The 72,089-nt window shown below is 39.8% G+C and overlaps 2 protein-coding genes across 4 annotated transcripts; both read right to left on the reverse strand.

Moving 5' to 3' along the window:
- Positions 1-17,763: 17,763 nt before the first annotated feature.
- On the reverse strand, positions 17,764-60,381 carry LOC109096611 (zinc finger protein OZF-like). 3 transcript variants are annotated; one of them, XM_042717502.1, is made up of 5 exons: positions 37,914-38,128; positions 36,999-37,166; positions 36,525-36,882; positions 29,284-30,217; positions 17,764-19,046 (listed from the first exon to the last, which is right to left on the reverse strand). In XM_042717502.1, exons 1-5 carry the CDS (start codon positions 38,070-38,072, stop codon positions 18,356-18,358), a joined length of 2,310 nt encoding a protein of 769 aa, XP_042573436.1. In that variant the 5' UTR covers positions 38,073-38,128; the 3' UTR covers positions 17,764-18,355. The 3 variants fall into 3 exon arrangements, with proteins under 3 accessions (XP_042573436.1, XP_042573435.1, XP_042573434.1); XM_042717501.1 differs by lacking the exons at positions 17,764-19,046; positions 37,914-38,128 and adding an exon at positions 60,275-60,381 and having other exon boundaries at positions 28,779-30,217; XM_042717500.1 differs by lacking the exon at positions 17,764-19,046 and having other exon boundaries at positions 28,779-30,217; positions 37,932-38,092.
- Positions 43,362-50,086, reverse strand: LOC122134221 (gastrula zinc finger protein XlCGF7.1-like). The gene is made up of 2 exons (XM_042717544.1): positions 50,009-50,086; positions 43,362-44,985 (listed from the first exon to the last, which is right to left on the reverse strand). Exon 2 carries the CDS (start codon positions 44,672-44,674, stop codon positions 43,946-43,948), a length of 729 nt encoding a protein of 242 aa, XP_042573478.1. The 5' UTR covers positions 44,675-44,985; positions 50,009-50,086; the 3' UTR covers positions 43,362-43,945.
- Positions 60,382-72,089: the final 11,708 nt, after the last annotated feature.

Below are 72,089 nucleotides of genomic sequence, written 5' to 3' on the forward strand. Positions count from 1 at the left end.
TCATATTTGTATCTTTCTTTCTGAGGTAGTTCTGTTTTTTTCCTGTATTTATTTTATATATATTTATATATATATTTTCAGTACTGTTTCCTATGTTTTCTGATGTACAGGCTAATTTCTGTTCTGTTTCTTTAATGGTTACGCCGACTTGGGCGGAAGATTGAACTGGGTAGTTGTTCGTGTATAGGAAATAAGGGAGAAACAGTTTTCTTACCGTTTTTCGTCTGTCATTAAAAAAAAAAAAAATAACTCTTGTTTAAACGTTAAAGGTAACAGCAGTTAAAGGTTTTAACAGGTGAAACCATAGGAAAGGCTACAGGAGCCATCAGGATTTTGTATAGTTTTCTAATTTTGTGTTTGGATTAAACTTTTTTGATTGACTTCTGTGACGAGTAAGAACCTCATTTCCATTTCCAGCCAAGTTAAAAAAGAACTACACACCTACAATTAAAGTAAGAAAACTTCTCTTTTTCGTTTGAAGCGAGCAATATTTTTGTTTTTAACGTGAAGATTATCGAGTGATTAACGCAACATCAAAGACCATAACGTTACTTGGATATTAACGGACTTTCGCGGGATTCTCGGCTGAGATTCTCCGATGCCATTTGGATTACATACACTACGGATTTTGCTGATCGGACTTTAGTGAGCTTTCACAACTTTTTCGGACGTTTTGGGGATATTATTGGACTTTGAATATTGCTGAACTTTGCTGCGTCATGGTCCCGCCATGTTTGCGTTTCCACACAGCATCGCAAGAGGGCGATCTCATCTGCTTTCGTGATGAACGCAATGCGCGCTTTGAACACGAACATTGATTACTATGGAAACAGAGGAATTGAACGCGGCCTCTAAAAGAGTGCCGAAGATGACTGTTAAAGCACAAGAGGAACGGCTTCATCACTTGTTGGGAACTAGAAGAGCCAAGCTGGGACATTTAACAAGGCAAATGAGAGAAATTGAAGCTTTGCTTGAGGACTCTGGTAATGTTGACACTGTGTATGATTGTATAAATGGTGAGTTCGCACAGTCCTTTGCTGCATTCCAAGACATTAATTATGCAACCAGAGAATTTATGTCAGATGATGAGGCATATTTAGATCAGTTACATTGGTTCGAACCGAAGTCTCAAGCAGTTAAGCACTTTGTAGACAAGGTTAAAGACTGGGTTGAAAAAGTAAAACTCCAATCCAAGGAGGCAGAGCAATGTGATGCAGAGGTTGAATGTAATGACAGTGCCTCAATGGTTATCTCTTCTTCACAACTGCCTCTCTTTCCAAAAAAAAATCTCGTAGTCAGGTGGCTTCAGGTGTTTCATCTACAGCTTCTTCTAGACTGAAAATTGAAACTGAAAGGGCAGAGCTGTTGGCACGAGCTAATGCGTTATTACAGAAACAAGAGCTTGAGAGAGAGGAAACTGAGCTCAAAGCAAAGAGGGAAAATTTAGAGCTCCAAACTGCTATTGCTGCGGCTGAAGCCAAACTTCAGGTGTTGTCCATGAATGAACCAGCTCGTAGTGTTTCTGATGCATCTGGTAATGCAGCTAGGGCTGCCAATATTGCAGAAACCCTTAAAGCTACACCTAATCAAGTAGTACGGCCACAAAACATTTTCTCGTGAGCTAGCACCTGATACTGATGCAGTTCCAAGAGACAGTGATGTGCATCATGATTTTGCTAAATCACAACCAACAAGGTCAGATGTGAGAATTCCTTCACATGTTGATACCGGAAGCTTGTTCAACATAATGCAACGTCAAAATCAAGGGGCAACCAAAGGTTCTGGTACGCAGCTGTCAACACATGCCTTCTGAAAGGGGCTACAAAGAGGCTAAAAGACTACTCTACCAACATTTTGGTAATGAGTACACAATCGCCACTGCCTATACAGAAAAGGCACTGAACTGGCCAGCTTTAAGGCCTGAGGATAATAAAGCCTTAAATGAGTTTGCTCTTTTCCTTACTGGTTGTTGCAACACCATTGACAGTGTGGAATATGTTGAGGAAATGGACAGTCCAAGCAACATGCGTGCAATTGTATCCAAGCTTCCTTTCAAACTGAGAGAAAAATGGAGAGCAGTTGCCTGTGAGCTTCAAGAAAGGACTGGCTTGAGAGCAAGATTCTGTGACTTGGTTAGTTTTTGTAGACAAGCAGGCAAAGATTGTTTCGCATCCACTGTTTGGCAATATTCAGGATAACACGATGGCAAAAAGACAATCTCAAATTCAAAACAAACAGATCAAGTAACTTGCAAGTGAAAGAAAGGAAAACCACATTTGCAACAAGTGTAACACCTGTTCCAGAACCCAAAAAACAAAGAACAATGGAAAAAGATCTAGCAAAAGCAAGCCATGAAACCCTCTGCTTATGCTGTAATAAAAACCATGGATTGGACGTTTGCAGCATTCTGAAGCATAAGCCACACAATGAAAAACTTGACTTTCTGAAATCTAAAGGCTTGTGCTATGGTTGTTTATTACCAGGTCACACGAGTAAAGGTTGTGTGCAAAGACTAACTTGTCAAAAATGCTCATTAAAGCATCCGACCATTCTTCATCTCCAGACAGGAAGCCAGTGCTTCCAAAATCTCAAGATGGAGACAGCTCCTTAACTGTCACTGACACTGTCATCAGCGAAACTTGTGGCTGCACTGGGGCTGGTCATTTGGTGTGCTCTTTAGCCATAGTACCAGTTAGAGTTAAGTCCAAAAAAAAAGCAATCAGGAAGTTTTGACTTACGCCTTCTTGGACCCAGGAAGTTCTGCGACATTTTGTACAGAACAGCTAATGAAGGAATTAAAGCTAACTGGCAGGAAAACAAACATCCTACTGCGTACTATGGGACAGGAAAGGTCTGTTAGTACACATGTTTGCACCGAACTGGAAATAAGTGGAATGAACGAGAATAATTTTGTGGATCTCCCTCAGGTGTTCTCTCAAAAAGAGATTCCAGTTAAAGGAGAAAACATTCCGCAACAGAAGGATGTTCAGAAATGGAAATATCTTGAAGAGGTGCATCTTCCTCAGATCGATGCCGGTATTGGCTTACTAATCGGAACAAAATGTACCTAAGATTCTTGAGCCATGGAAGGTCATCAACAGTAGAGGAGATGGGCCTTATGCTGTCAAGACCATCCTTGGCTGGATTGTAAATGGACCTTTGGAGAGAGAGAACATCCAAACTAACAGAAACACAGGATGGACACAGGTGATGGCAAACAGGATTTCAGTGGTAACTTTGGAGAACCTAATCCAACAGCAAATGAGGTATGATTTTCCTGAATGTGAACAAGCTGAAAATTTGGAAATGTCCATTGAGGATAGACAGTTTATGAAGTCTGTATCACAGTCCATAAAGCTTGTAGATGGGCATTACTGCATTGACCTTCCTTTGAAAAAAAAGGATGTGATGTTTCCCAACAACTATGTTGTAGCTTCTCTCCGTTCACAATTTCTAAAAAGAAAATTCAAAAGAAATTCAGCTTTCTACATGGACTATTGTAGTTTCATGGAGGACATGCTACTCAAAGGTCATGCTGAGAAAATCCCTGCAAGTGAAATTGAAGGAACCCTTGGCAGAATCTGGTACATCCCACACCACGGGGTGTATCACCCACAAAAACACAAACTTCGAGTGGTGTTTGACTGTGCAGCTACCTACCAAGGAAAATCACTCAACTCGCAACTGTTGCAAGGACCCAACTTGAATAATTCTCTTATTGGTGTTCTGGTGAGATTCAGACATAAGCCGATTGCCCTTGCAGCAGACGTAGAAGGGATGTTTCATCAGGTCAGAGTTCCTGCTAAAGATAAAGATCTGTTAAGATTCCTTTGGCTGCCACAACGCCAGGGCCCAAACCCTCCATCTGCTGTAGGTGAACCAAAAACAACTGATAGCAGCTCTCAGTGATATGTGTCGGGTCCCCGCTATAATAGCAGCAACATTCACAAATGTTTACAGAACAAGCGGGAACCCAACGTGCCTGTAGCTTTCTATATTTCAGTTTTATCACGTGATAGAAAGTCTAAGGTCTAAGGTCTAAGAAAGTCTAAGGTCTTTTCAAGCTCAAGGGCAAACTCATCGAATCTGCGACCTATAATGCATCAAACTAAGATTGATATAAAGACACAAAGTACTGCCATCAAGTTGGCATTTTTAAACATTCGCTCACTAAAAAATAAATCATTTCTAATCAATGACTTTATAACCACAAACAATCTGGATTTTATGTTTCTAAATGAAACATGGCTAGAAGACAGCTGCAGTGCAACAGTCCTCAATGAAGCAGCCCCTCCTAACTTTACTTTCATGAGTGTCTGCAGGACTGTTAGGAGAGGTGGAGGTGTAGCTGCTCTATTTAAAGATGTCTATCAATGCAAGCAAATGTCATTTGGTCAGTACTTGTCTTTTGAATATCTAGGGATTGTGCTGAAAGGTGCTCCACGCATTCTGTTTATCATTATTTACAGGCCTCCAAAATACTCTCCAGCCTTTGTTGAAGAGGTCACAGAAATGCTATCAATGATTTCCTCAGAGTTTGACTGTTTTGCTATTGCAGGGGATTTTAATATTCATATAGATAATGCAGAAAACAAAATTACAAAAGAAATGATAACGGTTCTAAACACTTTTGACCTGATTCAGCATGTGCATGGACCCACACACAAAGGTGGACACACTCTAGATTTAATCATCAGTAGGGGTCTAAACATTTCATCCATTGTTATTAAGGACGTAGCACTATCTGATCACTTCTGTATTTTCTTTGATATATTGATCTCTGCTACCAATGAATCTAGATCTGTCTCTGTCAGAAGGAGATGCATTAACGAGAACACTAGTGTGCGGTTTATGGAGGCTATATCTCTAACACCAAGCATTTTCTGCAGACTCTGTTGATATTCTCCTTGATTCCTTTAACTCAAAAGTTAAGAATGTTTTTGATGATATTGCTCCAATAATAGTCAGTAAGAAAACAAACAGACAGAAATCAGTTTGGAGAAGATCAAAAGCAGTTCAGACTCTGAAAAAGACAATGCAGAAAAGCCGAGCGGATGTGGCGGAAGACGAAACTTGAAATTCACTATAGCATTTATAAAGACAGCCTTCATGCTTTTAATGTGAAACTAGCCACAGCTAGACAGAATTTCTTCTCAAACCTTATAAACAGTAACTTAAACAACACTCGTACTCTTTTTGCCACTGTTGAGAGACTGACAAACCCCCCAAGTCAGATTCCCAGTGAAATGCTCTCAGTTACCAAATGCAATGAGTTTGCTTCCTTCTTTTCTGAGAAGATCATTAATATCAGGAAGGCAATTAGCACATCCTCAAGTAATGCAGAGGTCAGACAGATCTGGACGCAATATCAAAAAGATACTATGTCTATTTTTGAAGCAATTGATAGCAAAATTTTGGAAGAAATAGTGCAGCACCTAAAATCGTCAACCTGCGATCTTGACACACTTCCCACATCTTTTTTCAAAAGTGTGCTTAACTGTTTAGAAGCAGATCTCTTAGAAGTGGTGAACGCCTCACTTCTTTCTGGGACATTTCCAAACTCCCTGAAAACTGCAGTTGTAAAGCCCCCCCCTGAAAAAGAGCAATCTTGATAACACCATTCTGAGCAATTATAGACCAATATCTAATCTTCCTTTTATAGGCAAAATTATAGAAAAGGTAGTTTTTAATCAGCTGAACAAATACTTAAACTCAAATGGATACCTGGACAATTTTCAATCTGGTTTTCGACTGCATCACAGCACAGAGACAGCGCTCATTAAGATAATAAATGATATTCGCCTAAATTCTGACTCTGGCAAAATATCAGTGCTGGTATTGCTAGATCTCAGTGCTGCGTTTGACACTGTCGATCATAACATACTACTAGAGAGACTGGAAAAACTGGGTCGGGCTTTCTGGGATGGTACTCAAATGGTTCAGGTCATACTTAGAAGGGAGAGGTTATTATGTGAGTCTAGGAGAGCATAAGTCTAAGTGGACGTCCATGACATGCGGAGTCCCACAAGGCTCAATTCTGGCACCGCTCTTGTTTAGCCTGTATATGCTCCCACTAAGTCAGATAATGAGAAAGAACCAAATTGCCTATCACAGCTATGCTGATGATACCCAGATTTACCTAGCCTTATCGCCAAATGACTACAGCCCCATTGACTCCCTCTGCCAATGTATTGGTGAAATTAATAGTTGGATGTGCCAGAACTTTCTTCAGTTAAACAAGGAAAAAAACTGAAGTTATTGCATTTGGAAACAAAGATGAAGTTTTCAAGGTGAATGCATACCTTGACTCAAGGGGACAAACAACTAAAAATCAAGTCAGGAATCTTGGTGTGATTCTGGAGACAGACCTTAGTTTCAGTAGTCATGTCAAAGCAGTAACTAAATCAGCATACTATCATCTAAAAAACATTGCAAGAATTAGATGTTTTGTTTCCAGTCAAGACTTAGAGAAACTTGTTCATGCCTTTATCACCAGCAGGGTGGACTATTGTAATGGTCTCCTCACCGGCCTTCCCAAAAAGACCATTAGACAGCTGCAGCTCATCCAGAACGCTGCTGCCAGGATTCTGACTAGAACCAGAAAATCTGAGCATATCACACCAGTCCTCAGGTCCTTACACTGGCTTCCAGTTACATTTAGGATTGATTTTAAAGTACTTTTACTCGTTTATAAATCACTCAATGACCTAGGACCAAAATATATTGCAGATATGTTCACTGAATATAAACCTAACAGACCACTCAGATCATTAGGATCGAGTCAGTTAGAAATACCAAGGGTTCACACAAAACAAGGGGAGTCCGCCTTTAGTTACTATGCCGCCCGCAGTTGGAATCAGCTTCCAGAAGAGATCAGATGTGCTAAAACATTAGTCACATTTAAATCTAGACTCAAAACTCATCTGTTTAGCTGTGCATTTGTTGAATGAGCAATGTGCGATGTCCGAATTGATTGCACTGTATTTTACATATTCACTATATTCTATGTAAAATCATTTTCTATTTTTAACTGTTTTAAATTCATTTTAAATACGTCAATTTTTAAATCATTTCCAATGTTTTAAAATTGCCTGTTTTATGTTTTTTAAAATTGCTTGTTTTATTTTTGTTATTATTTTTCTTCATGATTATTTTACCTTCTTTTATGTAAAGCACTTTGAATTTACCATTGTGTACGAAATGTGCTATATAAATAAACTTGCCTCTAAAATGTTACTTTTAAGGGGACACTGCACAGGAAGTGGAGGAATACAGAATGAGTGTCCACTTATTTGGTGCTACATCCTCCCCAAGTTGTGCAATCTACGCTTTGCAAAGGATGTGCAAAGGACAACAGTGCACAGCATAGATCAGAGGTAATTCAGACAGTCCTTAGGAATTTCTATGTGGATGATTGTTTGTCGTCTGTGGCTACTGAACAGCAGGGTATTGCTCTAATGCATGACTTAAGGGAGATGTGTGCATCAGGAGGATTTAATTTGACCAAGTGGATGTCCAACAGTCGCACTGTACTTGCATCCATAAGTGAGGAGAGCAAAGCTAAGACAGTTAAGGATTTGGACCTGGAGAAAGACAAGTTACCATTGGAAAGAGCTCTAGGGGTTCAGTGGTGTGTTGAGACAGACACTTTGCAGTTCAAAGTAACCCTACAGGAAAAGCCTCTTACAAGGAGAGGTATATTGTCCATGGTCAGCTCCATTTATGATCCCCTTGGAATACTTTCTCCAGTTATTCTTCCTGCAAAGCAAATACTGCAGGAGCTTTGTAGAACAAAACATGACTGGGATGACAAGATTCCAGAAACTCTCAGACATCAGTGGAATCTGTGGCTGGCTAGTCTTCAGAACTTGAATGACTTTCAGGTTGAAAGATGCATGAAGCCACTTAACTTTGGTGAAATCACCTCAGCGCAGCTGCATCATTTTGCAGATGCCAGTGAGCTGGATTTCACATTCTTTATTCGAGCCTTTGAACATGGAGTAGAGAGTAAGACAACAAATAACAAAGACAGATTGTACTTCTTAGAACAGTTTACAATGGGACAAATTTCATTGGGGCAGAAAGGGAGTTGCAAAAGGCCATACAAAGTTTAAATAATGACAGGATTCAAACCACAATGCTTGCAAAAGGTGTGCAGTGGATTTTCAATGCTCCAACTGCATCCCACCATGGAGGAGTGTGGGAACGTCAAATACGGACTGTCAGAAAAATTCTCAACTCCATTGTAAAACAGCAGGTCTCTTGATGAAGAAAGTCTTCAAACGCTCTTATGTGAGGTGGAAGCAATAATCAATAGTCGTCCCATCACTAAGGTGTCCAATGACCCAAACGATTTGGAGGCCCTTACTCCAAATCATTTGCTGCTGTTGAAAGTAAAGCCGCCCATGTCTCCTGGGGGTTTTTGACAAAGCAGACCTGTATTCCAGACGTAGGTGGCGCCAAGTTCAGTATATGGCTGACATATTTTGGAAGCGCTGGATCAAAGAATACTTACCAGACCTGCAAGAAAGACAAAAGTGGCAAAGCCTAGTACAAAATCTCAAGCCTGGGGACGTTGTATTGGTTGCTGATGATTCCGCACCACGAAACTCTTGGGTAATGGGACGTGTGCTACAAACATTCACAGACAACAAAGGTCTTGTGCGGCAGGCCCGAGTGAAAACAAGCACAAACATTCTTTTACGTCCTGTTACTAAGCTTTGTTTACTTTTAGAGGCAGATTTATAGTCTCCTATCTGTTATGGGTTTATCACCTAAATTCAGGTTAGCATCTTATTGAGAAAAAATTCGGAGATTCAGTTGAAACTATTTGGTATCTTTCTTTTATGTAATTTGTTTGGCTCTTTAGTATAAATAGGTTGTTAATTGTTTCGTTGAACACAAAGACAATTAGGGGCTGGTGTGTAAGAGCCAATTTTACGTTTCAATAATTTGTATGGTATTGTTTCTTGGAGTGTTAATTTCAAGCATAAACTGAATATATCATATTTGTATCTTTCTTTCTGAGGTAGTTCTGTTTTTTCCTGTATTTATTTTATATATATTTATATATATATTTTTTCAGTACTGTTTCCTATGTTTTCTGATGTACAGGCTAATTTCTGTTCTGTTTCTTTAATGGTTACGCCGACTTGGGCGGAAGATTGAACTGGGTAGTTGTTCGTGTATAGGAAATAAGGGAGAAACAGTTTTCTTACCGTTTTTCGTCTGTCATTAAAAAAAAAAAAAATAACTCTTGTTTAAACGTTCAAGGTAACAGCAGTTAAAGGTTTAACAGGTGAAACCATAGGAAAGGCTACAGGAGCCATCAGGATTTTGTATAGTTTTCTAATTTTGTGTTTGGATTAAACTTTTTTGATTGACTTCTGTGACGAGTAAGAAGCTTTTTTCCTGTTCCAGTGAAGTTAACATCAATCGAACCGATTGCTTAATTTATGGATCCCATATGCTTTCACTTCTGCTTTCATGGCCAGTGGAAATTAAAATCATCACCAACCTCTCACTAGTGACGGGGGAAATAAAGCTTTTCTAATCTTTGAATCAATCGAACCGATTGCTTTGCAAAATGATTGATTGTTTTGAAGCGTTTGAAACATCTGCTGATGACATCTGCTGTAAATACAACAAAAACACAGGCCAAACTAACATAAAACAGCTTTATCAAACCAACTGCAAATGCTTCATTGAAATTGTACTCTATTAAAGGGGTCATGGCATGGATTTTTCTTTTTACACTTGTAGATATGATCATAGAAAGCTTTGAAAATAAATCTGTATCAATAATACTTTTGAGCTTTTATTATAAAAATGTACAAAAATCTAACCTCATTGGTCTTTCTCTGATACACATTGGCCATGATTAATCATATCCTTTTATCCAATTCTTTTTACAACCTGTATTTGCCAAGAGAACAGCCCTGAGTCTTTAATGCCTGAAGAGTGTAGAGAACATCTGACAAGAGATCTTCATCCAGAATCTCTCCAGACCCTTTAGATTCACAGCTGCATGTAAGTGATTCTTGGATCTTCCCACAGTGACTTTTGGAGAAGTCGTGGCCTAATGGTTAGAGAGTTCGAGTCTTGGGCCAGCAGAACCTGTAGGTGGGGGGAGTGAATGCACAGCGCTCTCTCCACCTTCAACACCACGACTGAGGTCACCTTGAGCAAGACACTGAACCCCCAACTGCTCCACGGGCACCGCAGCATAAATGATACCCACTGCTCCGTGTGTGTGTGTGTGTGTGTGTGTGTGTGTGTGTGTGTGTGTGTGTGTGTGTGTGTGTGTGTGTGTGTGTGTGTGTGTGTGTTCACGTGTGTGTGTGTTCACGTGTGTATGTGTGTGTGTGTGTGTTCACGTGTGTGTGTGTTCATGAGTGTGTTTCACGTGTGTGTTCACTTTGGATGGGTTAAATGCAGAGCACGAATTCTAAGTATGGGTCATCATACTTGGCCGTCTGTCACTTCACTTTCACTTCTTCTTCTCTTTAGGTCACACTCTCTTTCTTCAGGGTTCAGCTCAGAGGACTGGGACAGAACTAGCTGTGTATTTGTTTTGTTATAACTAATCCATTTTTGTTTTGATTTTGATGTTTGTTTGTGGATCACTGTCCTGATATAAGATTTCTAGCAGGGACAGTCATTTTTTTTCATTTTAAATCTAGTATTTGATAGAATCCATGGTGCCCTCTATCTGAACAAGATATCCAGGATCTCTGGCAGAAATATATGCCCATATCTTTAAAGATACAGCAATATATTTTATTGCTGCACATCAGAAATGTATTCTTTGGTTTTACTCACTGTGATATGATTAAGGAAATTTGGCCTTCGTGTTCCCTCATATTTATATTCCTGTGGAACAGGAAGCCAAGGCTGGAGAAAAAAAAATGCATATATGAATTGGAATATAGTCAGAAGAATTTCTAGCAGTACTAATAACTGTGGCCATTGTACTAGAGAAAAATATTTATTTCATAATGTGATTTTCCACACCTTAACTTTAAGAGCACAACTGTATGACATCATGGTTTTTGTGTGTGTGTGTGTGTGTGTTTGTTTTTCATGAATGATGTTGTAATTCTACATTGAGCTGTCATGTCCTTTTTAGTTTTTTCTTCCTCAGGTAGAAAAGTCTCAATTTACATTGAAACATTAGTTAATTTACTCTAGCACAGTAGATTAGAACTAGGGCTGGGCGATGCGGGCAAAAATTAATATCTCGGTGTTTTTTGGCCGATTTGCGATATACGGTATATATATCTTGGTATTTTAATTTTTGTATTTGGATTAAAAAAAAATCTGTATTTAATATACTGTACACTCACTGTTTACAAAGAATGGTGTGAAAAGGGAAAAACATCCAGTATGCGGCAGTCCTGTGGGCCAAAATGCCTTGTTGATGCTAGAGGAGAAAGGGTCGACTGATTCAAGCTGATAGAAGAGCAACTTTGACTGAAATAACCACTCGTTACAACTGAGGTATGCAGCAAAGCATTTGTGAAGCCACAACACGCACAACCTTGAGGCGGATGGGCTACAACACCAGAAGACCCCACCGGGTACCACTCATCGCCACTACATATAGGAAAAAAGAGCTACAATTTGCACGAGTTCACCAAAATTGGACAGCTGAAGACTGGAAAAATGTTGCCTGGTCTGATGAGTCTCGATTTCTGTTGAGACATTCAGATGGTAGAGTCAGAATGAGAACATGGATCCATCGTGCCTTGTTACCACTGTGCAGGCTGGTGGTGGTGGTGGTGTAATGGTGTGGGGGATGTTTTCTTGGCACACTTTAGGCCCCTTAGTGCCAATTGGGCATCGTTTAAACTGCCACGGCCTACCTGAGCATTTTTTCTGGCCATGTCCATCCCTTTATGACCACCATGTACCCATCCTCTGATAGCTACTTCCAGCAGGATAATGCACCATGTCACCAAGCTTGAATCATTTCAAATTGGTTTCTTGAACGTGACAATGAGTTCACTGTACTAAAATGGCCCCGTCCATCACCAGATCTCAACCCAATAGAGCATCTTTGGGATGTGGTGGAACGGGAGCTTCGTGCCCTGGATGTGCATCCCACAAATCTCCATCAACTGCAAGATGCTGTCCTATCAATATGGGCCAACATTTCTAAAGAATGCTTTCAGCACCTTGTTGAATCAATGCCACGTAGAATTAAGGCACTTCTGAAGGCGAAAGGGGGTCAAACACAGTATTAGTATGGTGTATGGTGAGTGTATGTATGTATACACAGCAAAATCCCCAGTGTTAATTTAACACTCTGAGTGTGGACTCATATAAACACCGAAGTAGTGTTAAAAGTAACACTGAATCAGTGTTGAAGTTAATGAGATAATTAGGTGTTTGAGTGATGATTGACTATTATTGAAGACACCTGATGCTAACAAGCAGAATCACTAAACGAGAAAAAACACAATTTGTGTGTCACCATTATAGTGGTCAGTGTTTGCTTTAGTTGGGATCTTGACCCTTGACTTTTTAACATTAAATTTTGTTTGGCTGATATAACTGAGTTATAACAGACAGATAAGCCGAGAGTGAAAGTCATCAGGTTGTGATGATTATGTTTTAACGTAATCATTATGTGACCTGAATCGCTGAATTCATTCAGAGTCTTTTCTCTGAGTTATATTTCCTTGATTGAATATAACAACTTTTAATACCACAGTGAAAAAGTCTGTATCTGATATACATTTTGTAAGGGTCCCTCGCAAACTGTTCTGATTTCTTTTTCAAGATTTATTGTTTTAGGCACACACAGACATCAAGAATCAGTGTATGAATCTCAACAACGGTGACAAACAGCATATTCAGATAAACAGATCAGATCAACTCTGAACATCACAAAACTAAATACTAAAAACTCACATAAAAACGGCAAAAATGATGAGTTTTTATTGGCTATAACATGCTTTTTTGATGGTCACCATTGTTGTGATGCTCACGCTGATTCTTGATGTCTGTGTGTCTAAATAAAAACTTATTTATTTATTATGTAGCTGTAACTTTTAAAAACATCTGTCTGATTAGGCCAAAATGCAAGGTCTTCTATTTTTCATTTAACTTATGTAATAAATAAAGACAATCCAACTCAAGTATTCAAACCCAAAACACAACCAACAACACATGACCACATTTCCTCTGGTTTGTTTGTCTGTTATAACTCAGTTACCACAGCCACACAAAACCTAAAGTTAACCACTTCAGGGTCAAGATCCCAACTAAAGCTAATACTGACCACTATAATGGTGACACACAAATTGTGATTGTATTCTTTGGTGATTCTGCTTGTTAACATCAGGTGTCTTCAATAATAGTCAATCATCACTCAATCAAACACCTAATTATCTCATTAACTTCAACACTGCTTCAGTGTTACTTTTAACACTACTTCGGTGTTTATATGAGTCCACACTCAGAGTGTTAAATTAACACTGGGGATTTTTCACTTACAGCTCAATGTTGTCCAACAATATATATATATATATATAATATTAAAAGCTTATATATATATATATATATTTCACTTACAGCTCAATGTTGTCCAACAAAACAATAGGCCTACATATTAAAAGCTATGAAAACAAATAAAGTGAATATAACCATGTAAGCCTTTATATTATGTGCAAAAAAGGGTTAAAATCACATTTCATTCTAACATTGTAACATTGCAATCTAGAAACAAAAATAAGGCTTTTAAAGCAGAAGTTAAATTCACTAAACTAAAAATGAAAATAAATGAGAACAAAAGCACATAATTGTGTTAGGGTATTTTGATTACCACATTACAGTCACTTTACAGTCAGTGCTATCATAAAAATAGACTTACTTGTAGGTTTAACATTCTACATGTCACGTTTATTGTCCAACTACAAACATTTCAGCGAAATGTATATTTTAGTCAGAATTATTGGGCTCCTATTTAATTGAGCGCAGTCTGTTTGGCGCACATGCGCGCTGTGGCGCTCGTTCACTGAAATGAAGTTTAGCGGAGAATCCCAAAAGACTCATACACTTCTGATAGAAAAGTGGAAATATTTCCATGGCTTTCTAACATTTACAGATGGAGAATATACCTGTAAAATGTAAGTTATGCAATCAGGGAGACAGCACATCTCAAACACATTAAACAGCGCGAGTCTCTGTCTGCGGCACGCAGTCTTTCTGTCACTGCACTCAGCTATCTGCGCTTCAAGCTCGGCGCGCGTCTCCTCTTAGAGGCGATATCTTCTTCTTCTTTAGTAAATCGGTTGTCATATTTATTCATATTCGTATTCGTATTCATATTCACGGCCTTCTATTTAAGTTTTCACCATTTATTTTACTATAATTATGTGTTTTTATTTATTTATGTATTTTTGGATTCAAAGCTGTATACTTTTTTTTTTATGTGGAATGCTGCTATATTAATGCATAATTTGGATTATGTTTCGTAAAACTGTCTTTCTACTTACAGTTAACATCATTCTAAATCAGTTAGATCCATGGATTTTTTTATTTTTATTTAGTTATTTATTTTAAGAATGACGGAATTCATTCACGTTTTAAGTGTTATAAGTGCATATGTTATCATTCAATCTGTACCTGCTACTGTATGGTGTATCCTGCTTCTGTGGAGAAAATCAATATAAAGTGAGGGGGGGGGATATTACAAATGACAAAAACAAACAGTTTTCATGTCATTTCACTGTTTCATTATTTAATAATTGCATGAAAAAATAAAGAACAAAAAAATAAATAAAATAAATTGTTTTTGTTGTAAATGTCCATACATACCACTGTGGTGATTTTCATATTATTTTACTAATTGCATGCCAAAATCATAAAAAATGCTATCTTTTTCACTATACGGTCATATTTGAAAATTCATATAAAAACAAAATCAGATGTTTTCTGCAAACTCCACCAGACTCTTGTTCTACAAGTCCCCAAGTACCACTGTGGTCATGAATATGAATACGAATATGAATAAATATGACAACCGAAGGATTTACTAAAGAAGAAGACGGTAGTGTCTTTAACATGTTTTTCCAGGGCAGCAACAGAGTGTAGCACGTGAGTTTGCGTGTTCTCATCATTTCAGTGACGACACGCCTCCAGGAGCTCGGCTTTTTCCGGACAGAATCGGAAAGCTGTATTTTTCTTTTATAAATATAAAACTAAAGACTTTTTGGAGATATGAAGGATGCAGTACTACTCTATAGGTACTCAAGATTAACATAAGATTAGGTGAAACTGTGTATGTTATGTACCCCTTAATCTACCACGCACCGCTGAGTAGACGCGCGATGAACTTGAAGCGCAGATGGCGTGACTGCAGTCTTTCTGTCAGAGCATATGACGGCCGAGCCGCTTAAACTGATATGCCAAACCAAACTATAAACTATGTCTTACCAGTTTTTAAAGGCCTTAATATGAAACTTGTCACATGTTTAAAACAAATTGTATTATGCACTTTCTCTGCAGCAGCTCAGTCTGTGTCCTCCGCTGTATTTTCAGATGTGCTCGTATCAAACTACTATATATCGAAATAAACGCTATTGCCTCATATCGAATTGCTTATAAAGAAAATACTGATATATCGTACTATTGCATTCCATTTTCAACTGCAAATTAGAGGTCATATCAAAAAAAAAAAAAAAAAAAAAAAAAAATACATATTATAAAAGTTTGAAATCTTTTTGAAAACACAAAATGCTCAAAAAAAAATAAAGGAACACTTTTTAATCAGACTATAGAATCAAGTAAATTAAACTTCTGGGATATTGATCTGGTCAGTTAAGTAGCAGAGGGGGTTGTTAATTCATTTCAGCTGCTTTTTTGGTGTTAATAAAATTAACAACAGGTGCACTAGATGGGCAACCATTAGAAAACCCCCAAAACAGGAATGGTTTTACAGGTGGAGGCCACAGACATTTTTTTCCCTACTCATCTTTTCTGATTGTTTTCACTAGTTTTGCATTTGGCTAGGGTCAGTGTCACTACTGGTAGCATGAGGCGATACCTGGACCCTAACGTTGCACCGCAAGTCCAACTCCTCCAGGATGGCGCATCAATGTGTGCCATTGCCAGAAGGTTTGCTGTGTCTCCCAGCACAGTCTCAAGAGTATGTAGGAGATTCCAGGAGACAGACAGTTACTCTAGGAGAGCTGGATAGGGCCGTAGAAGGTCCTTAACCCATCAGCAGGACCTGTATCTGCTCCTTTGTGTGCAAGGAGGAACAGGATGAGCACTGCCAGAGCCCTACAAAATGACCTCCAGCAGGCCACTTGTGTGAATGCCTCTGAGAAAACAATCAGAAACAGACCTGTGCTCACTGCCTGGCACCGTGTAGCTTGATTGGCATTTGCCATTGAACACCAGAATTGGCAGGTCCTCCTCTGGGGCTCTGTGCTTTTCACAGATGTGAGCAGGTTCACCCTGAGCACATGTGACAGATGTAAAAGGGTCTGGAAAAGCGGTGGAGAATGTTATGCTGCCTGTAACATTGTTCAGCATGACCGGTTTGATGGTGGGTCAGTGATGGTCTGGGAAGGCATTGTCTACAGGCTACACAATGGCACCCTTACGGCCATTAGGTATCAGGATGGAATCCTTGGACCCGTTGTCAGACCCTACGCTGGTGCATTGGGTCCTTGTTCCTCCTGGTGCACGACAATGCTGGGCCTCATGTGGCGAGAGTATGCAGTCAGTTCCAGGAGGATGAAGGAATTGATACCATTAAATGGCCCCCACGATAGCCTGACCTAAATCCAATAGAACACCTCTGGGACATTATGTTTTGGTCCATCTGACGCCGCCAGGTTGCACCTCAGACTGTCGAGGAGCTCAGTGATGCCCTGGTCCAGATCTGGGAGGGAATACCCCAGAACACCATCCTTTGTCTCATTAGGAGTGTGCCCTGATGTTGTCAGGCATGCATACAAGCACGTGGGGGCCATACAAACTACTGAGTACCATTTTGAGTTGCTGCAATGAAGTTTCAGCTTAATGGACTAGCCTGCTGCATCCTTTTTTCACTTTGATTTTGAGTGTCTTTGAATTCAGCCCTCTGTAGGTTGATAATTTTCATTTCCATTAAACAATGTGGCATCTTTTCATTCCTAACAAATTACCCAGTCCATATCAGTATAGATATCCTACATGATATTTTTCCCCATTGAGATCTGATGTGTTTTCAAAGTGTTCCTTTAATTTTTTTGAGCAGTGTATATAATATTAGTAGAAAAAGTAACATATATAATATTAGCAGTTAAAAGTGACATATCGTGAAAAATTCCGAGTTTTAGTGTTATAATCGGATCATTAGTACATCTACCAACACAGAAAACATGAAAAAAGGTCAACATAGTAACTAGAGTTAGGTATCATTTGAATTTGATCAATTCTAATTCGGCTTATCAATTCCAATTCATTTTGATTTTTTTTAATCACATTGGATGTGATTAAAAAAAATTAAATATATTTATTCTGTGTCTCTTTTTTTACAAAAGAGTTAGATGCAGCTGAATAGGCCACCATGAATAAAAATCAACAGGATACATTAAGAGCTGGTTTTGTGAAAAATAGAGCTGCGCGATTCTGGAAAAATTGAATTTTTTTTTTTTTTAAGTTAAAAAAATTATACAACTTAACAAAATCACATGTAATTTTATGAATGGATGATGCAAAGACTCACTCAAGATGTCCTTGTTTCATTACTGGATGAATCAGCATATTTGAATGACTCTTTAATGAATGATTTAAAGAAATACATTTTAACAGCCTCTTTTTGCCACCTACTGGTGTAAAAATGTAAGTGTCAAAATAATTTCAAAAGTTGATTTCAACCTCTGCCTTTAGAAGATTGACCAGATTTTCTCATATAAGAGTATATGGTGGAAATTTTATCACAGTAATGTCACAATTGAAAAAAAAAATAGTTTCATTTGGACGTTCTTAGATTTCATGAGAATCGCAAGTAAATTTCTGACAAACAGCTTCTGATTTATTTTGAAACAGTTTTTGATTGCTCCATAAATGAGAATATTTTCAAAGTAAATGAGAAAAATGACAGGCTCAAATAACACACCTCACACTCTGGTGTGTAATAGCCTACTGTACAAACAGTGAAATCATTCAGTGATCCTGGACTAAATATCCACACTACGAACGCTGCTCAGAAATACAATTCACCTGATCTATAATATATGGTTAATGTTTTAAATTGAAATCAAGTGTATGTTATTACTGTCATATATCACATGGCATGAATGATGAAAGCAACTGCAGAAATAAATCCTTTACTGACAGACCAAGACATGAAAAGTCACTCTGATGATTCTGGAGCAGTTTGTTCTTTAGTGTGTTTGTTCTGGTGGGTCTGAAAACTACCTAAATAAGCGAATCTCTCGCCGCAGATGGAGCAGGAGTAAGGTTTCTCTCCTGTATGAACTCGCTGATGGATCTTCAGGACGTCTGATCGAGCAAACGTCTTGTCACACTGTGAGCATTTAAATGGTCTTTTTCCAGTATGAATCAATGTGTGCATCTGTAAAGTAACACCCCTACGGAAACTCTTCCCACAAACGTTGCAGTGACATGGTTTTTCTCCAGTGTGGACTCGCTGATGTTCTTTAAAATGAGTTTGATTAGAAAAGCTCTTCCCGCAGTCGGAGCACAGATATGGTTTCTCTCCGGTGTGGGTCCTCTCATGATTGTTTAGACTAGAAATATGACGGAATCGTTTGTCACAGTGTTTGCACTGAAACGGTTTCTCATCAGAGTGGATTTTCTGGTGTGACTTTAGAGACCCTGAGTTTGTGAAGGCTTTCCCACATTCACTGCACTGATACGGTCTCTCATTGGTGTGCAAACGCACATGCGTCCTCAGATGAGCTATGTGGTTGTAGCTCTTCTCGCAGTGAGGACACTTGTATGGTCTTTCTCCCGTGTGGATTCGCTTGTGAGCAACAAGATTCAATTTGGAGCTGAAATTCTTGTCGCATTCGCTGCACTGGAAAGATTTTTCACGGTGTGTCTTCATGTGAACTAGTAGTTTAGAATAAATTAAAAACAATTTCCCGCACTGTTCACAGTGAAACTCCTTCTTCCCGCTGTGCTCTTTTGAATGAAGTCTCCTCTCTTCTGCGGTAGGAAAGCTGATGTTGCATATCTTACAGCTGAAGTCTTTCTGTTCTGTGTGTGTTCTCTCATGTCTCGCTAAATGACCCTCTGAACTCAGTGTTTTTCCACAGGTGCTGCAGGAGAAACTCTTCACCTGCTCTTTTGAAGTTAAGTCTGTTTCTTCATCAAGTTGAGTTGTTTCTTCATCTCCATCAGAAGATGAATCTCCAACGGCATCTGAAAGGAACAAAACATTTAATAAAACAACTTTCAAATATACTTGAATAAAGTTAGTCTGTTATAAAATCACATAATGCTTTTTTATTTTTTGCAATTAATTTATTAATTATTATGATTCATTATGTATGAATTATCACAATGTACTGCAACAGGGTATATTCAGGAATCATGGAGTTAAATTTGATAAATTTTAAGACCCCTTTTAAGACTCTTTCCATACAATTTAAGACCTCATCGCCACTTCAAGTTTTAACCGGTTACATTGGCGACATACTGATTGTAAGATAGCTAGGGTTGGGTATCATTTGAGTTTTATCGATTCCGATTTCGCTTATCCATTTTGATTCTTTTCGATTCCCACGCGAACGCAGGTTTAAATGTTTAAATCACACTGGTGTGATCGTACACTGCACGGATGAACCAAGAGTGATTACAAAGTTGTGATTGCACCATAGTACTGAATTATGAATAAATTAATTAATTACTAATAGTATAATAATTAAATGATGCATTAAGTATTTATTCATCATCGGCTTGTCAGATAGTTAATTCTGTCCATTGCTACAATATTTATCACAGTCAATCATAGCAATGACTTAATTTTTTACACTCGCGTTTGTCATTCCTGAAACAGTATACGTGGACAAACAAAATGTGGATTATGTGAGAAACCTTTTTGCTGTTATAATGGGAAGATCTGTGAGCACGTAAACTTGTGAAAACTATTAGTTCAGAGCGGTTAACTAACCTACAGTAAACACTTCTGATCTGAATCTGATCACCTTCCCTCACACAGACCAGTACGCCTCACGGCCCTTAGCCATGGTTCCAACTCCTTATCTTCCAACCATCTGCACAAAAACGCTCCGGTTACTGATGTAACCTTGGTTCCCTGACATAAGAGAACCAGCAGTCCTTTATGGCAGCCTCCAAAGCAAACAAAAAGCTGCTCTAACTGTCTAAACTGGTCTAGATATACACTCACCTAAAGGATTATTAGGACCACCATACTAATACTGTGTTTGACCCCCTTTTGCCTTCAGAAGTGCCGTAATTCTACGTGGCATTGATTCAACAAGGTGCTGAAAGCATTCTTTAGAAATGTTGGCCCATATTGATAGGACAGCATCTTGCAGTTGATGGAGATTTGTGGGATGCACATCCAGGGCACGAAGCTCCCATTCCACCACATCCCAAAGATGCTCTATTGGGTTGAGATCTGGTGACTGTGGGGACCATTTTTAGTACAGTGAACTCATTGTCATGTTCAAGAAACCAATTTGAAATGATTCGAGCTTTGTAACACGGTACATTATCCTGCTGGAAGCAGCCATCAGAGGATGGGTACATGGTGGTCATAAAGGGATGGACATGGTCAGAAACAATGCTCAGGTAGGCTGTGGCATTTAAACGATGCCCACTTGGCACTAAGGGGCCTAAAGTGTGCCAAGAAAACATCCCCCACACCATTACACCACCACCACCACCAGCCTGCACAGTGGTAACAAGGCATGATGGATCCATGTTCTCATTCTGTTTACGCCAAATTTCTGACTCTACCATCTGAATGTCTCAACAGAAATCGAGACTCATCAGACCAGGCAACAATTTTTTCAGTCTTCAGCTGTCCAATTTTGGTGAGCTCGTGCAAATTGTAGCCTCTTTTTCCTATTTGTAGTGGAGATGAGTGGTAACCGGTGGGGTCTTCTGCTGTTGTAGCCCATCCGCCTCAAGGTTGTGCGTGTTGTGGCTTCACAAATGCTTTGCTGCATACCTCGGTTGTAACGAGTGGTTATTTCAGTCAAAGTTGCTCTTCTATCAGCTTGAATCAGTCGGCCCATTCTCCTCTAGCATCAACAAGGCATTTTCGCCCACAGGACTGCCGCATACTGGATGTTTTTCCCTTTTCACGCCATTCTTTGTAAACCCTAGAAATGGTTGTGCGTGAAAAAAGTAACTGAGCAGATTGTGAAATACTCAGACCGGCCCATCTGGCACCAACAACCATGCCACGCTCAAAATTGCTTAAATCACCTTACTTTCCCATTCTGACATTCAGTTTGGAGTTCAGGAGATTGTCTTGACCAGGACCACACCCCTAAATGCATTGAAGCAACTGCCATGTGATTGGTTGATTAGATAACTGCATTAATGAGAAATTTAACAGGTGTTCCTAATAATCCTTTAGGTGAGTGTACTCTCAGAGCCCTCACTGGACAGAGCAGGGATATCCAATAGGAAGATCACCTGAGCTTTGAATGGAGTAGAGAGAACTTTAGGATCATAACCATGTCTTGATTTTAGGATGACTTTACAGTCGTTAGGTCCGAACTCAAGACACAAGGTACTGCTTGACAGCGCTTGCAAGTCACCCACTCCCTTAACCGACACCAAAGCTAGGAGGAGGGCCGTTTTAAGCGATAAGGGCCGCAAATCAGCTGAACTGAGCAGCTCGAAGAGGGGCCCTTGTAGGGCATGTAGGACTATAGACAGGTCCCAAGACCGCACAGACTGAGGGTGAGGAAGGATCAGCCTTCACGCACCCTTCAAGAACATTAACGATCAGGTCGTTTCTGCCAATCAATTGGCCAGCTTTGAGAGAATGGTTCACTGCGATAGCTGCCACATACACTCTGAGCATGGAATCTGAGCATTTATCCAAAAGGTTAGCATGTGGGACACGTCACATGACAACAGGTCCAAACTACGTGCAGAGGAAGAGCGACCATTTTAGGTTGTAAAGGCATCTTGTCGATGGTGCTCTTGCCTCTAAAATGGTATTGCTGATTAAGGTCCCATTGAGGGGCCATACATAAAAGCTCCACAGCTCTGGCTGGGGATGCCAAATCATGCCTTTTGCCTACGAGAGAAGGTCCCTCCTCAGCAGAATGGGTCACGGGGCTGCTGCTGAGAGCTGCACTAGCTCTGGGAACCAGGCTTGGTTCCTCCAGAGCGGGCCACTAGGAGGAGAGAGCACTTGGTCTCCCTGGCCCGCCTGATGACTCTGACACAGTGGTGGTTTACCCTGAAGCAAAACCGTCCCAGGCACCAGGCCACGGGCCAAAACTGAAGAGGCCACATGTGGAGCAGGCCTAGAGGTAATACAGAGTGGCGCCGGCCACCATGAGGCAGAGTAACCTCTGAAAAACCTTGAAGGGACATATTGTTCCCGGTTTGAGAGATGCTGCTAATCGCTGAATAGTCAGGGATCGTTCCTGCGTAATCTAAAAACTCTAAAATTGTTCCCAGAAACACAGCCTGCTGGCTGGGTAACAGTTGACTCTTCTGTGGTTTGATCGTCAACCCGAGGTGCCCTAAGTGGCTGAGCAACAGCTCTCTGTGAGCTGCCAATTCCCATTCTGATCTGACTAGAACCAGCCAATCATCGAGATAATTTAAAATTACCCACACCCCCAAATCTCAATCAGGGGAAAGACCTGCGTCTATGCACTTCGTAAAAGTGGGTGGGGCCAGAGACAGTTCAGACGGAAGGACTGCATACCGATAGGCCACTCCCTCGAATGTTAATCTCAAGAACAGTCTGTGATGGGGGCTATGTACATGAGAAAATAAGCATCTTACAGATTCACTGTTAGAAACCAGTCCTTGGGGCAAATCTGCACGAGGACCTATTTCAAAGTTAACATCTGAACCGCCATCTCATAAGTGATTCAGATGTCTGAGATCTAGAATATATCTGAGCCTACCATCTTTCTTTGGAACGAGGCAGTTGCGAACAAAAGAGCCTAATTTGCTGTTCGCTAGAGGTACTGTTTCCACATCATGAGCGAACCAGGGTGAGTAACTTTCTTTACTGTGTTTAGAACCCAACTGGAGGGGAGGAACGTGAGAGTGGGAGAGACGGGGCTGCCTTTATTAGAAGGGGATCCACAAGCAAGGCAAGGACAGACTCGTATGCTTTCAGTGAAAGCTAAAGCTCTGCGTGGGCACTGCCCAGACAGACGACGCACTCACTACCTGTTCTGCATCACGGCGCGACATTTGAAATTTGCTCAGAAATTTGCTCTTTTAGGTGCCAGATGGCCACAGAGGAAAGCTTCTCACTTCTTCCACTGCCAGGGCTTCCTCCTTTGGCTTCTTGATTACAGAGTCAGCGAAGAGATGATCCTCGTCACTGAAGGAGAATGATGTGATGAATGGCGCTCTGTGGCGACTTATGTAGGGGTCGACTCCTCCCTTTCTGGTGAGCTAAAGCACCATTGGTTTGTGCAGCTACACAAACGTGAACAAATCAGGCTTCAGTACAAAGTAAGGGGCCTTTCACATATCGCGTCTTCTGTGCACTCAAGTTCGTCCGCGCCGCATCGAGATAAAAACATTTCACCTTTTCAGAAAGCCGCAAGCGCACCGTGGGCAATGTGACAAGAACCAACCAATCAGCTTCATCTTTTCCCGTAACAACATTGAAAGCTCAGCCAAGATGAAGGCACAGCTGATCGTAGCTGTACAGGGATAGACATTTTTAAATAAATTTGGCAGCAGAACTACTGCAAGCGATTTTTTGTGCTGCAAATCCATTTATCCTTTGCTAAAACTTCCGCGTCTTCATGGAGAGCAGGTCATGGTTACTCAGTTATGGCAGACGCCTCCGGAGCGCAAGCGCCCGAGCGCTTTGGGAAAAAGCCAATATGTGTTTCTACGCAACGGAAGAGACCATTTCAAAGGGAACTTGCATTTCCCCATTAGTCAACGATGTTGTGTGTGAAGAAACCTGCGCTATCATGCAGCTGTCAGTGAGCACGGGAACAGATAACGTCAAATCTAGCAAGACTGCATTAATAAACTACACAGAATCCCATAATTCGCCTATGCAATGATTAAATTCAGGAAAACTTAAGCATACAACCTCAGTTTGGACAAATACATAATGAAAAAATGATGCAAAATTTAATACCTTGGAAAATGGCATTTAAGACTTTTTAATAATTATTAAAAAAATTAAAAACATCCTGTAAATTGTTCAGCCCTACTAACATTTTCCATCATGTTCCCAAATATCTCAGAAAATCTCTGCTGAGATTCAAGTGTCATGAAAAACAACAAAAGGTCATAAAAGGAGAAACAAACCTGGAGGAATGAAATCTTCATCTTCATCATCCTCATTATTCTCTTCATCCTCCTGCTCTTCCTCATCAGTGTGTTGTTGTTCTTTCTCTGCGGTGGTTTCTTCTCCTCTGCTCTCGATCAGGTTCCTGCAGTCCACCAGTTTGACGGAGCACATCTTCAGCGGCGTCTGCAGCATCTGCTGTTCTCCAGCGTTACAGTCAGAGGCTTTGATCAGTGGATTCATGATCCTGAGCGTCAGTATAACAGAGTAAAGTGAGGCTGAGCTCTGAGTCCTGTGTGTCTCTGGATCTCTGATCTCTGACGCTCCAGACTGAATCCTGAGCTTCTGTCCCATCAGTCACACGCACTGAAACCTGCTCCACATCCTGACAAACACAATCAGTCATATATCTAGCAATAGTATGATTCAAAATAAGATGTTACGTCACATAACAATCAGTCCATATGAGCAGCTAAAGATGAAATGAAGATCTGTTCAAACCTCTCTGTTCAGTCTGTCTCCTCTTTCTCTCAGCTTTGTCTCCAGTGAAGCCACCTCTTTCTTCAGCTGACAGATTTCTGTGATGAAATCCTCAATATCCAGCATGGACAGATCAGTTCCTACTGATTTACAGCAGACCACCTCCACCTGCGCTTTCATGATCAACATCTGAACACAAACACTTCATGATAACTACAATATTTATAATGAACTGATAAAACTCATTTATACATGATTAGGTGTTTATTCAGATTGCCTTCATTTTATTATATTTTCAAAATGCATCTTAGTCTTTCATATATGATATAATTTTTACACTACTAAACACTAAAATTATGTTTATTGGAGTGAATAGTCAAATAATTTATCATAATTAACTTTATATTGTAAATTTGTCAATTGCCAATCTCACGTTTCAAATACAAAATCCTTTTCATAATAAAAATGTTTACATTTTACTATGAAAAATGTACCTTATAGACAAAAAAGGTGCTCAAGAAATCATAACTTATATGACTTTTGCTTTCTATCAAGAATATTATACAATAATGCACAATATTAATCACATTTAAGACACGTTCAGCTGCTGGATTTGAGGTATTAAAACATGCTTTTGTTCTCGCTTCTCTGTAAAACATAAATCATTGGCCGTCCGATACAAAATAGCGAGATACGATAAAGTACACGGTCATATTATCTTAAAGCACATTATGAAGTAAATTCACAAAACAGACCTGAAATACGTTACTCACGCAGCAGCAGAAAGAAAACTCTACTTCGGTCGTGCGCTCTGCGCGAGAGACGCAGCAACATATGACGCACTTCCGCCCCCTGCTGGACTGGAGCAACTTCGCTGGATATGACTTCAGTTTAATGATGAAAATGAGCGGCATTGACAGACAAAGATGATTGTAGGAAGGGATGGACTGTCTGGGACAAAAGTCAACAGTTTTTGAACAGTGAGATTTTTAATGGTTTTTTTTTTTTTTTAATAATTCTCTTCTGCTCACCAAGCTTGCATTTATTTGATCCAAAATACAGCAAAAGCAGAAATAATATGAAATATGTTTACCATTTAAAATAACTGTCTTCTATTTGAATATATTTTAAAATGTAATTTATTCCTGCGATTTCAAAACTGCATTTTTAGCATGATTACTCCAGTCACATGATCCTTCAGAAATCATTCAAATATGCTGATTTGCTGCTAAAACAAACAAACAAACATTATTATTATTATATTGAAAACATCTGAGCATAATTTCTTTCAAGTTTCTTTGATGAATAGAAAGTTCAAAAGAACAGCATTTATCTGAAATAAAGAGTTTTGTAACATTATAAATGTATTTATCGTCAATTTTGATCAATTTAAAGCATCCTTGCTAAATAAAAGTATTAATTTCTATATTAATTTCTAAAACAATTATACTGATTCCAAGCTTTTGAATAGCATATGTATAATGTTACAAAAGCGTTTTATTTCAGATAAATGTTGATCTTTGGATCTTTCTTACTGTTCAGAAATGTTTGACTGGTAGTGTATGTAGCCTTACTAGCCTGTGTATCACACTCATATCACATCTTGTTTTGGATAAGAATAAAACGTCAGGTCCAACAATACTGTGTCTTTATTTTTTTTTTTATTTAAATGTAGCTTTATTCACATTGGCCCATGGAAACCTCTATGAACACATTTGAACTGACTTGGCCAAAAAATCGCGGGGGACTAATTTATGTTTTATTAAAAAGTGTTTACATATTCTACACTCATGGCGTGCACACATTAGGATGGATTAGATGCCTGCCTCCACTGCGAGTCCCTATAAAGCACTTTACAGATTCAACTACTCTCTCCTCCTCCTGCCTGGCTCTTTGGCCCGCATCCCTCACCGCAGAACAAGCCTGTTCTTGATAATGCTGCTGTGAAAACATGGGAAAATCCGGCGAGGAAGACGGGGTGATGCGATCTTTATTGAGGAGGAGCAAAATACTTAATCGCTCTGTCTATAGCACATTGTGATTGGATGTTTACACAGTCAAAACAGGAGACAAACCAACGGGGCACTGGCTGCTCACTGTCCCTGCGTGATGGTCCTCGGCAAAAAATAAATAAAAACAAGGCCCTGATATACTTCAAACGAAATCAAAGAACGAACTGATATGACGTCATTTCGAACAAAATCAGGCCAAAATGAAGTTCGTTTTGGCTCCTACACCTTTGTGCTTCCATTGGTCCATGGTTCGGTTACGCGATCGGTGGGTGTGTTCTGAAACGTGCGATTTTTTTCTTCGTTCGTTTCTCATTCAACGGAGGTCAGGCAAGAGAAGACAATATTTCCGGTCTAGTCAATAACAACATGAATACACTGGAGTGTCGAATAGCTGAGCTGGCACAGATGTATCCACACCCGTACGATCGCTCGTGGAGAGACATTAAAGGTGCACCGTGTAATTTTTAGCGGCATCTAGTGGTGAGGTCGGAAATTGCAACCAACAGCTCAGTCCCCCGCTCACCCCTCCCTTTAGAGAAGCTACGGTGGCCGACACAAGTAACGATGTCGTCGGTAAAGACAGCAGAGAGCAATGAGATTTCTTTACAAAGGTAAATCAAGGAATTATATTTACTTAATTATTCAATAAATCATCATTATTGCGAATGTTAACGTACTTGTTCATCATTGTGTCAGTGTTTTATTCGCAAGAACAACAAAGTGACGAAACACGCTCTTTAGAGCAGACTGACCTTTTAGGGCTACTGTACAAACATGGTAGAGACTTTCATGTAAGGGGAGCCGCGCTGTACGTAGATAGAAATAGCTCAATCTAAGGTAATAAAAACATAACGATTCATTAAGAAAGGTCTTTATACACCTCTGAAAACATAGTTATGTATATTATATTGCATTTCTGTAAATAGATTGTTGTAAATATTACACATTGCACCTTTAAAGATTCATAGAAAACTTCTAAAAAGAAATAGCAACGAAGCTTGGTGTCGACGACCCGGAGTTATGCAAAAAGCCACGCAGAGAAACATCCGAGACAAGTTTTCCAAAGTCATGAAAAGAATGAAAGGAAAGAGTAAAGATATAAGGTAGCAAGTACCAAATTCATGTGTTTCAAATAAATGTTACACCAAACTGCTGCTGCTGTTCTTTCAATAAGCAAATTTAAAGAGTATACAATAAATTAAATGCCAAACGAATATACAATAATAAACCTGTTTTTATCAAAAGTAAATTTTTTGACCACATAAAATATTAAAAGGTGTAACAATTTATCCAGTTCAATAAAATAAATGAACACTAATAAAATAAAGTAACAAACCGACAAAGTTTTCAGACTTTGGGACATTCACACTTCCCATAAAGGACTGATTATGGTTCTTTTGTATTTCAGACATGATACTTGATAACTGCTGCTAATCATTATTCTTTTGTCTATAATATTCTGACATTGGTGCCTGTCTCACACCTAGATTGACTACACTTCTTCATTTCATCGTTGTTGTGTTTAGGGGATACGCGGGAGCGTCGCGAGTCATGTTTACATTAATCTACACCCGCCTCCAGCAGCGCGGGGGTGTTAGAAAGTTCGGAAACAGTATACCGTCGCTCAGCCTTTTCGAACTTCTTTTTTCCCCCAAACGAAGAATGAAAACGAACTTCGTTTGAAGTATACCGAGGCCTTTAAGTACATTGGCCCACCGGGAAAAATCCTGGTATGCCCGATTACCAATCCAGCCCTGATTGTAGTTAATTGGGTACTACAAAAATAATGATTAGTTAAGCCATTTCATATTACATATAATAAATACTTAAGTAAAATAGCCATTTTATTGACACAGAATTGCACAGCTGTATGTGTCTAAGATGATTTACATGAGTTTAGGAAATTGCTGGTGTTGGTGATAGCCAAGCACTAATTGACTCACATATGTCTTGGACATATTTAACCTAAAATTAAAAAAATATATATTTAGCCTAATTCCCTCACTTAAGCCCCCTACTGTACAAACAGTGAAATCATTCAGTGATCCTGGACTAAATATCCACACCACGAACGCTGCTCAGAAATACAGTTCACCTGATCTATAATATATGGTTCATGTTTTAAATTGAAATCAAGTGTATGTTATTACTGTCATATATCACATGGCATGAATGATGAAAGCAACTGCAGAAATAAAGCCTTTACTGACAGACCAAGACATGAAAAATCACTCTGATGATTCTGGAGCAGTTTGTTCTTTAGCGTGTTTGTTCTGGTGGGTCTGAAAACTACCTAAATAAGCGAATCTCTCGCCACAGATGGAGCAGGAGTAAGGTTTCTCTCCTGTATGAACTCGCTGATGGATCTTAAGTATGTCTGATCGAGCAAACGTCTTGTCACACTGTGAGCATTTGAACGGTCTTTCTCCGCTATGAATCCTCTGATGCTTTATTAAGTTGGTGTTTTGCTTGAAACTCTTCCCACAGATGCTGCAGTGATATGGGTTTTCTCCAGTGTGGACTCGCTTATGGTCTCTGAAATGAGTTGGATCAGAAAAGCTCTTCCCGCAGTGGTTGCACAGATATGGTTTCTCTCCGGTGTGAATCCTCTCGTGACAAATCAGATGAGATCTTTGACGGAATCGTTTGTCGCAGTGTTTGCACTGAAACAGTTTCTCACCTGAGTGTACACTTTGGTGTGACTTTAGAATGCTTGAGTTTGTGAAGGTTTTCCCACATTCACTGCACTGATACGGTCTCTCATTGGTGTGCAAACGCACATGTCTCTTCAGAAGAGATCCATAACTGAAGCTCTTCTCGCAGTGGGGACACTTGTATGGTCTTTCTCCCGTGTGGATTCGCTTATGAACATCAAGAGTTCCTTTGGTGCTGAAATACTTGTCACATTCACTGCAGTGGAAAGACTTTTCACTGTGTGTTTTTATATGAGCTTTCATATTCTGAGCAGTGGTGAAAAAATCCTTCCCGCACTGTTCACAGTGAAACGCCTTCTTCCTGCTATGGTCTTTTGAATGAAGTCTCCACTCTTCTGCGGTAGGAAAGCTGATGTTGCATATCTTACAGCTGAAGTCTTTCTGTTCTGTGTGTGTTCTCTCGTGTCTCACTAAATGACCCTCTGAAATCAGTGTTTTTCCACAGGTGCTGCAGGAGAAACTCTTCAGCTGCTCTTTTGAAGTTGAGACTTTTTCTTCATCAAGTTGAGTTGTTTCTTCATCTCCATCAGATGATGAGCCACCATTGACATCTGAAAGGAACAAAATTTAATAAAACAACTTTAAAATATACTTGAATAGGACTTCTGGGTGTGCTCATGGAGTAGTTGGTCGCATTGAAACCTCTCTCCCACTTTAACCTTGATAATCCCGTTTGAACTCGCTATTCTATTTGTTATTTTTAACAAAATAATATATGAGAGGGAGAAGAAGCACACTAGGCCACAAAAGATCGATAAAAATGCCCAAAGCCTAGGATAAAAGTGCCTCAGCCGCAAAAGCTAACACTCAACCGGACCAAGCTAGCAACATCACGGCTGGCGCGGAAACGGGAAGCCCCGGGGTAAACAAATCTTTGAAAACTACTATCAAACACTATATACTTCCTCAAAACCAGAGAATGAAAGTGTTATTACACAGTATTTGGCAGAATTAGACCTGCCTTCCCTAGGATTAATACAAAATGAAGCTTTAACTGCCCCTATCAGTCGAAAAGAATTGGACGCAGCTATTGGAAAGCTGAAAACTAACAAATGCCCAGGTAGCGATGGGTTTCCAAATGAGTGGTATAAGATTTTCAAGGAGGAGCTTGCACCCGTTCTGCTGGAGTCTTTTAATTGGACTCTGAGTAGAGCAGAGATATGGCCATCATGGAGAGAGGCTGTAATATCTGTCCTCCCTGAGTCATATCGCCCGATCTCAATACTGAATGTTGATTACAAACTCTTTACCTCTATAATCTCTAAAAGAATGGAGAATCATCTTATAGACTTGATCCATGAGGATCAAACAGGATTCATTAAAGGCCGTCAAACTCATGACAGCATAAGACGAACATTGCATGTCATAGACCAAGCCAAGAAACAACAACTAAGTTTTGCTTTAGTCAGCCTCGACGCGGAGAAAGCCTTCGACTGTGTCAGCTGGCCCTTTTTATACAAGGTACTCGAGCGTCTTGGCTTTAACAATCAATTTATTAGGTGTATTCAGTCACTTTATGATAGTCCGAGGGCCAGGATTAAAATTAATGGACACCTAACTGATAGCTTTCAACTGTTTAGAAGTACTCGACAAGGCTGTTGCCTCAGTCCAGCGCTCTTCGCATTATACATAGAGCCCTTGGCACAAGCTATTAGGCAAAATGAAGAGCTTAGGGGCATTACTATTGGAAATACTGAGCATATAATTGGACTTTTTGCGGATCATATTATCACCTACCTCCAAAATACAGATGTTAGCCTCCCTAAACTTATGAGATCTCTGACAGAGTTTGGGCAGTTGTCTGGCTATCACTTAAACATTACTAAAACACAAGTTCTGACCATTAATTACTCCCCCAATAAATCCATACGACACAATTATAAACTTAAATGGGAAGCTAAAAAGTTAAATCAACTAGGTGTATTTATCTCCCAAGATCTAGATGATTTGTTCAGTTTGAATTTTGAGAAACTTATTGATTCTATACAGAAAGATATGAAGTGCTGGGCAATGCTGATATTAGACTTCAATGCTAGAATGGACATATTGAAAATGAATCTGCTTCCCAGATTTCTGTATCTTTTCATGTCATTGCCCATTAGGATTGCTGACTCGCATTTTAACGCTTGGGACCGGCTAATATCACGATTTATTTGGTCAGGGGCAAGACCAAGGATAAAATTTAGGACACTTCAGATCGATAAAGATCATGGCGGTTTAGCCCTTCCGAATCTGAAGGATTATTATTACGCATCTCAAATGAGATATATGGTTTATTGGTGTTCCCCAGAAACCGAGGCTCGATGGAGACTGATTGAACTATCCCAGGGACAGAGCCAACCTCAAACCCGTTTAGGAGGTAAAGTTATCTCAAATAAAGATGGGAATCGTATAGTTGAAGATACACTATTAATTTGGAAAGAGATTGTAAATAAGTACAAATTGACTAATGATATTAAACTTTTGATCTGGCCCTCCTGCAACCCGAGTTTTCGACTAGGTGAAATAGACTCTTCATTCTTGAGCTGGAAAGATCGAGGCCTCATGGCACTGTGTCAGTTTTTAGACGGTAACATATTCAAAAAATTCGAACAACTCAAGAGTCAATACAAACTAGAGAACAGAGATATTTTCAAATATTTTCAAGTGAGACATTTCTACAACAGTGAAATAAGAAAAGGTATCTCTCTCCTGAGGGCAATGACATTGTTAAAGTTTTTAGTGATGCTTATGAGCTCTTGCCAAGTAAAACCGTCTCTAAATTGTATAAAGCACTGCAGAAACAAAATGGAAATAATACATTGTATATCAAGTCGAAATGGGAAAAGGAACTATGTATGGAAATGTCAGAGGGTGATTGGCTTTCAATGTGTGTGACACAACAGACATCTACTAGTTCTAAAAGATGGAGGGAATTTTGGTGAAAGAGTTTGGTTAGATTTTTCATTACACCTCATATTATTAATAAACAGAGGGGTGAACAACAGCAATGCTGGCGACAGTGTGGACATCGGAACGCCAATCACTCTCATATATTTTGGATGTGCCCAAAGTTAGAACAATTCTGGGACAGTATTCTTTTAATTACTGGAAGGATAATGGGTTATGTCATCCCTAAAGACCCTAAGATTTGCTTGTTAGGTCTTCTACCTGGTGAGGTGGTCCAAAAAGAAGACACTTATCTTTTTAAAATTCTAATGATTGCATGTAAAAAAGCTATCACTCGGTCTTGGTTAAAGATTGACCCACCTCGGACTGAACAATGGAAAGAAATAGTGGAGGAGATACATTCAATGGAGAAGATGACATACTTTCTACGTATCAAAGGACATATATATAATAAGCGCTGGTCAAAATGGTTTGCATATAAAGAAGCGGAACAATTTTAATACTTTATTTTAATATTTTATTTCGCTGTTATATAATTTATAGTGCCCCTTGTTCTTTGTCCTTGTATGTTGTGTTGTAATTAAGAAAAATGCCAAATAAAAAGTATAAAAAAAAATATATATATATATATACTTGAATAAAGTTAGAGAACATCTAGCAATGCACCGAAATGAAAATTCTTTGCTGAAGGCCATTTTGCAATTTCAATATTCATACAGTGACCAGCAACAACCACTCACCTCTCCTCATCGAAGACATGAGATGCAGTGCTAAACAGTCTCTCGATGTCGGTGCTTGTAATGATTTTTGCATCTTTCTTGAAAAGCTTTTAAATGCTTCCACACTGCCGACATGTTTGCTGCATTAGTGCACAGCTCTCACTTTATGCAGGTTGCTATTTGATCACATCACCTCGCTCTATTCGGTCTTTTTGCTTATTCGTCTGAACAACGAAATAGCTTTTTTTTTGCTATTTTTGGCCACATAATTTTGGTTGCCGAATTATTTTGGTTTCCCACACCTGTTGCGGAGGGATGGAAGTACTGGTCTCCTAATCTCAAATTAATGGAAATTTGATCTTCTATCACATGCAATTACTAGTAAAATCCACTTTGTAGTCGTTTATAGTAACTTGGAGGAGTTGGATGTGTTAGTATCAAACTTTCCTGAAGATGGTACTCCTCTGGTACTGCTTGGAGACCTCAACCTCCACCTAGAAAAACCCCAGGCTGCTGACTTTAACACTCTGCTCGCCTCATTTGATCTAAAGCGAGCGTCTACTACAGCTACTCACAAATCAGGCAACCAACTGGACCTCGTCTACACACGCTGTTGCTCCACGGACAACACTTTACTTACTCCACTGCACACCTCAGACCACTTCCTCATAACTTCTAACCTCGCACTAACTCATGACACAGCACACACTCCTCTGCAGGTCACCTTTCGACATAACCTACACTCACTCTCTCCATCTCGCCTATCCTCTATGGTTTTATCCTCACTTCCGACACTCTCTAGAGAGAGAGTGTGCTATTGAGACTCTTTTCTCAACTCTAACATCTTGCTTAGACAACTTTTGCCCACTTTCATCCAGACCAGTACGCACTACCCCCTCTGCCCCTTGGCTGTTCAATGTTCTCCGTGAACATTGCTCTAAACTCAGGGCTGCAGAGAAGAAATAGTGCAAATCAAAAAACTCTACTGATCTTATTGTGTATCAGTCACTCTTCTCTTCCTACTCTGCAAATGTCTTCACTGCTAATATGACATACTACCACAACAAAATTAACAACTTTTCTGACTCTCACAAACTTTTTTTCACAACTTTCTATTCTCTTCTCTGTCCTCCTCCACCTCCTCCTTCATCAACTCTTACAGCTGATGACTTTGCAATTTTCTTCACAAATAAAACAAGAACCATCAGTGACCAATTCCCCACATCACAAACTGATGATAACTTCATAACGAAAAATACACACTCTCTCTCCTCCTTCTCTCCACTCTCAGAGACAGATGTTTCCAAACGTATCCTTTCCAATCATCCCACTACCTGTCCACTTGATCCTATCCCCACTCACCTCCTTCAGGCCATTTCTTCTTCAGTCATACCTTTGCTAACACACATTATCAACACCTCTCTTCACTCTGGTACATTTTCCACAGCATTTAAGCAGGTTCGGGTAAGCCCACTGCTTAAAAAAACCCTTTCTAAATCCAGCACTTTTAGAAAACTACAGACCTGTATCCCTTCTTCCGTTCATTTTCAAAGACACTTGAGCAAGTTGTGTTCAACCAACTCTCTAAGGTTCTTGTACAGAACAACCTCCTGGACAGCAACCAGTCTGGCTTCAAAAGCAGCCACTCAACTGAGACTGCCCTGCTCTCGGTTACTGAAGCCCTGAGACTGGCGAGACTTCCAAATCCTCATAACTTACCTTGCTGGATCTGTCTGCTGCCTTTGACACAGTTAACCACCAGATACTCCTGTCCACCCTCAGAAAGATGGGCATCTCAGGAACCGCAATCCTGTGGTTCAAGTCCTACCTCTCAGATAGATCCTTCAGGGTGTCTTGGAGGTTGAGGTTTCTAAGTCACAACTTCTTGCTACTGTGGTGCCTCAAGGCTCAGTGCTTGGACCACTTCTCTTCTCCATCTACATGACGACATTAGGATCTGTCATTCAGAAGCATGGCTTTTCTTATTACTGCTATGCTGATGACACTCAACTCTACTTCTCATTCCAACAAGATGATACGACGGTAGCTGCTCGCATTGCAGCCTGTCTGACAGACATTTCTAGCTAAGACAGAACTACTTGAGGTTCCAGCAAACCCATCGTTTCATCACAAATGCTCTATACAACTGGGTTCGTCAACCATGACTCCTTCAAGGACAGCCAGAAACCTAGAAGCTGTGATTGATGATCAGTTAAGCTTCACAGACCATACTGCAACAATGGCCCGGTCCTGCAGATTTGCCTTATACAACTTTAGGAAGATTAGACCCTTCATGTCAGAGCAAGCCGCACAACGTCTTGTCCAAGCTCTTGTTCTCTCCAGACTGGACTATTGCAATGCTCTCTTGGCCTTCCAGCATGTACTATCATGCAGCAGTGAGAGTGGTCTTCAATGAGCTAAAAAAAAGCTCACGGTACTCCTCTCCTCATCAGGTTACACTGGCTACAAGTAGCCTCTTGCCTCAAATTCAAGGTACTGATGCTTGCCTACAAGACAACCACTGGCGCTGCACCAATATACCTGAACTAGTTCAATCTTATGTGCCCTCCAGAAGCTTGCGTTCTGCAAGTGAACGGCATCTTGTGGTGCCATCCCAAAGAGGCATAAAATCACTCTCATGGACCTTTTGCTGGACTGTGCCCAGCTGGTGGAATGACCTCCTGATCTCAATTCGAACAGCTGAGTCTTTAACTATTTTCAAAAAACATCTAAAGACACATCTTTTTTTTGCCAGCACCTGACTAACTAATATTAGCACTTACATATTCTATTCTGTTCTATTCCATTCTATTAAAAAACTGCAACAACAAAAAAAACCTTGATATGAGTTCTGTCCTAGACTAACTGAGATTTGTCATGGCACTTGTATACTGTTGTTGATCTCTCGTTGGTCTGATTGCTTCTATTGTTCTCATTTGTCGCTTTGGATAAAAGTGTCTGCAAAATGATTAAATGTAAATGTAATGATTCATAATGTATGAATAATTGTCACACTACACTGAAAAACAACCATAGTGTGATGTTTGGCCAAATCCTGCAGCCTTACAAACAAACACAGAAAACCTGGAGCTCTTAAAAAAAGTGCATTTTTAATCCCATTAAAAAAATTATCAGAAATATGTAAATTTGATTTTCCTGTAAATTGTTCAGCCCTACTAACATTTTCCATCATGTTCCCAAATATCTCAACAACAACAAACAACAAAAGGTCATAAAAGGAGAAACAAACCTGGAGGAATGAAATCTTCATCTTCATCATCATCATTCTCATCCTCCTGCTCTTCCTCATCAGTGTGTTGTTGTTCTTTCTCTGCGGTGGTTTCTTCTCCTCTGCTCTCGATCAGGTTCCTGCAGTCCACCAGTTTGACGGAGCACATCTTCAGCGGCGTCTGCAGCATCTGCTGTTCTCCAGCGTTACAGTCAGAGGTTTGATCAGAGGATTCATGATCCTGAGCGTCAGTATAACAGAGTAAAGTGAGGCTGAGCTCTGAGTCCTGTGTGTCTCTGGATCTCTGATCTCTGACGCTCCAGACTGAATCCTGAGCTTCTGTCCCATCAGTCACACGCACTGAAACCTGCTCCACATCCTGACAAACACAATCAGTCATATATCTAGCAATAGTATGATTCAAAATAAGATGTTACGTCACATAACAATCAGTCCATATGAGCAGCTAAAGATGAAATGAAGATCTGTTCAAACCTCTCTGTTCAGTTTGTCTCCTCTTTCTCTCAGCTTTGTCTCCAGTGAAGCCACCTCTTTCTTCAGCTGACAGATTTCTGTGATGAAATCCTCAATATCCAGCATGGACAGATCAGTTCCTACTGATTTACAGCAGACCACATCCACCTGCGCTTTCATGCTCAACATCTGAACACAAACATTTCATGATAACTACAATATTTATAATGAACTGATAAAACTCATTTACACATGATTAGGTGTTTCTTCAGATTGCCTTCATTTTATTATATTTTTAAAATGCATCTTAGTCTTTCATATATGATATAATTTTTACACTAGTAGATACTAAAATTATGTTTATTGGAGTGAATAGTCAAATAATTTATCATAATTAACTTTATCTTGTAAATTTGACCGTTGCCAATCTCACCAACCTTTATATTAATATAATTTAGTAAAATGCACTGCCTTCATATGGCCAGTTAATAATGTTACTAATTATTAGTTCAAAGAATATTTACAATAACTTGTTTATGGTTTTCTACTGAATGTCTGGGATAATGGTAAAACAACAACATCTAAACATAAAAAGCATTCGATAAAACGTTTCAAATACAAAATCCTTTTCATAACAAAAATGTTTAAATTTTACTACGAAAAAATCACATTAGAGACCAAAAATGCTCAAGAAATCATAACAATGTTATAAACAGGACTTTTGCTTTCTATCAAGAATATTATACAATAATGCACAATATTAATCACGTTTAAGACACGTTCAGCTGCTGGATTTGAGGTATTAAAACATGGTTTTGTACTCGCTTCTCTGTAAAACATAAATCATTGGCCGTCCGGTATAAAATAGCGAGATACGATAAAGTATACGGTCATATTATCTTACAGCACATTATGAAGTAAATTCACAAAACAGACCTGAAATACGTTACTCACGCAGCAGCAGAAAGAAAACTCTACTTCCCTCGTGCGCTCTGCGCGAGAGACGCAGCAACATATGACGCACTTCCGCCCCCTGCTGGACTGGAGCAACTTCGCTGGATATGACTTCAGTTTAATGATGAAAATGAGCGGCATTGACAGACAAAGATGATTGTAGGAAAATGAGTACTACATCAATCACAGACATAATGATTAGTTAACCCGTTTTATATTACATATAATAAATACTTAAGTAAAATAGCCGCTTTTATTGATACAGATTTGCACAGTCTAAGATTTATTCGAGTTTAGGAAATTGCTGGTGTTAGTAATAGGAAAGCACTAATTACGCGACTCACATATGTCCGGGACATATTTCACCTAAAATTAAAAACAAAGACAGCCAATAACCAATTACCAATAACGGTCCCTCTCTTAAGCCCCGCCTTAAATCCGTTAATAACCGTTATCTTGATAGCAACTGTTAACTATTTGCTCTTTTAACATACTGTCTGTTTAAATCTGTTTTAAAATATTATAAGTATAATATACAATACATAAGTAGAGTATATGGGGTAAATGTAATCACATGCAGTAATGTCACAAATGCAAAATAATAATAACAATAATTTACGTACAACATGGACATTTTTGACAGATTTCATGAGAATTACTGAAGTAAATTTCTGACAAACAGTTTCTGATCTTCACTCTTCTATGACATTAAAGGGATACTCCATCCCAAAATGAAAATTTTGTCATTAATCACTTACCCCCATGTCGTTCCAAACCCGTAAAAGCTTCGTTCGTCTTCGGAACACAATTTAAGATATTTTGGATGAAAACAGGGAGGCTTGAGACTGTCCCATAGACTGCCAAATAAATAACAGTGTCAAGGTCCAGGAAAGTATGAAAAGCATCGTCAGAATAGTCCATCTGCCATCAGTGATTCAACCGTATCATTATGAAGTGTTGAGAATACTCTTGTACACGAAGAAAACAAAAATAATGACTTTATTCAAAAATGCCTCTCCTCTGTGTCTCTCCAAATCAGCGTAGCGCCATTTTGGCAATTCTGGGGCCGATTGCACCAGCTAGACGTACACCCGGACGTAAGACTAGGCTGGACGTAAAATGCATTTTAAGCATTTATGCATTTATGCATTTATCTCGGCATAGTGCTACATCTGGGACTAAATCTTACGCCTAGTCAGAGGTAGGTGTAAAGTGAAAAGTAATGATTTTCTCGCTAGACGTTGCAAAGCCCAGCGTAGGACTTACAACCAGCTTTTTTACGTCTAGCTGGTGCAACTGGCCCCTGAGCTGTATGCAGATGGCATACACTCTTCTGTGTCAGCCGCGCTGCACCGATGGGCTGTTTGGTTTCAAACCATAGCGTAAATACACGTCAAGTCAAGTCAAGTCACCTTTATTTATATAGCGCTTTAAACAAAAAAGATTGCGTCAAAGCAACTGAACAACATTAATTAGGAAAACAGTGTGTCAATAATGCAAAATGACAGTTAAAGGGAGTTCATCATTGAATTCAGTGATGTCATCATGCAGCTCAGTTCAGTTTAAATAGTATCTGTGCAATAATTTGCAATCAAGTCAAAGATATCGCTGTAAATGAAGTGTTCCTAACTAAGCAAGCCAGAGGCAACAGTGGCAAGGAACCAAAACTCCATCGGTGACAGAACGGAGAAAAAACCTTGGGAGAAACCAGGCTCAGTCGGTGGGCCAGTTCTCCTCTGACCAGACGAAACCAGCAGTTCAATTCCAGGCTGCAGCAAAGTCAGATTGTGCAGAAGAATCATCTGTTTCCTGTGGTCTTGTCCCGGTGGTCATCTGAGACAAGGTCTTTACAGGGGATCTGTATCTGGGGCTCTAGTTGTCCTGGTCACCGCTGTCTTTCAGGGCTGTAGAGGTCTTTTCTGGGCTGGATACGTACTGGATCCGGGTGCCTGCAGTGAGCATCTGGTCTGGATACACACTGGATCTGGTGGCTACGGTGACCTCAAAATAAGAGAGAAACAGACTAATATTAGCGTAGATGCCATTCTTCTAATGATGTAGCAAGTACATCGGCTGTTATGGGAAGTGTTCCCGGTTCCGGTTTACCTAATTAGTGCAGCCTAAAAATCCTTTAACGGATTTGGATATTAGAAGCATATTAGTGTGCTATGTGTACGCCAGGTTAAAGAGATGGATCTTTAATCTAGATTTAAACTGCAAGAGTGTGTCTGCCTCCCGAACAATGTTAGGTAGGTTATACCATAGTTTGGGCGCTAAATAGGAGAAGGATCTGCCGCCCGCAGTTGACTTTGATATTCTAGGTATTATCAAATTGCCCGAGTTTTGAGAACGCAGCAGACATGGAGGGCTATAACGTAACAAGAGCTTGTTCAAATACTGAGGTGCTAAACCATTCAGGGCTTTATAAGTAATAAGCAAGATTTTAAAATCTATACGATGTTTGATAGGGAGCCAGTGCAGTGTTGACAGAACCGGGCTAATATGGTCATACTACCTGCTTCTAGTAAAAACTCTAGCTGCTGCATTTTGGACTAATTGGAGTTTGTTTACTAAGCGTGCAGAACAACCACCCAATAAATCATTACAATAATCTAAACTTGAGGTCATAAACGCATGGATTAACATTTCTGCATTTGACATTGAGAGCATAGGCCGTAATTTAAATAGATTTTTGAGATGGAAAAATGCAGTTTTACAAATGCTAGAAATGTGGCTTTCTAAGGAAAGGTTGCTATCAAATAGCACACCTAGGTTCCTAACTGATGACGAAGAATTAGACAGCGTTCTAGGTTATTACATGCAGAGCTTTTAGGTCCTATAATTAACACCTCTGTTTTTCAGAATTTAGCAGTAAGAAATTACTCGTCATCCAGGTTTTATATCGACTATGCATTCCGTTAGTTTTCCAAATTGGTATGTTTCGCCGGGCCACGAAGAAATAAAGAGCTGAGTATCATCAGCATAACAGTGAAAGTTAACACCGTGTTTCCTGATGATATCTCCCAAGGGTAACATGTAAAGCGTGAAGAGTAACTGCCCTAGTACTGAGCCTTGAGGTACTCCTTACTGCACTTGTGATCGATATGCTACCTGTTCATTCACTGCTACGAATTGATGGCGGTCATATAAGTACGATTTAAACCATGCTAATGCACTTCCATTAATGCCAACAAAGTTTTCTAGTCTATGCAAAAGAAAGCTAAAGACGGAACAAACAAACACAAAGCTACACTCTAAAAAATGCTGGGTTAAATATAACCCAACGCTGGGTTAAAAAGGGACCAACCCAACAGTTGGGTTGTTTTGACCCAGCAGTTGGCAGAGGTATAAAGTCCAGGGGTCAGAAAGTAAAAGTCCTGCCATATGTTTATTCCACCCATGAACTCAGCAAGCTGTTTTAACCAGAGGAGAACCAAGTCATTCCTTTCAAGTCACAAATGAGTCTCGAGTCAGATCCCAAGTCCTCAAAGAGTTAAAGTTAATGAGATAATTAAGTGACTAATTAAATGAAGATTGTGCATTAGTGATGAACACCTGCTGTTAACAATCAACATCACTGAAGAAAAGAGAAACACAAGAACTACAACCGACTCCAGGCACAGCCTTGGATGAAATATACTGATTTATTTCTTTTTTTTAAAAGCACACAAGATGCCACCATAACTGTGGTCAAGGTTTTGCTTTAATTAGTCTCTTGACCCTTTTAATAACTCAAAGTAGGTGGTTTCTAAGCAATTGCAATATTGTTTCACAGCAAACATTTGTGCATTGCTGAATCAAAAGCTTGAAGTAGCAGAGTAACTTGTGATTTCTGCTAATAACTCATGGTAAAAAAACATCGTAAAGCGGTCTCTCTCTTTGGTTTATTGTTCAGGTACTGTTTAACTACAAAAAAAAAAAAACTATTAAACAAATGCCACCTTAATGTGTCAATATTGAATAAAAAAAAAAAAGCTATATCAGCTCAGGAATTTAGCCATGAACATTTATCATACTATCCTCAACAGTGGTGACAATAATTTTTCATACTGCAGTGCATGATGGGAGTTTTTACTATGGTGTTACCCAGCATTCATTGCATCATGAAGCATTTTGTTGATTGTCACCATTGTTGAGATTGGTATACTGGTTCTTGATGTCTCTCTGTGTCTAAATAGTATAGTAGTTTTTTTTGGTGTATTATATGTATATACACACACACACACACACACTTTTTTTATTATTATTAATTCACTATATATTTTAGAACAACAGTGTTCTGTAGTTTCACATAGTTCTTAATGCAAAACCTGAACATGTAAATGGATGCAAGTTATCTTAAATGAAATCAAGCCATTTCACTGAGGCTTGTTTCATCACATATAAACAGCAAATATCTCATCATTGTAAAACACCACATGCATTTCTACAGAGAGAGAGATCTAGCGCAACAAGTCAAGGGTCAAGAGCACAACTAAATCAAACACTGATCTCCATGATGGTGGCATCATTTTAACCAATAAAACATCAACATCTGATCCTCTGTAATTTCCAATAACAGCATGTGTTCATCATTAATGCACAATCATCATTTAATTAATCACTTATTTATCTCATTAACTTTAACTCTTTGAGGACTTGGGATTTGACTTGAGACTTGTTTGTGACTTGAAAGGAATGACTTGGTTCCTCCTCTGGTGAAATCAGCTGCTGAGTTCATGGATGGAGCAAAAATATGGCAGGACTTTTACTTTCTGACCCCTGGACTACCCACCTCTGGTCAAAACAACCCAACCGCTGGGTCAAAACAACCCAACCGCTGGGTTGGTCCCTTTTTAACCCAGCACTGGGTTATATTTAACCCAGCATTTTTTAGAGTGTAAGATCCAATAGCACTAATAGAGAGATACAACCACGATCAGATGATAAGAGCAGGTCATTTGTAACTCTAAGGAGAGTAAAAAACGTATCCTTGTGGCGCGTCTGCCACAGAAGAGCGTAAGCCGCTTGCGTACTAGTCAGATATGTCAAAATGGCGCTACGCTGATTTGGAGAGACACAGAGTAGAGGAATTGTTGAATAAAGTCATTATTTTTGTTTTCTTTGTGTACAAGAGTATTCTCGTCTCTTCATAACGTTACGGTTGAATCACTGATGGCAGATGGACTATTCTGACGATGCTTTTCATACTTTCCTGGACCTTGACACTGATATTTATTTGGCAGTCTATGGGACAGTCTCAAGCCTCCCTGTTTTCATCCAAAATATCTTAAATTGTGTTCCGAAGACGAACAAAGCTTTTACGGGTTTGGAAAAACATGGGGGTAAACTGATTAATGACAACATTTTCATTTTAGGATGGAGTATCCCTTTAACGCTGATATTCTGCACATCAGGACAACTGTGAATACAGCATTTATACAATAATAGTTTGCGATATTGAATTGTTTTATTAACAGTTAATGTTGAGTAACGTCAAACTTTAACTGATAGTTCATATGCTTTTGCTCCATAAATGAGAATATTTTCTCAAGCTCAATTCCTGGAGGGCCAAAGCTCTGCAGAGCTTAGCTCCAACTCACACCAGCTTTGTGCAAGTTTCACACCAGCTTTGTGCAAGAAACTAGCAAGTTTCTATTGATCCTGGAGAGCTTGATTAGCTGGATCAGGCGTGTTTGATTTGGGTTAGAGCTAAACTGTGCAGAGCTGTGCCCTCCAGGAACTGAGTTTGTGACCAATGCTATATGAGGAAAAATGACAGGCACAAATAAAACCTCACACTCTGGTGTGTAATAGTGTACTGTACAAACAGTGAAATCATTCAGTGATCTTGGACTTAATATCCACAATGCGAACGCTGCTCAGAAATCCAGTTCAGCTGTTGTATAATATATGGTTAATGTTTTAAATTGAAATTATCATGTGTATGTTATTACTGTCATGTATCACATGGCATGAATGATGAAAGCAACTGCAGAAATAAAGGATTTACTGACAGACCAAGACATGAAAAGTCACTCAGATGATTCTGGTGCAGTTTGTTCTTTAGTGTGTTTGTTCTGGTGGGTCTGAAAACTACCTAAATAAGCGAATCTCTCGCCACAGATGGAGCAGGAGTAAGGTTTCTCTCCTGTATGAACTCGCTGATGGATCTTAAGTATGTCTGATCGAGCAAACGTCTTGTCACACTGTGAGCATTTGAACGGTCTTTCTCCGCTATGAATCCTCTGATGCTTTATTAAGTTAGTGTTTTGTTTGAAACTCTTCCCACAGATGCTGCAGTGATATGGTTTTTCTCCAGTGTGGACTCGCTTATGGTCTCTGAAATGAGTTGGATCAGAAAAGCTCTTCCCGCAGTGGGCGCACATATATGGTTTCTGTCCAGTGTGAATCCTCTCGTGACAAATCAGATTAGATCTTTGACGGAATCGTTTGTCACAGTGTTTGCACTGAAACGGTTTCTCATCAGAGTGTATATTTTGGTGTGACTTTAGAGAGCCTGAGTCTGTAAAGGTTTTCCCACATTCACTGCACTGATACGGTCTCTCATTGGTGTGGAAACGCACATGTGTCTTCAGATGAGATCCGTGATTAAATCTTCTCTCGCAGTGAGGACACTTGTACAGTCTTTCTCCCGTGTGGATTCGCTCATGTGCATCAAGATTTCCTTTGGTGCTGAAATACTTGTCACATTCACTGCAGTGGAAAGACTTTTCACTGTGGGTTTTTATATGAGCTTTCATAATTTGAGCAGTGGTGAAAAAAACTTTCCCGCACTGTTCACAGTGAAACGCCTTCTTCGCGCTGTGCTCTTTTGAATGAAGTCTCCAACCTTCTGCGGTAGGAAAGCTGATGTTGCATATCTTACAGCTGAAGTCTTTCTGTTCTGTGTGTGTTCTCTCGTGTCTCACTAAATGACCCTCTGAACTCAGTGTTTTTTTTTCACAGGTGCTGCAGGAGAAACTCTTCAGCTGCTCTTTTGAAGTTGAGACTTTTTCTTCATCAAGTTGAGTTGTTTCTTCATCTCCTTCAGAAGATGAGCCACCGTTGACATCTGAAAGGAACAAAACTTTAATAAAACAACTTTAAAATATACTTAAATAAAGTTAGAGAACATCTAGTGATGCACCGAAATGAAAATCCTTTGCTGAAGGCCATTTTGCAATTTCAATAATCATACAGTGACCAGCAACAACCACTCTCCTCTCCTCATCGAAGACATGAGATGCAGTGCTAAACAGTCTCTCGCTGTCGGTGCTTGTAATGATTTTTCCACCATGTGATCGCGTCACACCAACTCTTCCACACTGCCGACATGTTTGCTGCATTAGTGCACAGCTCTCACTTTATGCAGGTTTCTATTTGATCACGTCACCTTGCGCTGTTCGGTCTTTTCGATTATTCGTCTGAACACCGAAATAGCTTTTTTTTTGCTATTTTTGGCCAAATAATTTTGGTTGCCAAATAATTTTGGTTTCCCACACCTGTTGCAGAGGGATGGAAGTACTGGTCTCCTAATCTCAAATTAATGGAAATTTGATCTTCTATCACATGCAATTACTATTACCCACCCTGTTAAAATCCACTTTGTAGTCATTTATCGTAACTTCTTGGAGGAGTTGGATGTGTTAGTATCAAACTTTCCTGAGGATGGTACTCCTCTGGTACTGCTTGGAGACCTCAACCTCCACCTAGAAAAACCCCAGGCTGCTGACTTCAACACTCTGCTCGCCTCATTTGATCTAAAGCGAGCGTCTACTAAAGCTACTCACAAATCAGGCAACCAACTGGACCTCGTCTACACATGCTGTTGCTCCACGGACAACACTTTACTTACTCCACTGCACACCTCAGACCACTTCCTCATAACTTCTAACCTCGCACTAACTCCTGACACAGCACACACTCCTCTGCAGGTCACCTTTCGACGTAATCCTACTACTTGCCCACTGGATCCGATCCCCACTCACCTCCTTCAAGCGATTTCTTCTTCAGTCATACCTTCACTTACTCACATTATCAACTCATCCCTTCACTCTGGAACATTTCCCTCAGCATTTAAGCAGGCACGGGTAAGCCCACTGCTGAAGAAACCATCTCTAAATCCAGCACTTCTAGAAAACTACAGACCGGTATCCCTTCTTCCATTCATTGCAAAGACACTCGAACGAGCTGTGTTCAACCAGCTCTCTATGTTTCTTGTACAGAACAACCTCCTGGACCGCAACCAATCTGGCTTCAAAAGTGGCCACTCAACTGAGACTGCCCTGCTCTCGGTTACTGAAGCCCTGCGACTGGCAAGAGCAGCTTCAAAATCCTCAGTACTCATTTTGCTGGACCTGTCTGCTGCTTTTGACACTGTTAATCACCAGATTCTCCTATCCACCCTCAGAAAGATGGGCATCTCTGGAACTGCACTCCAGTGGCTTAACTCCTACCTGTCTGATAGATCCTTCATGGTGTCTTGGAGGGGTGAAGTTTCTAAGTCACAACAACTTGCTACTGGGGTTCCTCAAGGCTCAGTACTTGGACCGCTTCTCTTCTCCATCTACATGACGTCATTAGGATCTGTCATTCAGAAGCATGGCTTTTCCTATCACTGCTATGCTGATGACACTCAACTCTACTTCTCATTCCAACCAGATGACCCGACGGTAGTTGCTCGCATTTCAGCCTGTCTGAGTGACATTTCTAGCTTGATGAATGACCATCACCTTCAGCTCAACCTTACTAAGACTGAACTGCTGGTGGTTCCAGCTAACCCCATCGTTTCATCACAACTTCTCTATACAGCTGGGTTCGTCAACCATAATCCTTCCAGGACAGCCAGAAAACCTAGGAGTTGTGATGGATCATCAGTTAAGCTTCACAGACCATATTGCTACAACGACCCGGTCCTGTAGATTTGCCTTATTCAACATTAGGAAGATTAGACCCTTCCTGTCAGAGCAATCCACCCAACTTCTTGTCCAAGCTCTTGTTCTCTCCAGACTGGACTATTGCAATGCTCTCCTGGCGGGCCTTCCTGCATGTACTATCAAGCCTCTGCAACTGATCCAGAATGCAGCAGCGAGGGTTGTCTTCAATGAGCCGAAAAACAGCCCATGTTACTCCTCTCCTCATCAGGTTACACTGGCTACCAGTAGCCGCTCGCATCAAATTCAAGGTACTGATGCTTGCCTACAAAACCGACCACTGGCACGGCGCCAACTTACCTAAACTCACTAGTTCAATCTTATGCACCCTCCAGAAGTTTGCGCTCTGCAAGTGAACGACGCCTTGTGTTGCCATCCCAAAGAGGTTCAAAATCACTCTCACGGACTTTTTCCTGGACTGCTCCCAGCTGGTGGAATGACCTTCCGATCTCAATTCGAACAGCTGAGTCTTTACTCATTTTCAAAAAAAATCTAAAGACTCATCTTTTTCGCCTGCACTTAACTAACTAATATTAGTACTTACCTTTTTTTTCTTTTTCTCTTCTATCATATGCCAAAAAAAAAAAAAAAAAAAAAAAAAAAAACCCTGGCTACATGTTCTGTACTAGACTAACTGAGACTTGTCATAGCACTTGTATACCGTTGTTGTGTTTCTCGTTGATCTGATTGTTTCTACTGTTCTCATTTGTAAGTCGCTTTGGATAAAAGCGTCTGCTAAATGATTAAATGTAAATGTAAATGTAAATGTAACCTACGCTCACTCTCTCCATCTCGCCTATCCTCTATGGTTTTATCCTCACTTCCGTCACTCTCTCTCAGAGAGGAAATAGTGCAAATCAAAAAACTCTACTGATCTTATTGTGTATCAGTCACTCTTCTCTTCCTTCTCTGCAAATGTCTTCACTGCTAAAATGACATACAACAACAAAATTAACAACTTTTCTGACTCTCACAAAGTTTTTTTCAAAACTTTCTCTTCTCTTCTCTGTCCTCCTACACCTCCTCCTTCATCAACTCTTACAGCTGATGACTTTGCAATTTTCTTCACAAATAAAACAAGAACCATCAGTGACCAATTCCCCACATCACAAACTGATGATAACTTCATAAAGACAAATACACACTCTCTCTCCTCCTTCTATCCACTCCCGGAGATGGACATTTCCAAACGTATCCTTTCCAATCATCCTACTACTTGTCCACTTGATCCTATCACCACTCACCTCCTTCAGGCCATTTCTTCTTCAGTCATTACCTTCGCTAAACACATATTATCAAACACCTCTCTTCACTCTGGTACATTTTCCACAGCATTTAAGCAGGCTCGGGCACTGCTTAAAAAAACCCCTTTCTAAATCCAGCACTTTTAGAAAACTACAGACCCGTATCCCTTCTTACGTTCATTTTCAAAAGACACTAGAGCGAGCTGTGTTCAACCAACTCTCTTTGTTTCTTGTACAGAACAACCTCCTGGACAGCAACCAGTCTGGCTTCAAAAGCAGCCACTCAACTGAGACTGCCCTGCTCTCGGTTACTGAAGCCCTGAGACTGGCGAGAGCAGCTTCCAAATCCTCAGAACTTACCTTGTTGGATCTGTCTGCTGCCTTTGACACAGTTAACCACCAGATACTCCTGTCCACCCTCAGAAAGATGGGCATCTCAGGAACCGCAATCCTGTGGTTCAAGTCCTACCTCTCAGATAGATCCTTCAGGGTGTCTTGGAGGGGTGAGGTTTCTAATCACAACAAACTTGCTACTGGGGTTCCTCAAGGCTCCGTGCTTGGACCACTTCTCTTCTCAATCTACAGATTGAGAAAAAGAAACAAGAATCAGAGCATGGCTTTTCTATTACTGCTATGCTGATGACACTCAACTCTACTTCTCATTCCAACAAGATGATACAACAGTAGCTGCTCGCACTGCAGCCTGTCTGACAGACATTCTAGCTAAGACAGAACTACTTGAGGTTCCAGCAAACCATCGTTTCATCACAAATGCGCTATACAACCGGGTTCCTTCAACCATAAGTCTGTCAAGGACAGCCAGAAACCTAGGAGTTGTGATTGATCATCAGTTAAGCCTCACAGACCATACTGCTACAATGGCCCGGTCCTGCAGATTTGCCTTATGCAACATTAGGAAGATTAGACCTTCATGTCAGAGCAAGCCGCACAACTTCTTGTCAAAGCTCTTGTTCTCTCCAGGACCTGGACTATTGCAATGCTCTCTTGGCCTTCCAGCATGTACTATCATGCAGCAGTGAGAGTGGTCTTCAATGAGCCAAAAAAAGCTCACGGTACTCCTCTCCTCGTCAGGTTACACTGGCCACAAGTAGCCGCTTGCATCAGATTCAAGGTACTGATGCTTGCCTACAAGACAACCACTGGCGCTGCACCAATATACCTGAACTAGTTCAATCTTATGTGCCCTCCAGAAGCTTGCGTTCTGCAAGTGAACGGCATCTTGTGGTGTCATCCCAAAGAGGCACAAAATCACTCTCATGGACCTTTTGCTGGACTGTGCCCAGCTGGTGGAATGACCTCCTTATCTCAGTTCGAACAGCTGAGTCTTTAACTATTTTCAAAAAAACATCTAAAGACACATCTTTTTTGCCAGCACCTGACTAACTAATATTAGCACTTACATATTCTATTCTGTTCTATTCCATTCTATTAAAAACAGCAACAAACAAAAAAAAACCTTGCTATGAGCTCTGTCCTAGACTAACTGAGACTTGTCATGGCACTTGTATACTGTTGATGATCTCTCGTTGGTCTGATTGCTTCTATTGTTCTCATTTGTTAGTCACTTTGGATAAAAGTGTCTGCAAAATGATTAAATGTAAATGTAATGATTCATAATGTATGAATAATTATCACAGTATACTGAAAAACACAACCATAGTGTGATGTTTGGCCAAATCCTGCAGCCTTACAAAACAAACACAGAAAACCTGGAGCTCTTAAAAAAAAGTGCATTTTTAATCCCATTAAAAAATTCTACATCAGAAATATGTAAATTTGATTTTCCTGTAAATTGTTCAGCCACCAATAACTAACATTTTCCATCATGTTCCCAAAATATCTCAACAACAACACAACACAACAAAGGTCATAAAAGGAGAAGGAAGGAGAAGCAAACCTGGAGGAATGAAATCTTCATCTTCATCCTCCTGCTCTTTCTCATCAGTGTGTTGTAGTTCTTTCTCTGCGGGGTGGTTCTTCTCTCTATGGCTCTCGATCAGGTTCCTGCAGTCCCACCAGTTTGAACGGAGCACATCTTCAGCGGCGTCGTGTCTGCAGCATCTGCTGTTCTCCAGCGTTACAGTCAGAGGTTTGATCAGTGGATTCCATGATCCTGCTAGCGTCAGTAAACAGAGTAAAGTGAGGCTGAGCTCTGAGTCCTGTGTGTCTCTGGATCTCTGATCTCTGACGCTCCAGACTGGGAATCCTGAGCTTCTGTCCCATCAGTCACACGCACTGAAACCCTGCTCCACATCCTGACAAACACAATCAGTCATATACGTATCTAGCAATAGTATGATTCAAAATAAAAATTTCACTTTCACTTTCACACTTTCCCTTTCACTTTCAAAAATAAGATGTTACGTCACAATAACATCAGTCCCCATATGAGCAGCTAAAGATGAATGAAGATCTGTTCAAACCTCTCTGTTCAGTTTGTCTCCTCTTTCTCTCAGCTTTGTCTCCAGTGAAGCCACCTCTTTCTTCAGCTGGACAGATTTCTGTGCATGAAATCCTCAATATCCAGCATGGACAGATCAGTTCCTACCTGATTACAGCAGACCACATCCACCTGCGCTTTCATGCTCAACATCTGAACACCAAACACTGTAACTGATAACTACACATATTTTATAATGGAACTGAATAAAACTCATTTAACATGATTAGGTGTTTGCTTCAAGGGCTGATTGCCCTTCATTTTATTATAATTTTTTAAAGAGCTGCATCTTAGTCTTTTCATTATATGATATCATTTTTACACTACTAAATACTAAATTATGTTTATTGGAGTGACATGGTCCAAATTCATTTATCATATAATTAACTTTATATTGTAAATTTGTCCGTTGCCAATCCACAAGCCAGTGCTTTAGTATTAATATAATTTAGTAAAATTCATTGCCTTCATATGGCCGGTTAATAATGTTACTATTAATTATTACGTTCAAAGAATCCAGTACAATAACTTGTTTAGGTTTTTCTATTGATCGTCTGGTGATCATGGTAAAACAACAACACTTCGCATTAAAGCATAAAAAACATTCGACCACGTCAACCTGTAATTTTAAATACAAAATCCTTTTCGCATAATCCAAAAATGTTTACATTTTACTCTTTTACGAAAAAAATTACATTAGAAACCAAAAAAAAGTGCTCAAGCGGAAATCATAACAATGTTTATAAACATGACTTTTGCTTTTTATCAAGAATATTATTACAATCATGTCACAATATTAATCACACTTTAAGACACGCGTTCGAGCTGCTGGATTTGAGGTTTTTAAACAGGATATTGTAAGAACATTATGAAGTAAATTCACAAAACCGACCTGAAATACGTGTGATTCACGCCAGCAGCAGGAAATGAAAACTCTGACCTTTCACGAATCGTGCGCTTTTGCGCGAGGCCGCGGAGCGCAGCAACACTATGGACGCTCTTTCCGCCCCCTGCTGGACTGGAGCAAACTTCGCTGGCTATGGAAGCATTCAGTTTAATGATGAAAATGAGCGGCATTGACAGACCAAAGATGATTGTAGGAAAATGAGAACTACATCCAATCACAGACATTAATGACTTAGTTTAACCGTTTTATATTACAATGAATAAAGAATTTAAGTTAAAAAATAGCCGCTTTTATTGACCACAGAACTTGCACAGTCTAAGATTTATTTGAGTTCCTAGGAACAATCCTGCTTGCCGTTGTTCGAGTGTAATAACTCAAGGGCACTAATTACATTTGAGAGACTGACCTATCACACGTATGTCCGGGACATATATTCAACCTTAAAAATAAACAAAGCAAAATGTTATAACGAAAGCGGTAATTTACCAATACCAGTACCTCTCTTAAGCCCCCCGCCTTAGTAGCAACTGTTAACTTATTTGCTCCTTCTAACATACTGCAAGTCTGTTTTTTTTAAACCTGTTTTAAACATATTATAAAGTTATAATATAAGTTTACAAGTAAAACTATATAGGGTAAATGTAATACTGGCAGTAGTAATGTCACAAATACAAAATAATAATAATAACTATTAATAATTAATAATTTACTTACAGCTGGAAAATTTTTGAGAGTTTCATGAGAATGAGAGTGGTGGGACTATGTGATGTCATGCTTTTTTTTTTGGACGGGGAGACTTCGGTCCTTCTGTCCAGGTTAGCATTTTAGCAACTTCGGGTTTCCATCGTCCCCGAGTCAATGGGTTTTTTTTAAACGGGATTTTGGTTTAAATCCCTAATAATATAAAGGTCTTGTTGTTCACACGAAGCTCAAGATCCTTTCCACGTTTTTTCACGACATTAACACAACCAGTTACATTTTTTTTTAGAAAACTGTTAAGTTTCTTAAAACAAGAGGGTTGCTACCAAGTTGCCTAAATGGGGACTACAGGCAGCTGTGTCGGATGCACATTTCAAACGTCATCACGTCGAACAGTTATCATTGTACAAGTATTTTCAGTCGGTAGTATAATTGGTAATACAATGAATAGTTGGAAATAAACCAATTAATAGTTTCGCCGTATTTTATATTGTTGGTCGACTAATGTTTTTTGTTTTGGCCTGAAAAGCAACAACAAGTCTTTCAAAACGGATGATGCGGTTTTCACTTTCCTACTGCTGCGGCGACTCATACTACGATTATTCGATGAAACACCACAGTTGTAATTGGTGTTCGTCACCAGGACAGTGAAACTTTAACGATGCATGTGCTTTAAAACGTTAATTTAAAAATTTTTATGGCCAAAATTAAAAGCTTTTTAGAAAGCATATAGATCGAGGATTTTCTAGAAGAAAGGGTAAAAACTTTTGGGAAACCTGACCCCCCCTAACAAAAGCCAAAGTTTATTTAAACTCACAAAAATAAGTTTAATTTGACCATATCCAAAAACTCCCTTTCACCCCTGTGTTATTTTAAAGTTTAAAATTTGCCTAAAATTTTTCATATTTTTTAAGGATTTTTTGATTTTTAAATTTCCCTTTTTTCAAAATGTCCCGGAAATATGTGCTTTCATATGCCCTTTTGGGTTATGTTTGGTTTCTTTTATTCACTTCTATTTTTTAAATAATGTCTCTTTTCAGTTTTAAAAATGAACACTTGGCTTGTTTGTTTTTTTTTCCGGGTTTATATAAAAGGGGTTTATGTAGCGGGTTTAAAAATTTCCTATCCAGAGAAAATCCTTTTCACGAAACACTTTAAAAAAAAAAAGTTTGATTAAGTTGGGGGAGCGTGGGGGGGGTGACGCTGAATTCGAGAAACCCGTGGGGGTAGTTTTTTTTTTAGCAAAGTTTAGTTTTTTAAAGTTTTGGCACTTTTTTTTTTGGGCTTCATAATTCAAAAATTTATATTTTTTTGTGAAGATTATCTTTAGGGACAAAACGGTAAGTTTCATGAACATAGTTAAAACCAGAGCTTTTTTTTTTGGGGATAACCCAAAAACCCTATGGAAAAATCCATATTTTTTCCCTTTTGGTCATTTAAATGCTGCATGACGTACCGTAGGAAAACCCCCTTTTGGAGTAAACGAATCAAAGGGCCCTGTACCACCCGCCCAATTTCTACTGGCCAAAGGGGTTTTGCACCACCAACGCATGGAAGATAGTATACCTGTTTGCCCGCGCGTTTTTTTTGCTCAGTTTAAATTTTTCCCTTCGGGAAAAGGCAAAAGCAAATTTCGGGTCCCCTAAAAAAGCATCTCGCTTTTCCCGGGGGCCAATTCTTCGAGCACCAGACTTCGGGGAAACCCCTTTGTTTTTTTGCCGACGGGGACCCAACGGCCTACCCCGGGGGGCCTGCATGCTTTTCCCTTTCCCCGGCGGGTTGTATGACAAAATTTTTTGTCCCCGGGGCTTCGGACCGGATTTTCAGATTGACTGGCCAAACTTTCTGACCCTCCCCCTCCGGGGCGGACAAAATTTCCCACCCCCCCTTCCTAAAGCGAGCGGTTGGATGTGGCCCCCCTGCGCAGGGGAAATAAGGGGGGGCTGGGGTGGGAAGAAAAGATGGGCTTACAGCCAATTTGGATTTACGCCGTTTGAATTTTGGCATTCAGAACGGGCAAACCCAAATGTTAACGGGGAAATCTATTTGTTCAATTAAAGGGGGTTTTTTCCCACGATCGTTTCTGAGGAGGCATATTTTCCTATTAAGATCATCAAGAGACACGGGAAGTTCCCCTCAGATTCCCCTTTTAGGGGGGCAAAGCGTATCAATACTGGGGTTTTTCCTTTTTCGATTACCCGGGGTCCATGAGCCAAATCAAAAAAGCAGGAACATTTATGCCCCTTTAAAGGCTCCGGGGTTTTTGTGGCTAAATTACCTAAACAAAATTTGGTGGTTTACCAATCACAGACTCGGGGCACGCTCTCCCCAACTTTTTGGGCAAAAATTCACTAAGCACCCCTGGTTTACAAAAAGAATCCCCAAAAGAGTGCTTGATCCTTTCCCAGCAGAAAAATTTTTTGGGGGAAGATCGGGATTCTCTGCAATTGGGGCATGATTGGAGCGGGCTAGCACCCTTTCTCTCTCCAACTTTTCCCCCTAGGGTTTAAAAGGGGCCGTCATGTTTTTAATAAGGACGTTGGTCTTAGAAGGGGGTTCGGGTCGACCCGACCCGGGCACCCCCCGGGAAAACCGAATTTCCCCGGAGCGGTTGCTCTCAGACAGACCCTTTGGAAGAAAGGGGAATGGGGGTTTCCCACCCCAAATGGTAAGTTTTTTGTAAAGTGGAAGGTGGACTTATTCGGGTCGAGACGACTTGCTTGGGCCCACAAGGGTTTTCCCCCATCCCCCCCACGCCCCGGGGGACGGGCGGCCTCTACCCCAAAAAATTTGCACAGAATCAGTTTGTAGTTTTTTTCCCTTTTCGGCTAATTCCAGATTTCTACCAGAATCCGGTGGGAAAAGAGTGGAACGATCCTTTTGGTGCTCTGTGGTGGCCCACTCAGCCGGGGCCCGAAAAAATGATCAGTTGGTAGGGGGCCCCCCGTGGGGTTCCCCTCAGACAGGTTGTTGTCGCAAGCACGGCACCAGGGCCCAAATTTTATGAAACGGTGGCCGGGCCTCGAGGGGGAAAGATTTAATAGTTCTGGCTTTCAGGGGAGGCTACCGAGACTAAATTATTTTAGAGGGGGGTTTTCTAAAAGAAAATTTATATCCCTTAAAAGGAAAAAACTGTTTACTCCCTTTGGTTTTAAAAGGTTTTGGTTGGACCAGCATCTACCCGGGTTGAATCAACTAAATTTTTCTTCAAACCTTTTTTTCAAGGGAGAAAACGGAACCTTTTAAAGTAAAATGGAAAGCCAATTGAAAACCATGCATAATAGAAGGGCTTTTCATTAGGCGTCATCCCCCGGTCTTTTAATTTTGCGGGTTTTGGGGCTCCCACCCTTTCCGCCCTTTGCAAATTTTCCATTATGGGATCTGTCCATTGTATTAAAAGGGCAAAAAAGACATCCTTTTGGGCCCCCTTTGGGAACTGTGATGAAAAAAAAAAATTTTCTAAAGACAGCCCCTATTTTAGCTTTACCCCCCCCAAAGGATTTGGGGGAAATTTAAAAGCTTTTCTAATCACCTAGTCCCTGGCCCATCGCCCTGGGTTGGGGGAAAGGTTTTGCTTGGGGGGAACCCCCAAGGGCTAAATTAAGGGTTCTAAAGTCGTTTCCCGGGGAACCCTTTTTCGATTCCACCCGGGGGTTTTTGGGAAAATTCCCCTCTCTACAGGGGGCGGGGTCGAAGATCAAAAGCCTTTGTCCTGTGAGGGGCTGAAGATCTATTTTGGCGTACCCCCTAATGGTGTGAGACTGACCAGGGTTCATCTTTTTTGGGGAGTAAAAAAAAAGGGTTGTCCTGTAAAAAAAGCAATGTTTTCCCCCTTGGTTTGGTGGAGGCTTTAATTCCTTACCCTTAAAGGTGGTGGGCCGTTGCCTTTGGGAATTTCCGACGCAATTCCACGAGGGGGGTGGCTGGGCCGCTAGTCTTCCTTATGGATCTTATGGATGAAAAAAAAAAAAAAAAAAAAAAAAATGTGCGGGGCCAGGATGGTCCCTCACCAAAGCATTTTTCACAATTAACAGCCTGGATGGGGAGGAGGCCCCTGGCCCCCGGGGTTTTCCACTTGAGCAATGCTTTCCTCGGACCCCAAACTACCCCAGGTACTTCGGGGTGTGTTTGGGATGGGTTTCCCCATGGGGTGACATCACCCCGGTTATACTATCCCTTACACATGCTTTTTTAAGGGGGGGCCAAGGGCTATTTGGCCAATAATTGGCAAAGATTAAACAGGGATTCAACATTCGTCACCCGGGGGTTTTTCCCAAAAAGGGTTAAAGTCACGAAGCTTGAAGGGGACCTATAAAAGGGGAAAACCAGGTTCAAACGAAACCCGGAAATTTTTTGTCAAGAAAACCCCTGTCATGGTAAAGCGGGATCTGCCTCCCCAAATTGACGCCCTTTTTTTCCCCCCCACTCTTTTGAATTTTAAAATTTCTGAAAAACCTTTTTGATTTTCCCTTCTTCTGTGACTTTAACGCTGATATTTTTTCCCACATCAGGAAAAATTTTAGTAAAACATTTTAAAAAATATATTTTTGGTTATTGAAGGTTTTTTAAAACATTAATTTTGAGTAACGTAAAAATTTTAATTTGGATATTTAAAATAGTTTTTGCTCCATATTTTAGTTTATTTTTTTAAAATTCAACCCGGGGAAGGGCCACAGTCTGCAAGCGTAGCCCAACTCACACCAGCTTGGAATTTTTCTAGTGATCCAAGAGCTTAAATTAGCTGGATCAGGGTGTTTTTTTGTTTTGGGTTGAGCAAAATTTGCAGAGGGGGGCCCCTCCGGGAACTGATTTTGTGCCCAATGAATGGAGGAAAAAGGGACAGGCCAAATAAATCTCACACTCGGGCCCGGAAAAGTCTATGTACAAACGTAAAATCTTCGTGATCCGGGAAAAATATCCACACTACGAACGCTGTCAAAATAAAATTTCCCCTTTATCTAAAATTAGGGTTAATTTTTTAAAGGAAACAAGTTTTATTTTATTCCCGGCATATATCCCATGGCAATTGAATGATGAAAAAACTGCAGAAAAAAGCCTCTAGACAACCAAGAAATGAAAAAGTCCCTTGATGTTTCTGGACCCGGTTTGGTTTTAGCTGTTTTTTTGGGTTTGGGTCTAAAAAATATTTAAAAAGGGGGAATCCCCCGCCGCAGTTTTGGAGAGGATTTATTTTTTCTCTCCTGAATGAACCGTTTGATGGACCCTTAAGGTGTCTGATGGGGAAAAAACGTCTTGTCACCCCGTGGTTTTTAACGGTCTTCCCCCGCTATGAACCTCGGGATGCATTACTAATTTGTCTTTTTGTTTAAAACCCTTTTCCCCAAAGAGGGCTGCATGATATTTTTTTTTCCCTCCAGTGGGGCCCCGGCTTATGGTCTCTGAATGAGTTGGTTTCAGAAAAGCCCTTCCCCAGTGGGCGCAAGAAGGGGTTTCTCCCGGGTTTGTAAATCCCCCCCGTGACAATTAGAGAGATTTTGACGGAATGGGTTTTGCCCCGCGGGTTTGCACTAAAACATTTTCTAAATCAGGGGGAAATTTTCTGGTGTTTTTTTTAGGCTAAATAACTGCCAAAAAGGTTTTCCCACTTTACTGCCGGGTACGGTCTCCTCATTGGTTTTAAAAACCACATGTCTCTTCTTTTTTTGACCTTGGTTGAAGCTCCTTCTCCAGTGAGGAAACTTTATGGTTTTTTCCTCCCTGGGGGTTTTTCTTATAAACCCATCAAGTTTTCCTTTTGGTGTGAAATCCTTGTCACTTCACCGGCAGGGAAAGATTTTTCCCAATGGTGTTTTTTTTGATAGAGCTTTTCAAAATTTGAGGTTTGGTAAAAAAAACCTTTCCCGCATTTTGTTCACAGTGAAACCCCTTTCCCTTCCCGCTGTCCCTTTTTTGAATGAATCTCCTCTTTTTTGCTGGGGGAGGAAAGTATGTTCCCAATCTTCCCAGCTGAAGTTTTTCTTTTCCCTGTTTTGGTTTTCCCTCCCCCTTTTTAAAAACAAAAATGCCCCCCTCTAAAATCAGGGGTTTTTTTCACAGGTCTGCAGGAAAAATCTTCACCCTGTTTTTTTGAAGTTTGAGATTTGTTTTTTCATAAAGTTGGTTTGTTTTTTTTCACCCAAATTGGGATGATGGGGGCCACCATTGACATTAAAAGGGAAAACCAAAACTTTAAAAAACCCTTTAAAAAATCTTGAATAAGTTAAAAACATCTAGTGATGCCCCGAAATGAAAATTTTTTGCTAAAGGCCATTTTGCAATTTCAATATTCATACAGTGACCACCCAACAACCCTCCCCTCTCCTCATCGAAGCCCATAAAGATGCAGGCTAAACATCTCTCGTGTGGGGCTTGTAATGTTTTTGGGAAATTTTTTCCGGGAAAAGCTTTTGAATGTTTCCCCACCCTGCCGCCTGTTTGCTCCCTTAGTGCAGGCTCCCCTTTATGCGGGTTTTGGTATTTGTTGCGTCCGTCACGCTTTCGTTTTTTCGTTTAAATTTGAAACAGAAAGAGCTTTTTTTATATTGCTATTTTGGGCACCAAATAATTTTGGATTGACGAACATCTTGTGGCATACCTAAGAACATCCACTTTAATCCAGATGATTTCCCGCCATTCTTCTGGCACAAATCCATTAATTAACAACATATGCATCCAAATCAACCCTTTGCTGCTTTTCGATGCTTGGTTTGCGTAAATGCTGCTCACACACAAAAGCCTATGTCTGCATAATGCTTTTTATATTTATTTTCAAATTAATTAATTGGTTACTAATTATTATGATTCATAATGTATGTATAATTATCACAGTATACTGAGAAAAACAACCATAGTGTGAGTTTTGGCCACTTCCTGCACGCCTTACACAAACACACAGAAAAACTGAAGCTCTTAAAAAAAGTGCATTTTTAATCCCATTAAAAAAGAGGAGAGAGGAGAGAGATAGTTCAATTTGATTTTTTCCTGTAAATGTTTCAGCCCTCTAACATTTTCCATCTATGTTTCCCAAAATATCTCAGAAAATCTGCACCCTCAGTCAATATGAACATGATGCTGCTGAGTCTCTGCTGAGATTCAAAGTGTAACGAAAAACAACCCAAAAGCGTCATAATAGGAAGAACACACTGAAGGAAACAAATCCTCATCCTCCTCATTATTTATCACCTGCTCTTCTCATCAGGTGTTGTTGTTCTTTCTCTGCGGTGGTTCTTCTCCTTGCTCCGATCAGGTTCTGCAGTCCACCCCCCGGTTTGACAGGAGAACATCTCAGAGGCGTATGCAGCTTGCGTTCCCAGCGTTCACCGTCAGAGTTTGATCGGGATTCTGATCCTGAGCGTCCAGTATAAACAGAGTAAAGTGAGGCATGAGCTCTGAGTCCTGCTGTGTATCTGGATCTCTTGATCTCTGGACGGCTCCAAGACTGAATCCCTGGTAGATTACTGTCCCATTCAGTTCCACGCACTGAAACCTGCTCCACATCCTGACAAACACAATCAGTCATATATCTAGCAATTAGTATGATCCAAAATAAGATGTTACGTCACATAACAATCAGTTCCATATGAGCAGCTTAAAGATGAAATGAAGATCTGTTCCAAACCTCTCTGTTCAGTTTGTCCTCCTCTTTCTTCAGCTTTGTCTCCAGTGAAGCCACCTTTTCCTTCAGCTGACAGATTTCTGTGATGAAATCCTCAATCTCCAAGCATGGACAGATCAGTTTCCTACTGATCTTAACAGCAGACCACATCCAAGTCCACCAAAAACCACCTTGGCGATTTCCTGTCAACATCTGACACAAAACATATTAGCATGTTCTAGGTGGTTGTTTAGGATATGGATATCTAAAGGATAGGGCTTTCTTCATAGCCTGTATTCAATGGCACACATACTCTTTATTTTTTAAGATTTTCGCCAAACGTCTGGGCCAATGATCAAATAATAGAGTTTATACAAAGAAGGTATTTTTATTTTAAATACTTCAGCGTAAGGTTTCATAACAAAAAACGTTTCAAATCTAGTCATTTAATAAAATGATTCTGCTTAAAAAAACACAACAACTCACAAACTGCCAAAGGCAGCAAAAATGTTATGAACATGACGGTCAGATGGATTTCTCAGATTTCCGCTCGTTTCTCCTTAATCTGTAAATGATTTAAACTGTCCGACATAAAATCACATTATTAATGTAAAACACGGTAAACACGCAGGAGCTTTTTTTTTTTTTTGGTTTGTTTTTTTTTTTTTTTTTTTTTTGTTTTTTATTATGCTTAATTTAGTGCTACAAGACAGGGAACCAACATGTTAAACCTCCTCTAGACCCGCACAGAGTTTACATTAAGAACAAAAAAATAAAAATGAATAAAATAAAATAAATACAAATAAAATAAAATACAACGAAAACCACAATAACAAGGGCAAGGATGAAACCAAACTTGTAGTGATGGTATTTAAAAAAAATTTAAAACTAGATATTTTGACAAAGAGACGCATACACTTTTTCCGTTTTCGATTAAGTTTTTTGAGGCATTTTAAGCAAAAATACATTATAATGTAAAAAAACACGGTAAACAAGAGGGCTGAAAGCTCACCAGCAAACTACTTTCGTGGGCTGTTCGCGGTTGTGCAGCAACATATGACGCATTTCCGCCTCCCTGCTGGACTGGAGCGACCGATGCTCGATTGTTTCGTGTAGTGAAAATTTCAAGTGAAAGCCAGCATACCTATAATTTATGTGACCTGGGTGTCAGGGTGTGCTGTGAACTGATTAATACCGTGTATGGAAGAAAGCCAATTGCTCACAAAATAATAAAACAAATAAATAAAATATATAATATTAATTAATAAAATTCATGCTTTGTTAAATCATAAATACTATTAAAATGTTGTGTTCAAGTGAGATAAAAAAACAAAGTAGCCTAAGCTAACAAAATCACAATTATCAGAGGAAAAGTCTCCCATTATTTCTTAAAAAGTCAATTGTGTTCATAAACGCGTGAAATTACGACTTTAAAAGTCAATTATGAGATAAGTCAAAATTATATAATCAGTCATAATTATAACAAAAAATTCACAAACTTATGACATAAAAATCATACACTGTAAAAAACAAATACGTAAAATCCAGAAAAAAGTACTGGCAGCTTATTAAACACAACACTATCCATTAATTTTATACTGTGCCCTATTTTTTACAGATTTGTTTTAAGAGTGTATAGGAAGGACGTAGAAAACTGTATTTTAATCTTATAAACATAACTTAGTAGGACTATGTTATAATTATGGATTAGTATTGCTTAACTTCGATAACTTCCACTTTTATGTTATAATTTATGACTTTATATGTTATAACGTTAACACTTTCTCATTTTCGACAATTTTATTTAGTGTCAGCACTAATCCACAATAAAAGCAATTTCAAAATTTTATTCGACAATTTTATTTCAGTGTCAGCACTGAAACAACTACTATTCAGATATTGTGTTGATAAAAACACTAATATTAATAATAAATACAAAATAGTACAAAAATCCTATTCTTATTTGCCAAAATTCAGTGTTCTTGTTGACTGTTGAATTTGTTGTCTACAATTTAGCTTCATGTCTGACTACCATAATAAAAGTGAAGAGAAGAACTAACACTACAATGGGACTGAACATTTCACTGTAGCTTATACTGGAAATGCAAACTCCATCACTGGCTACGTGTTTTCTGGTTAGAAGTTATCATTTAGAAATTGCTTGACTTATCTTCTAGCCATGTCTTGCCTTGGCCTTAACCAGTATGAGTTACTGGACAGAGCTGGGAATATATGCTGGCAACTAGAACAGGGCTGTTTCTAGCCAGTTTTTTGTTTCTTGTCACATTCAAATAGTTTGTTATAGTAACGACTCTTATTTCTGGAGATTCAGCACATTGTGAGTTCCACAAATCTGAATGCATTATTTGTAAATTGACTAAAATTACTATCTGACTATTATTATCTGTAATACCATTTTGTAGCCACGAGATGTCTGTAAAGCTCTATGTAACAATCCCTAGTAGATAAGACTTTGTCATCACACATAAATTAATTTGAATGCTTTGTTACTCATTAAAGCTTGAACTATCCCTTTAAATAACGCGAGTGATCGAATGAATTGATTCAGCATTTCAACATCTTCCGTGAAGGATGCATTAAATTCAACAAAGCGGTTTATTAAAGAATGCATTTATATTTTGAATTAGCTCATTTTACTATACCAATATTTTTAATTGGCTGTTAAAGTTTTATGTGGGTTTATTACATGACACACTGACCCTTTAACAATGTATTGGTGCAAAAACACAACTTTTGACCAATTCGCAACATGATTCCTGAACATGACTGCCAGAAATACTGCCTGAACAAAATACTGATTTTGTAAACTTTTACTGTAAACAATATTTTAAACTGGCTTTTGAACTTAGCTTTACTGCATGACAAAAAAAAAAAAAAAAAAACTTTACTTTGCCAAAACACTTACAGAACTAACTGATCTATTGGCATTGTTGAGCCTCCAAATGCAAACTTGGCATGCAACAATCAGGCAGCAATTGACAGCGCTCTGATCGAATGGCATACAGGCATCTCAGATTGACACTACTTTAGCTCAGTGATGTTGGGGGATCCAGTATCCAATATTTCAGCCACTCTTTATCACAATCCCGCTAAAATGTACAGCTGTGGCCAAAAGTTTTGAGAATGACACAAATATTAATTTTCACAAAGTCCTCTACTACAGTGTTTTTAGATCTTTTTGTCAGATGTTACTATGGTATACAGGGGGCGTATTACAGAAAGTTTCTTATCTTAGGGCTTAACTTGAGATATGGTATGTTAAATTAGGATTTTTCAGAAATTTGTATTACAGAAGCAAATCTTAACTTGATTTGGGATTCTTATCCTTCTCCACAAAATCATATCTTATCTCCAGTTTGGAAATCTTAAATTGCATTATCAAGCTTGACAATCCACTCTCGGGGCTGTTACCAAGCAAGCAACACTGCACTTGAAGCTGCTGAAGAGGTTAACAAAATAATAGAAGCTAACTTCACTTAGAAAAATCACCTTTTGCAAAAAAAACTGTAAATACATGTCTACACAGGACGAACAGTTGTTGTGTCGCACCAGACCGCAACAGCTCAAGTCTGTCTACACTGAACGCGACAAAGCCCATTTAAAATAATTAGAAATTTGTGTCATGTCATAAATATATAGTATTTTGTCAAAACGCTATCAAAAACATTAGACACGTGTAGACAGCATCACTGATTATGAGTTCTATAGTATTTTGTCACACCGCTCTCATCCAGTGTAGACGCGATGTAAAGCATTAGTCACTTGCACTATAACCGTAATGCTCCGCGACACTTTGTTGGTCTCTGTAATGCTGGTTGCAGTTCCTGTGCTAACTGTAATATCATGTTGCGCAGCAGTCTGTAATTACTTATAAGTGTTTTGTAATCAAAATGTAACACATTTTCAGGGTCCTCCAAGAATCTTTCTACCATCAAACATCTCCTCGCTTCTTCATTTTCATTTATTAATAAATGTAATACCATTGTTGGACAGCACAATTGTATTTTTCTGTTAGCTTTCAAATAATTTAACCCACTGTAACCCACCCCTGTTAAAATCCACTTTGTGGTCATTTATCGTCCCCCAGGTCAATCTGGGAAACTCTTTGGAGGAGTTGGGATGCCAAGCAATCAAACCATATCCTGAAGATGGTAATTCTCCTGGTACTGCTTTTGGTGACTTCAACATCCACCTAGATAAACCCCAGGCTGCTGGACTTCAACACTCTGCTCGCCTCTTTCTTTCATTTGATCTCTTTCAAGCGTAGTGTCTACTACAGCCACTCACAACCGGGCAAACCAACTGACCCCCATCTTCTTCCTCTTCCTTCTCTGCAAATGTCTTCACTGCTAAAACATCATACCACCACGACATAATTCAATAAACTGTTTTGACGCTGACACTCTTCCTTCAAACTTTCTCTTCTCTTCTTAATCCACCTCCTCCTCCATCGACTCTTACAGCTGACGTACTTGCAGTTTTCTCACAAATAAGACAAGAACCATCAGTGAACAATTTCTCCACACCGCAGACTGAGTGATAAATTCACAACGACTACTGTACACTCTCTCCTCCTTTCCTCTCCACTCTCAGAGAGACGGACGTTTCCAAACTGTATCCTGTCCAGTCATCCTACACTGGCCCACTGGATCTGATCCCCCACTCCACCTCCCTTCAAGGCATTATCATCTTCAGTCATACATTCACTTACTCACATTATCAACTCCTCTCTTCACTCTGGGATCATTTTCCCTCTCAGATGGGTTTAGCCTTTAACCAGGCTAAAGGTACGAATCCACTGCTGAAGAAACCATCTTTAAATCCAGCGCTTCTAGAAAACTACAGATGGAGTATCCCTCCTTCTATTCATTGCACAGGGAACGCTTGAACGAGCTGTATTCAACCAGGCTATCTATGTTTCTTGTACAGAACAACCTTCTGGGACCAGCAACCAATCTGGCTTCCAAAAAGCGGCCCAATCAGCTGAGACTGACACCCTGCTCTCTCGGTTTACTGAAGACCTGATATTGACAAAGAGCAGCTTCAAACTACTCCAGTACTCATTTGCTGGACCTGATCTGCTGCTTTGACCACTGTTAACCACCAGATTCTCATGTCCACACCCAGAAAGATGGGCAATCTATGGAACTGCACTCCAGTGGTTTAAGTCCCTACCTCTTCTGATCGATCCTTCATGGTGTCTTGGACGGGGCAGGAAGTTTCTACGTGTACAACAAACGTTGCTATGGGGTCTCCTCTAAGGCTTAGGTTACCTTGGAACCACTCTCTTCTCTCAATCTACATGGACGTCATTGGGAATCTGTGTCATTCAGAAGCATGGATTTTTCTTATCACTGCTACGCTTGATGATCACTCAACGTTTAAGATCTCACCATTCTAAACCAGATGACCCGACCGGTGATGGATGTTGCTTGGCAGTTTTCGCCTGGTGCGAATGTTAGACGATACATACATTCTAGCCCTCCTGGAATGAAGAAACCAATAAATCTAAGCTTTAGACCTACTCAACCACTCTACTAGAGGAACTGGTTCCATTGATAGAAAACCCATCGTTTGTCGTCAAAAAACTTATTGGTATCAGCTGAGGCTTTGTCATTACGTCATCAAATTCCTTCCAGGGAGCAAGCCAATAATAACTAGGAGTGTGATGGTTCAATCAGTTAAGTTAATCCCAGTGGACCCTATTGCTACAATGACTCTGTCCTGCAGATTTGCCTTATACAACATAGGAAGATTAGGACCCTTCCTTGTCAGAGCAAGGCACCCAACTTCTGTCCAAGCTCGTGTTCCCTCCAGACTGAAAACCCCACTATGTAAGGCCTCTCTGGCGTGGCCTTCCTGGCAGGTACCCATCAAGCCTTCTGCACACTGAATCCCAGAATGCAGCAGAGAGGAGGTATTGTCTTCAATGAGTCAAAACACACGCTTTCAAAGTTACTCCTCTCCTCATCAGGTTACACTGGCTACCAGTAGGGCCGCTCGCATCAAATCTCAAGGCGACTGATGCTTGCCTACAAGATCGACCACTGGCACGGCAACCAACATACCTAAGCTCATTAGTTCAATCTTATGTGCCCTCCCAGAAGTCTGCGCTCATGCAAGTAAAACGACGGCTTGTGGTTTCCATCTCACAAAGACGGTTCAAAAATCACTCTCAGGGACCTTTCCTGGACTGCAACCCAGCTGGTGGGATGGAATGGACCTGGACTTTGCTTGGTGCCTGGAAGCCTTGTCACAGGCAAATTTTGAACCTCTCCCACTTGTGAAGTTCTTGATGATCCGCATAAAAATATTGATTTAGGTGCAATCTTATTAGCAAAAATATTCTTGGCCTGTGAATCTCTTTTGTGCCAATAGCAATGATAAATGCACATTTTCGGTGTATTGCAGGTAACCATAGTTAAAAAAACAGGAGGGTTGGTAGCACAATGATTTCAAGCCACCACCCCTCCCTTTAAAAGGCTTCCAGTCTGGTATTTTACACCTTCAATCGCATGACCGGAGGTGATGTGTCTCACAACCATGACATCATCCAACCACTCTCCCCGTTTGTTAATCAAAGGAATCATGATGGGTACGTTTGTGGCAGGGGGCTTGAAAATGTAGTGAAATGTTTTTGGGGATGAAGTTAAATTTTCCAGGGAGGAAGAGGGATTTGCAATTAATTGCAATCATTGAATCACTCCTTATTAACTTTAGCGACTATATGCAAAAATACCCATCATTAAAAATGAGGCAGCAGACTTTGTGAAAATAGTTAAGATTGTGGTCATTCTCAAAAACTTTTTGGCCAACCAGCTGTGTGGGCAGTAGTGCCAGCAGGGACTGCTGTGGCACCCTAGGTGGGAACCACCTCAGCTTGCCTATGCCTTAGAATTGATAGTGAACAAAACAGGAGGAATTCAAAACAACTGTGGATAACAAGATTGCAATCTCACTAAAAACATAACTTTCGAGGTTATATAAAGTTGATATGAACCCAAAACAATTATACATAGGGGAAGTGCTGTGTTGTTCCCTTTCAGGCTGGCTTTGTGTCTGAGGAAATTCATCTAATTTACAATGTACTGTTTAACTTACCATTAACAAACAACACATGTTTCTTGGATCCATGGTTCCTTGCAAGCTGACGGGACATGTTCAAAAAACAAAACATCATTTCAATGGTTTGCTATTCAGTAGATCTGATGTTTGAGGGAGGTAAACAGGCTGACATTTCAAGACACTGTCTGTATTTTGTCTATACAGTCCTTATTTGTTTTTATACATTTGTTCTTGACAAAAAAAATATGTTTTTCTCTGAAAACAAAAATTAATTGCTTTGAGCTGTTGACATCCCAAAAACCAATATACAGTTTGACACATTCACACCCAAAGTTGAGAACAAGTGTGATCTGTAATTAGCTCTTTACCTTTACTAGAACACATTCAAGACCAAAACCCATCGAGGACAAACAGCAATTACTCAAAAACATACAACAAGAACAAACTATTTTTTCTACAGAATTTACTGTGAACCTTCCCTCGATCACAACCTGTCTAAACATCTAAACAGCAATGAAAATAACATTTCTAAAGCTGGAACCCTCTTCTTATTACTTTTCTTTCTTTAAAGGGGTTATGAAATGAAAAATAAAAATATTATAATATCTTTACCTTATTATAAACTGGTATTTGTCCTGTGATATTTTCTGTACCTTATTGTAAACTGGTATTTGTCCTAAATAAATATGTGGAAAAATGATTATTTTCAACTTTTATTCTGAACTTCTCGCAGAACGTCTTCATTTACATTTTAATGCTCGTGCCCCTGAGGAGGAAACATAGCCATCACATCAATCTCTTAGAAGACCAATCACTTCGAGTGTAAACTAATGACCAATGCCCCTGGCCATGCAATGATTCAATCCAGATGCTACTGATCATAGCGCGATGTAAGAGACTGGCACATGTTCAACGAATAACTCAGGGTGTTTTGCTGGGACCGAGCCGGTGACCCGTCTCAGCTGTGGAACAGCAACTGTGGCCAACGGGAAGGTGATGTCTCCGTTCCCTCCTTCATGGAACGAGTGGTTACATACTTAACCGAGATGTTCCCTTTCAGTCAGTCACTCTCAATCGTCACGTCGGTAAATGACCGGGCGATGGGCGCCCCCCTACAAAAACGCCATGGATGCTGCCCCTTCTAGTGTCCTGTGCGAGCCTCCTGCGCCCCCTCCTTTCGGCATTGGCCGGTGCTTGCAACCAGAGGTGGACAAAGTAAACAACTCCATTACTTGAGTGAAAGTACAGATACTGATGGGCCAAATATTACTCCATTATAAGTGAAAGTTTTTAAAGACAGACTTCTACTTAAGTAAAGTACAGAAGTCCTTGTTTTTAAAAAAGTAATTAAAATACCAAAAGTATTTTTTTATGTCAACGCCCTGTTTTATTATTGGTTGTATGTAATGCTTGCACATACCACCTCTGAAGCAACTTATAATACATTAACATCTACTGAATATGACCGAACTAGTTTGCAGTATCTTTTAGAATAACAAGCTTTTAGAAAGTAAAAACCCTTAAAAAATGAAACCTATAAAAATGAAAGTGAGTTATAAAAAAACAACAAAAAAAACAAAAAAACAAATATAACACCCCTCCCCACCCCCACAAAAGCAGCATGGTGTAGTGAATCTCACACAGCAACCACAACACAACTGATGTATAACTCACATCCTAGGCCCCTTCAGGACTGAATAAAAAAAAAAATAATATAATTTATCCACTTGATATTTGCTCTTGTATAGTTGTATTGGTTTAATCAAGAGATCATGTGATGTCCATTTCAATGAACACAGGGGGGTCTCTGAAGGGCTAGCAACACACCTGCAGCTGTAAAACTTCAGCAACACTGCTTTAGCGAAAAGCATGATTTATATATATATATATATATAATAATAACCCACTTAACCCTACAAGACTGATTACTGATATGCGGTACAAAAAGAAAAGTAAAAAGAATAAACAGTCACGTTTTAAAAAGAAGAAGAAAAAAATCACCCACTGACTTTCCAATGCTGCTACATAGTAACAACTTTCTGCTTCGATAGAAATGTAGTGGAGTGGAAAGTACACTATTTGTCTTTTAAATTTAGTAGAGTTAAAGTCCTAGTTTTCAGAAAAAAAATACACTCAAGTAAAAGTACAGATACTCAAAAAGTCTACTTAAGTACAATACTCCAGTAACATTCACTTTGTTACTGTCCACCTCTGCTCGCCAACAAGAGGCCAGTCACTGTTGTTGTAGCACTACCCACTGGTAAAACTTACCCGTTTTACTTGGAACGGGAACGTTGCCGTGAAGCCCCTGTGCCTGAAAAGCAGGGGTGATGGCATCCACTATCCAGTGGACCATCCTCTGCTTAGAGATGGCATTCCCCTTCTGCTGGCCTCCGTAAAAGACAAAGACCTGATCTGACGTTCCTTGAAGCGTTGGGTCCGGTCTTACTACCATCTCAAAGGTTTTTTGGTGCTAGCACTATTTTTGACGGGTTTATCCCATATTTCTTCTTCCAAAAGTTTGATATCAATTACTTCAACAATAGAAATAGTACTTCTTTTTGATATTGTGCCCGCATCTGTCCTGACCTCTGCATAACGTTGAGTATTTGCTAACGCCTTCCCTGATATTAATGATCTGTGTGGTATGCTCCTGTGTGGGTTTGTGTGGATGCAGGGGGCCACCCTCGGGATGAGCCGGCTGGGTGCTGCTGCAGCTAGGATCACGCCCTAGTCTGTTCCTGTTCAGAAGACCAATAACTTGCTTGGCCTGTCCTCGACTGTGTCACTGAATAGCCTGGTCTCGGACATTGGGACCTTAAGGAACCAAAATTGTATGTGTTCGTCATGTTGACCAGACACAGCCAGAGATGATGCTCCAGAACCACAAGTGTGGATATCACATGACCCAGAGAACTCCCAAAGACCTTCCTCGCTCGGTTGCTCGGGACACGGTAGAGGTCTCTACTCAAGCCCTACCCTCAAAGCATAGCCGTCATTTCTGGATCCGATTCAGTCATTGCTACAGTCCCAGAAGGCAGCAGCGCAGCCAAATCTTCCTCTATTTCTGTTTTGTCACATGATAGAAAGTCTAAGGCCTTCTCATGCCATACGGCTGACCCATCTAATATGCGGCCTAAAATGAAACAAACCAACATTGCTGTTGAGACAAAATTGGCAACCTGGCAAAATATCAGTGCTAGTACTACTAGATCTCAGTGCTGCGTTTGACACTGTCAATCATAACATACTTCTAGAGAGACTGGAAAACTGGGTGGGGCTTTCTGGGATGGTTCTCAATTGGTTCAGGTCATACTTGGAAGGGAGAGGTTATTATGTGAGTATAGGAGAGCATAAGTCTAAGTGAACGTCCATGACATGTGGAGTCCCACAAGGCTTAATTCTTGCACCCCTCTCATTTAGCCTGTATATGCTCCCACTAAGTCAAATTATTAGAAATAACCAAATTGCCTATCACAGCTATGCTGATGATACCCAGGTTTACTTAGCCTTATCGCCAAATGACTACAGCCCCATTGACTCCCTATGCTTTCCAGGGAATTTACTCCCCTTAAAGGCATCCCTTCGGGCGGGGATCCTTCAAAAGACAAAGACCGAAGGAATTTCCTTACTTTTTGTCCGGGTTCTAGGCCTTCTCAGGTTTTGGTGCCGCTTTAATTTATTCCAAAATTTTGAAAAAAATTAACCTTTCAAAAAGGGGTTGGAAGGTCTTTTTTTAAATGTCCCATCTTCTGAAGCTAAAAAAATTGGGTTGGGCTTTGGGGTTTGGTTTTAAATTGTTGGCTGCTTGGGGAGGTTTTTAAGGGAGGGGGATGGCATAAGCAATTTGGGGGTTCTTGCAGTGGAGCCCAAGTCTCTTCCCTTGTTCAAAGCCAAAAACTCCTTGGGCCCTTTTGTCCTTGCTTTCCACTAATGCTGGTCCGGCCCGGGGGTTTTTAAAGGCCCAAAATGTTTTGGGGTTCCCCCAAAAATGTTGAAAAAAACCCAGAATGTCCCCTTTCCAGAAACAAAAAATTGTATATAAAGGGAAAAAAGAGAATTCCAAAGGGGAACCGTCCTTGTTTAAGGGCCAAAAAACTTTAGGGTCGAAAAAGAAAACAAAATACCCCCCAAAAGAAAATAGATTTTTTTCCATTCGGTTTTAAAAATTTTTCTTTGTTTTACACCCGGGGAAAGGGCCCCACCCCCCCAAAGCGGCACCCCCAAACTCTAAAATTTTTTTTGAACCATAAAAAAAAATCTAATCCCCAGCCTCGGTCCCTTTAAATGCCCTTTTTTAATGCTTTTAAAATTTTTTAAATCCTTTATAAAAAATTTGGGGGAACCGGAACTTTTTTCGGGGGGTTTTTCTTTAAAATTTTCTTTAAAAGTTAAAAATTTCAATTTTCTTAAAACTTTTTTCGGGGACTGTAAAAGGGTTGGGCCCCTTTTGGGGGTTAAATTTGGGTTTTCCCCGAAAGTTAAAAAAATTAAGGAGGCGGGGTTTTAATTCTAAAGGTTGGACTTCATTTTTTTGGGGAAAGTCCACGGTTTTTAAATTTTTTGCACCCCCCATCTTTTCCTTATATTTTTTTCAAAATTTTAGGAAAATCCCAAATTGCCCAAAAATAAAAGTATGCTTTTGGAATCCCCAGGGGTTTAAATTATTTAAAATCGGCCAAATGACAAAAAAAGGGATAAAAATTTTTTCCAAACTTTAAAAAGGGAAAAGGGGAACCATTAATTGCCAAAACTTTCTTATTTTTTAAAAAGGGAAAGGGGAATTTGATTTGGAAAAAAATTTTAATTTCAAAGGTGGGAAAATTAAAAATTCCTTAGCCTAAGGGGAAAAAACCAAAAAAAAACCCGCTTGAAAAGCTTAAAATTTGGTTTTTTAAATTTAAAAAAACCTTTTTGGAAGAATTTGGATTTGGGGCCAGCAAATTTGGAAAACCCCTTTTTCCACCCTCTTACAAAAGGGGGGTTTAAAAAAAAACAAAATTGTTTTTTAAAAAGGCCCCCCAAAAAAAAAGCCCCAATTTAGAAGTCCGTACCCGAAAATGGGAATTTTGAAGCCCCCCAAAAATTGGGGCGAAAAATAAACAGTTGGGGCATTAAATTTTTGGTTTTTCCTTAAAATTTTAAATTTTTTTTAAAGATTTTAATAAATAAACCTTTGGGAACCGAAACGGGGTTTCTAAGAACCCTTTTTTAAAAACCTTTTTGGCCCTAAAAAATTTCAATTCCGCTTT

This window comes from Cyprinus carpio, chromosome B1, assembly GCF_018340385.1.
Source record: "Cyprinus carpio isolate SPL01 chromosome B1, ASM1834038v1, whole genome shotgun sequence".
NCBI classification, from domain to species: Eukaryota; Metazoa; Chordata; class Actinopteri; order Cypriniformes; family Cyprinidae; genus Cyprinus; species Cyprinus carpio.

Bases quoted from the DNA above. Each gene is read 5' to 3' on its own strand.
- LOC109096611 (XM_042717502.1), bottom strand. From the start codon at position 38,072: ATGCCGCTCATTTTCATCATTAAACTGAAGTCATATCCAGCGAAGTTG. The intron at 36,883-36,998 runs GTTTGAACAGAT...TGTGTTTGTCAG, and splicing joins GAGACAAACTGAACAGAGAG to GATGTGGAGCAGGTTTCAGT. The intron at 30,218-36,524 runs GTTTGTTTCTCC...TGTTCCTTTCAG, and splicing joins TGAAGATTTCATTCCTCCAG to ATGTCAATGGTGGCTCATCA.
- LOC122134221 (XM_042717544.1), bottom strand. From the start codon at position 44,674: ATGAAAGCTCATATAAAAACCCACAGTGAAAAGTCTTTCCACTGCAGT.